General features: G+C 42.8%; 4 protein-coding genes across 4 annotated transcripts; all 4 read left to right on the forward strand.

Annotated features, from left to right (window-relative positions):
- Positions 1 to 3552: 3552 nt before the first annotated feature.
- Positions 3553 to 16256, forward strand: LOC311128203 (neurotrophic factor BDNF precursor form; the record flags this gene model as incomplete). The annotated part of the gene is made up of 2 exons (XM_084160223.1): positions 3553 to 3656; positions 15426 to 16256. Exons 1-2 carry the CDS (start codon positions 3654 to 3656, stop codon positions 16254 to 16256), a joined length of 834 nt encoding a protein of 277 aa, XP_084016349.1. The 5' UTR covers positions 3553 to 3653.
- Positions 16257 to 18431: 2175 nt separating this feature from the next.
- Positions 18432 to 23729, forward strand: LOC311128204 (protein lin-7 homolog C). Its single transcript, XM_084160224.1, has 5 exons — positions 18432 to 18531; positions 19260 to 19378; positions 19892 to 19963; positions 20057 to 20266; positions 20812 to 23729. Exons 1-5 carry the CDS (start codon positions 18495 to 18497, stop codon positions 20977 to 20979), a joined length of 606 nt encoding a protein of 201 aa, XP_084016350.1. The 5' UTR covers positions 18432 to 18494; the 3' UTR covers positions 20980 to 23729.
- Positions 23730 to 24322: 593 nt separating this feature from the next.
- LOC311127273 (large ribosomal subunit protein P2-like) lies at positions 24323 to 26634 on the forward strand. Its single transcript, XM_084159078.1, has 5 exons — positions 24323 to 24402; positions 25378 to 25501; positions 25644 to 25692; positions 25924 to 26016; positions 26499 to 26634. The coding sequence occupies exons 2-5, from the start codon at positions 25379 to 25381 to the stop codon at positions 26573 to 26575; spliced, it is 342 nt and encodes a 113-aa protein (XP_084015204.1). The 5' UTR covers positions 24323 to 24402; position 25378; the 3' UTR covers positions 26576 to 26634.
- Positions 26635 to 41739: 15105 nt separating this feature from the next.
- LOC311127645 (ferritin, heavy subunit) lies at positions 41740 to 47402 on the forward strand. Its single transcript, XM_084159472.1, has 5 exons — positions 41740 to 42006; positions 44315 to 44420; positions 45782 to 45928; positions 46409 to 46534; positions 46943 to 47402. The coding sequence occupies exons 2-5, from the start codon at positions 44319 to 44321 to the stop codon at positions 47099 to 47101; spliced, it is 534 nt and encodes a 177-aa protein (XP_084015598.1). The 5' UTR covers positions 41740 to 42006; positions 44315 to 44318; the 3' UTR covers positions 47102 to 47402.
- The last annotated feature ends 24687 nt before the right edge of the window (positions 47403 to 72089 follow it).

The following is a 72089-nucleotide window of genomic DNA, read 5'->3' on the forward strand; positions in this document are numbered from 1 at the left end:
GACTTCAAACAAGACACATTACCTACCAGCATCTGTTGGAGTGAGTGGATATTAAGACACTTCTATCTCCAGGACAGCGTAGAGGAAAATGGTAAGTAACATGGAAACACAATCGAAACAGGAATGGTATCCAAGAAATAGCAATGCTTGCGATTTAATCCGGGAATTAATATAGGCTAGCTATATAGCTGGATGATGGGTGGACTATGTGGGCTACTTAAGAAACTCTCAACAGAGACCCATATGTATGTTAAGAAGGATGATACTGGCAAAGCTTGCGTAAAAAGATTGGAAGACATTTCTAAGCTCAAGAAACGCAGGTAAATTATGTATTGGGATATATTGTATCATCTGTGCGCGCGATGTGCAAGTGTGCTGTATTGTCTTTGAGGGCTTTAAGGTTGTGTATATTGCCAACCAGGGTTTAATGGTATGTATTGAATATCTTTTTTTCAAGTGTGGTGCCAATGAAACGCAACATGTGTGTACCTGTCGTCCTGCCCTATATGACTTGAAGAGTGCGACAATAACGCAGTAGGTTCAGCATTGTTAGGTGTACAGTTATTTGGAGATGGTATTTGAGCCTTTGTGGTGACTAGAGGCTTTTGGTATAGGTGCTGCTTTCTTAAGGTCCGGCCAACATGTGATCAAATATTAACAGGACGGGCTTGGGAAGAAAAACGTTCACGTGACAAGGCGTTGGGAAGCAGCAGAGTAAAGCAGTATCAAATGGCACTTAACAAAACTATAGAGGTTTTTTTGCCCCCTTAGTTACCCTCGCTGTGTTATGCTTTCAGCACGTTGGACAGAGGCACCGGAGTCGTTGCATGGACTAAAACACCAAGTGGACATCAACTCTCTTTTGCTGTTGCCTTACCAAAGCTGGGGAATTTTTTTCAACTTTTGGTAAGCGTATGCTGAGGGAGCCCTGTGGTCTAAAACGGAAAACAGGAGAAAAGCGCGTGTCAATGAAGGGCTTGCGCTTTGAGATTTGTCTCGCCACTTAGAGCATGTGAAAGTTGAAATCTTAGAGCCGCTGTATAGGGCGTGCGTTCTTTTCAAGCTCCAGTCTTGGTATACAGCGTTAACTTTGGGAAATGCAAGTCTTGGTCTTGGAGATCTAACCACTGATAGTGGTTGTCAGCCCTTAAAAAGGTAAGAGTTCCCTCCATTGTGATTCATTGTTATTCATCCGCCATCCTTGTCATTATCGCCTATATTGTTTTGTGGTTTCAAATTGAACTTGGATCCTATCAAATGCACCGTCATGGTATTGTGCATTGGTTTGCGTGAAATTATATCCAGCTAATTATTTTAACATTTGAATTACTATTTTGATTTGATTTGATTGATAACAGTCAGCGTTTATGGATGTATGCAGGGTGCTATTTCACCACATCAAAGTTTCGTTTGAAGGACGTATATTTTTATACAGATTACAACATTTCTAATTACTATGAGTGCATGATGGAGCCTTAAATTAGACAAGCAAAGCACTCGTTTAGGTTTATGCTGTAGTCATTTAGCAAACGCTCTTGTTCAGAACGATTTACCAAGGCTATACATAAAGGGAAGCTTAATACAACTCGTAAACAAAACCTTTAGAATCACTCAAATATTTTCTTTAAACATTTACTGCAAAACAATCTAGGCTACGGGATCCTGTCTCCCAATCGAAATGGAACTTTGGAATGCGCAATTCATGAATCATTCTACCCGGCACTAAGCAGAATAATGGTGCATGTCCTAAATAAAATATTAGTCTCAACTCAGGCTGCCTCCTTCTCGCTGACTCGCTTCATATCTATCTATCTATCTATCTATCATCTATCTATCTATCTATCTATCTATCTATCTATCTATCTATCTATCTATCTATCTATCTATCTATCTATCTATCTATCTATCTATCTATCTATCTATCTATCTATCTATCTATCTATCTATCTATCTATCTATCTATCTATCTATCTATCTATCTATCTATCTATCTATCTAGGCCTATATGTCTTTTTGTTTGTCTCGCATATCAAACTATTTTATTCCTCTCTCGACCCTAAGCGGCAAACAAACAGGCTACTCTTATCTGTTTAACATCTTACCATCCTCCGTCATCGCGATCAAATCACTTGTGTTTTTACTACGGCCGCTCCTCGGTTTCATTCATACTGCGCTTTCACTCTAGCACTAGCATCACCTGCTACCCCTCTTTGTCCACGCGCAAGTCTATGTAGCCCACATTCGACCTGTCGGAGACAACTTCCACGTTTACAATAAATAGCAATAACACAAATTATTACACAATGATTTAATGAAATATGAATAACAAAAACATTACCGAGAAATCATCTCATAGAAATCAGAGGAATTTCAAAGATGCAATCAGAGATATGAAATTACAAGAAAGATAGGCGTGGTCAAACTGCCTATTGACAGATGTTAGGCTATGGCTGGCTAAAGGTGGTGCGAGATAAGATGGATTGATAAGAAATTGTCCAAAAGCAGTGGGTTTTTAAGACAGTAGAAAATCAGACATGCAAGATTGCGATGATCTTCAAATTGATTAGTCCACGACGATGTTTTTGCTGACTTAACAGCCAACGGACTTTAGAAATTCGTCATGCGTGCCAGCGAAGAAACTGTGGATATTGTCTGTATTCAATCTATCTCTTTGTACGGCTTCAGTTCAAATATTCTGATTTCAGGACGATGCTATTGAATGGCAAACAGCTGCACGAAAAACCCTAAGATATCAACGCCCACAAGCGCTCGCAGCACTGTTTTAATCAAGAGGCTTCCAGGGGGGTTACATTTCAATGCATTATTGAGCCTATCCTCATTTATAGGCTACATCTGAATTATTACAGCTTCATTGTGTTTTTAAATGACATGTTTAAATGAAATTTTAGCTTACTTTAGAGAACCATATAAGGCTCTTTAAAACATAGTCCATGCGTGACTCATTATTTAATTAAATAATTTACTTAATAATTTAACGAAATGACTATACTTATTAGGCTATTGCCTATAGGAAAGCAGGAGACCCGTTAGTTATGATGACGCTGTGAGTTGTAACATATATCAGCTGTAATAATAAGAACAAGAGGAATCATGTTAATATTATGAATAAAAATGATACTATAATAGTCCTTATAATAAGATGATGATTACTAGGGCTATGCTTAACGAATCGATCGCCTAAAACGTTTTCGTTTTATTTGTTGCAGTGGGTTTATGAATGAGTAGACCTGCGACAATATGACAAATTGGCTGCATGCAAAGCAACATGTATATTGTTATTTATTAGATTTTGAGGTTATCTGTTATATTTCTTAATTTGGTCAGGTTTTTCTTTTAATACTTTTCTCAGGAATAACATATTTTCTTCAGGAAAGTCGTAGCGAGAGACGTAGGTTTATGTGTAGGCGTGCGGAGGGAGGGAGGAGCGGAGGCGGGGTAGGGGGGGGTCTGTGGGGTGGCACGACACACTTTGTATGTATGAAGGTTTTTTATAGAACTTTCTGCAATGTACGTCATCGGATCAGTCCATAAATGGGGTTGTGTTATCTTACTGAGAATCTCCCTCAACCGGCCCCCCTCTCCGCACTCTTAGCGCTGCAGAGTTGGGGTGGGCGTCAATAACAAATCTGAGGATGGTAGGTTTCATTCCAAATAACATTAAATGCTATTGTGGCATCATATTTGACAGAATATGCGTGTTTCATTCTTTATAGATGACTCACAGGGACGATGAGAGATATTTCTAGTTTGCGTTCATAAAAAAGGTGTTTCGTTTTCCGAGTCAACCTTTCATGAACTTTAGAAGATGAACATGTCTAGCTATAGCTATAGCTTATAGCTCTCGGAAGTATTTTATTATTTTACATGGTAGTATCTGAAGTAGGCTAACAGTTAATAACACTCCAGTTGGAACTCTGAGTCTCAACACAACGTTTTTACCAAAACAATCTGTTTTCCATCCTTTTCGTGCGTAATTTGATAGGGGATAGTTTAACATTTCCGTAACAGTAAAAAACCAAACGAACAAAAGGCTAATGATTATCATAAAATTAATAGGCTAATGATAATAATATTTGACGAATCGGATTATAATCGGCGGCGGCGTCATCATCTTCATCATCAGCACCTCCATCCATCTAGTTACATGTCATCATAATGAGTTATGGCGGGTTGAAACGTTTGAATCCTGCTATTTATCTATTCAACGACGCCGAGACACATCTTGGTTCATTTAAAAATGGGGAATATACGATTACAATAGCAGATCCAACACAATATGACGAGGTTGTTGTTTCCCAAACCAATACCTTGCTGTGCTGCTTGTCCGGTAATTGTAACCAACGAGACAAGAGTCTGACTGGCTGCTGGCATGACGCCACTGCAGGACAATTCGGTGTGTGTGTGTTTGTGTGTGTCTGTGTGTCTGTGTGTGGAACAATGAGGTCCGATGAATTGCGTCTGATCAGAAAACAGAAAAGAGGCATAAGGGAATTGTCATGTTTACAATCAACTAAATTCCGTTCTTACATGTAATTGAGTAAAGGAGAGGGCATTGCACTGAATGTGCTCAGAAAAATAGATGTAATTGTAAAATAATTTGTTGTGTATGCATATTGTGCATATGTGTCTGTACAGTAGCCTAATTCATATCTGTGTTCAGCATAACTTTGAGATGTCTTATGGGGTAAAGTTGGACTCATGATACCTGCCATTAGTGTTTGAATATGGAATGGGGTGCTGAGCTCTACCCCTGGTTGGCTTTCCACACACTTTTGATATTGACATCAAGTTGGATGCCTGTGTTATGGACAGAGGGGAGTGACTCGTTTACCTTACCTATTGAAATACTTAGGTGTTGTGCTCAAATAAGAGCTCCGCTTAGATCCCCCCAGACTTTCTGGCAAGCATATTTGTGTGTCTGTACATTTTTATTTTTGTGATTTGATGCTGCGGTCAATTTGATGAAACATAGTGTGTGTTTTTGTTTTGTTTGTGTTGTGTGTGTGTGTGTTAGAGAGAGAGAGGGAGAGAGGGAGAGAGACAGAGAGAGAGAGAGAGAGAGAGAGAGAGAGAGAGAGAGAGAGAGAGAGAGAGAGAGAGAGAGAGAGAGAGAGAGAGAGAGAGAGAGAGAGAGAGAGAGAGAGTGAGAGAGACGTTAGAGAGAGAGAGAGAGAGAGAGAGAGAGTTTGGGCAGTATATACATAGACAGACTAGAGTTCAAACTTACCACTCGTTCTTAACCCTATAGCCGGACATTCATTATGTTTCATGGGAGACAGAGAAAGGGTTAATTGTACCCTGAAGTGTGCATTTTGATATGGAGTTGCAAATACTCAGCAGATATGCTTATGATGCCCATTTTGATGCTGCCACAGAGCCTTGTTATTCTATCGTCTGATTACTTCCAAGAGGTATCTTCTGAATGTGTCTTAATTGAATGTTCATGTCACAGTGTGGCTCTTGGCATTGCTGACTTGTCAGAATTATGTCACAGTTGGCAAGAGAAGGTGTGAAAAGATGTATGCCTGTGTGTAGTGTCATCAGTGTTGTTTTGGGCATCTGGTCAGTGAAGAGCAGGTATAAGGTGCCACAATGTGTGCTTCTTATGATCGCTAAGTGGAGACTATCATGTTGTGTGAACCACACTTGAACTTCAAAAGGTTATTCAAAATTTCTGAATTATTTGTTTAGGGACTTCAGAACCATCTGTTTAAAAGTTGATGTCTGTTTTAGTTTTTAAAGGTTTAGTTCACCCAAATTACAAAATGAAGTTCAATGTTTGCTTACATTGAAAATGGTGTAAAAGCTGGAGAGTTTGTATATTCCATGCTTCAGATTTCTGCCTACTGACACCAACCCCTAAGAGAAACTATGGGAGTGAACAGGGCTCCATCACCATGCTCTAAATTGCATGCTCAAACCACCTCATAGTAGCTTTCAAGTAGCCTAACTTTATGTGTTTATATAAAAAATCGAATTCATCATGCTGCCCTTTTCCAAGTAGAAAATTGTTCAATGGGGAAAAGAAAGCAGGAATATGCCACTTCTGTCCAAGGATTGTAGTGTTATGAAAGACGGGAAACAAGGTAATGTTGGCTTGCCACACCATTCATGGTAAAGCGCCCATCACTCTCGAGACCTCTTTTGACAAAGATAACCCTTGTGGGAGATGTCCCACACTCAACTTCAAGAATGATGTCTACTTTCTGAAAAAGGATTGGTGATTGTCTGAAATCAACTTTTATTCTGAAAGTGGCATGCTGAAAACCAGTTTGGTTCACTGCTCAACACAACATAATGGTCTTATGTTAGCATGAGTGAGTGTTTCTGAGTCTGAGTTTAGGGGCAGTAAGTTCTGATCAGGCACCCAATGTGACCTTCATCAGACACATACTGTACTGTAGGTGCAAGATCATTAGCACTGACACGTATAGTATAGTGTAGGATAGCATAGGATAGCATTGCATAGCATAGCACAGCATGGTGCTTGGTATTGGCTAGCTCTTTCTGACTTTGCTTGAGCGTGACCCATCTATGCATTTTCAATTCAGTTGCGATGCACTTTATTTCAGACACGCTAAACTTCATTTTAAAGTTCTACACAAAATGCTAAATAATCTCCTCAAACAAACACTCTTAGGTAACAAGTCTCCTGAATGTTCCACTGCTTAGAACGCCACCTTGCATTGTGCTGAATTTGCAGATATGAGCGAGACCATGTTGTTGTTCTTCTAATGAGATGCCAAGTGATTTATTTATGAATTACCTTGTTGGAACAGCCCCCGTGCAAGCTTTTTTTTTTTGGAGTCATGTCGCTCAGTGATTGCTGATGCAACTCTTTGTCATCCAGAGTTTGCCCTCGCCTACTGTGATCCTTCAGGGAGGGCTATATTCATCTTGGCATGTCCCTGGGTGTGTTGGAGGTGGAGTGAATCACAGAGCAGGTGTGAGCATTCACTCCCATACTACTATATGCCAAGTAAGAACCCTCCACCTCATTAACTTGTACAGAGAAGAATCATGATGGACATATAGCAAACACATCACAATAAATATTTCATTGGAGGAGGTCCAAGCCACAAGGATAATGAGCTGTTGACTGAGGTTGAACCCACAACCTTTTCTCTTCATCACTTGACTTCTCTAAAGAACACTCACTGCATGCTTAAGCCAAAAGCTTTATTAATTTAAGTGAGACATTTTTTTTTCCTTTTTCAAGTTTATTGACTTTCAGTCATCAAGCCTTATTGAACACTGCTGGGATATTCAGAATAAAGTGTGTGCATTGTCTTGAATATATACCTTTAATATTGTGAAGCCTTGCATTTAATGATAAGACTTTTGCTTTCATGTGTTAAGTTATGTGTTATGAGAAGTTTACAATTCTATGTTAGGGGAAAAGGGAATGGAGACAATTGGTATCATGGCAAAAAGTGTCTACCAGTAGGCTTTCCGCCTGCATAGATCCCAACAACTAGGGCATTGAATCTTCTCATTATACAGGCTGCCTGGAAGCGGCGCTGTTCAGTGACTCTGTTTCTCAATCAGCGATCAGTCCTTCACTTCGCGCAAATCGCGGTGCTGTCCACGGTTTTGAATGTTTAGTATACGGCGCGTTGATAGAGGCGCTGTCCATGGTGCTGAATGTTTAGTTCGTGGGCGCGCTGACCGCAGCACTGTCAATGGTGCTGTTTTTTTTTTTCTCGCGCTGTTCGCGGGGCTGTCCATGTTGATGAATATTTGTGCGCTGGTATAATAACACAACAAGGGATTCCCACAGACAAGTTATATGTGCACGCATGACTGTATGTCGCTTTGGATAAAAGCGTCTGCCAAATAGCAATTTTTTTATTGAATATGCTGCTTCTTCAATTTAAGTTACAACAGTTTCGAGAGCTAGCCTATTCAAATGCTTCTTTGTCTTAACTTTGGACATTCCCTGAGATGGTTATATCTACTTGTAACCCATAGTTTTTGTTGGTATAACATACATGGCATAGCCTACCTATCGATCTGACGATGAATCATTTCAAAGGCTTTGGAAAACGAGGTCTAGCTAGGCAGCTTAGCTTTTACATTTAGAACACTTCTCCTGGTCTGTATAGGGATAATTGTCTCCACATTATATAAGGATAATTCAATTTATCCACTGCTAGTCGTAAGTCTTCTGTAGACTTAATCAATCCCATACAGAATATACACTTCGTTATAACAAATTAATTAAATAATTATGTAGCAGTGAATGTGTGATTCTGTCCAATTTCACAATTAAAGTAAAAGTGCTTCTAAAGAAATTCCATATTTCCGGTAAAACGCATGGAATACGAATCTCTATTTTTGGGTAGTGTATTGGTTTTCTTATATTCATGAGTTCTAAAGTAGTAGACATATACATATAGGCTATAAGCCTTAGATCTAATCACATCTTATCATGACACGCAATGTAGCCACATGGCACAGAATTGAATGCGTTATTCTTTTTTTATGTACAGTACAGCTACAAAAATATCACATCTAATGTCAGTGAAACACGGAAGAAAGATCCACGGCCAATCCCTTCGTTATCCCACTCCCATCTGTCGACCAAAGGCGTATAAAAAGCATGATGAGAGCTAGGCCTAGTTTAGGGCTCTGGTAACCGTGTTTGGTGGCATGCAACCAGTCAGCCAGCGGCGAGTCACATGTTGCAACGTCATAATGTAGTAAGTTACTGTAGTTGCAAGGGATACAGGCGTCATTTCAAGCTCAAGAGGTCTCTCATCGCGTAGTGCCGTCGCGGCGCAGCATATAGCATGCAACCCCTTCGGTTTTAAGCGATCTCCAAAGGAGCCGCGCAGCCATGGGAGTCCATTACCTCAACCATGCAATTTCCACCATCAATAATTTAATCTATTTGCTCCAAAGCTGAAGAGATATCCTGAAACTGTCGGACAGTACAGGGAAAATATAGCTTAAGTAATTACACGGTGGGTTGTCCAAAACATCCCAGATGACACTGTCCTGTTGAATGGTCTCCTTTACGACTGGGCAGTAAAAGGTATGTTTTTCTAAACTTGTTTGATCACTTTCGCTCTGCTGTGTCGATGCTCGCTCGTTTTGTGAGTGGGGAGATGCTTTAAAAGTATTGTAATCAAGTTGGGGATCATGCAGGCGCACGGACTCCGTCGCAGTTTGAGAGAGGATACGTGTAACTCTATCCTCTTGTTCATTAATTTAAAAAACGGCGTTATTATGCTGATTGAATTTCTAATAGGGACCAAGAAAGTGGTCAGTGGAGGTAATCAATTCGTTTTCTGATGTGTTTAGCTGATTAATTAATGTGAAGAGTTGTAGATTTAGCCCTGTTGGCTATTGCCACTGTAAGAAATAGGCGAGTAGGCTACATTGCCTACCCACATAGGCTGTAGGCCTATTGTAGCCTATTTCTTTTAACCCATCATCCGTGAATGCAATGGATCTAAATGTTATGTTAAATAAATAATATAGCATCGTAATTCAGATAACACATGTTTTTACTATCTGTAAATGGACTTTATTTTCTCAAAAACCAGACAGGTTTGTAAGCAAATGAAAAAAAAAAAGTTTGATGTACTCATTAAGACTTTATAGGAAACTTGAGACCTATGCTCAGCTATACCCTGCAGTGTTGGTCTAGCTCTCTCTTAATCCGGATAACCTCACAAGGCAAGGATGAATATACGGGATTATGAAACGAATCCCTACATGGAGCAGTCGCGCAATTATCAAGGAGCGCGCGGAAAATACCACAATTATGACATTTTATGCGCTCTAGCTCGAGAACAACCCAAGGGCGCCGCGATACTGACGTTTACCAAGTAAACCTTGTTAATGTTTGGTGGAGAGATTTATTTTATTGCATTCTGTCTGAGATTATTGCTGTTTTGTAGTGTAGGCTAGTTTGTCTCGGGAAATTGCATCAAATAGCACTGAAAGTAGGCTCCAATTTGGCACAGACTTGGAAAACAACTAAATATGCATTAATGCCATATGGTTAACCCGATTTTCTTTTTTATTTAGTAACCTATTGCTTTTTCAGTCTACAAGTGTTCATGTTTTCCTATCTGACTTTGTTATCGCCTTAAAGTATGTGTGTGTGTGCGTGTGTGTGTGTGTGTGTGTGTGTGTGTGTGTGTGTGTGTGTGTGTGTGTGTGTGTGTGTGTGTAGGCCTGTGTGTGTGTTCGAGAGACAGAGGATCTGTGTTTTAAGAACATTTCGTGGTCTAATGCGCCATCTAGCGCAAATATATGGAAACTGCTTGACACCCGTTTTAAAGTAGGCCTAAGTCTACGTCTAATGTGCTGCTGTTGACCCTTTATCTTATTATTGTTCGTATAGACCACTTGCAATCAACTTGGAATCAACATCGTTTTAAGATACTACTGATTTCTTTAAATATGTGCAGTAGGCTAATAAGCTAACTTGAGCACTGTTGATGAAAGTCATTATCTTCAAGGCATGTCTTTCATCACTTTGCTAAATGTGATTATCCTAAGGGTTTATAAGAGATATTTAAGGGTTGTAAAAATCCCAAAGAGAGCACAGAGTACTGGGCTTGTCGACCTATGTGGGGACACTGTCTGACAGTGCCAATAGATTCATTGACATGTAATGTAGACCTTATGTTTGTTTATTAATTTAGATGGCCTACACTGGTATTACAGGCTAGTAATTGGCAACTTGTGATTTTAACCCATTTTTTGCCAATTTACACATAATAAAATATTGTTAGGCTGTGGTTTTGAAGCAGTTATCATTTTACCTGTGTGACCTGGTCAGCGGTCATGTTGACAGGCTAACATGTTGCACCACTAATTAGTAGTAAGTGCAACTTGCGGCTAGACATACAGAAAATGTTGCACTTATTAGAGTACTACGTTTATCAGGAAGTGGCTTAAGTATGAAGTGGGTAACCTTTGAATATTAGGATATTGTTATATATAGGCTATTATAAACTGGGTAGTTTGAGCCCTGAATGCTGATTGTCTGACAGTCGTGGTATATCAGACCGTATACCACAGGGATGAGTGACAAAACATGTATTTTTACTGCTCTAATTACGTTGGTAACCAGTTTATAATAGCAATAAGGCACCTCAGGGGTTTGTGGTATATGGTCAATGTACCACAGCTAAGGGCTGTGTCCAGGCACTCCGTGATGCGTCGTTCATAAGAACATCCCTTAGCCGTGGTATATTGGCCATGTACCACACCCCCTTGTGCCTTATTGTTTAATTGGACCTGTCTTTTGTAAACTGCCACATTAATGACACTCACTGGATGTTTCCGGAGGAAGTGGTGGAGGACAACACCCACAGTATCTGTCAACGGAAAAGATGCAATTAGGGCCTTCATGATCTACTGGAACATATTCCAACAGTCTTAACATGTCTTGTTTTAAGTGGTCATTACATGTATTTTATGTCAGAGTTTGCCTGGAGGAATAGCTACAGTAAATTATACTTATCCATTTCAAGATGCTATTTGCAAGTGTCAGATCTCTCAAAACAGGCTTCCACGTGGTTTCTTGGTTGCATCTGTTAGCTATTACTGAAAGAAAGGATAATGGCGTTATATTTGTATATTGTGACTGAGTCCTCTAGTATGTTTCCAAAATATATAGTTCATATAAATGAAGCATTCTCTTTTAGGTAGGTTTATTTGGAGCACATCCAAAGGTCATATTTGAATGGACTGGATAGGAAAACATGTTCATTGGTGTAGCCATAGCACAAGCTGATGTACAGGGATCTTGGATTATCTGGACAAATGGTATTTTCCCCCTCGTAGTGACTTACTTGACAATGTGTTTTGAAAGTGAAAACATTTGTTAACTTTGCCCTGGAAAAGAGAGGCGTGTTAAGACAAGAATCTTGAGAAATTGTCTCTTTGAAAATGAAAGTTTGTATGTTTTGCCACAGAAATGTTGCCTACATTCATGACTGTGTAAGTTAAGTGTAAGTGAAATATGAAGTAATATGTTGTCATGTGCTGAGTTTTGTACATGGGTTTGAAACACCATTGTGTTTGTGAATCCACTCCAGCATCTGTCAAAGGGGGATTTTTCATTATAATCCCCACCTGGCACGAAGAGCAAACACTGCAAGGCACCTAACTGTCTCTAAACCCAACCTTCCAGCCTTGCCTGCCTCTCTCACAACAATTGAACAGGTGCTCATCTGAATGTGTTATCGCAAAGCCCTGCCACTATATGGAAATCCGTCAACTATTATCTATGAACATTCTGAATGCACCAAATGCAACTGTAAAGGACTGATTTTATTCATGCAAATCTTGATATTACGGAATATATGTTATGGCTGGATAGAGTGTGGAAGTTTGCTTGTTCTCTCTCCCACACCCATACTGTACATATACAGTACATGATAATTAAATATCAGTGCACTGATTACCTGGAGATTAAAAATTGGAGCATAAAATCCAATTCAGAGCTGAAGATATTCTCAAATCTAATATATTAAATGAGAACATACCAGCCATGGTGAGAATCACTTTTACTTTGGTTTGAATTAGATAGGTCTCAGAGAGTACTGTTATTCTGAGCCAGTCCCACAGCAATAAAGTGATTCATCGGCTAGATTGCATTTTAACAGGATGCTGATTGAGAGCATAAGCCATATTGATTTTCCTGATGGAAACAGGAAATAGCCGAGTTAGAAATACAATTATTTGTTGTTCCCGGTGTGAGGAGGCCCAGAGGACTGGCAGGCAATTGCACACTGATGAGTGGCACTGCCCCCAACACACCTCCCCTCTATCCTCTCCCCTATGGAGGCCTAGTAGAGACGTCATCTGTGGTTGTTACGCTGCGAAATTATGCCTGCACTGACTCCCCACCCCCTGTTACTGCAATTTAGCCCCAGTGATCTGTCAGGAAAGAAGGACTACTACCTCTGCTGCAGCATCTTCTACATGAAGATGGACCCCCAACCCCAGGTTTACCCAACCTGGGAGGAAATGTATGTTTGGGTTGTGACATTGATGAGGAAATCAGTTCATGTATCTATAAGCAGTGTGATGGGATTTCAGTCCATGTATTTGTTTTCCTTGATCATTGAACAACAGCTGTTACCATCTTTAGCCAATGACAATGGTGCAGCCTAATGATGGGATTTTACAGGTCACAGGAACACTTTATCGGATGATAAAGGATTACCTCTTATAAATTATTATTTTCTAATTACAATATTGAGAAAATGTCGGAATGATTTCCTGCTCATCTATGTTTGCTTGGCTGCGTTTTGTCTCCAAGGTTGTTTTGTCGGTAAGAGGAAAGATGCCCCCATCCCCCTCCAAACACATACAAACCAAGCCCTCCTTTCCTCTCCTCCTCCATCCCCTCCCTTCCCTCTAACACACACTCACGCTCTGGAGAAACGCGTCACTGAGCTTGGGGACTCAGCGGCTCATTAAGGAGAAGGATGTGATATTCTGAATCAAGACTGTGAGACTCCCAGCACGCCTATTTATAGATGCAATATCTCTATGGCAGTCACGGTGGCGTTGGCTAATCGCAGCCGCGGCCCCAGACACCAATTAAGATTGAAACAAATGCTTTTTAGGTGGGGCATGCCCCTCCCTTCTGCTAAGGTCCTTCCGTCCGCCACACTGCCTGGTTGGGAAGCGGATCTGCTTGGAGCGTATTCCTGCATCAGGTCGGGACACAAGGAGGACGGCATGCAGAGTGCAGTCAAAGCCCTGCCGTGGCTATTTTTAAATGCCCCCCTCTGGAGAGCTAGGTTTTTTATATTGTGGTAGTTTTCATATGTTTAACTCTGGGTCTGGGATGTCCGTGGATATGTTGAATTGCTGTGACTCATAGGGCATAAAGGTAAGAGATGCTATTGTGAGCTATGGGTAAAGGATGAGGATTAGGGTGTGTGTGTATACTGGTATATTTTGGCTCTGTTGGGCCCTTGTGGCGTTCTTTTCCTTGCAATGTCTGTTTACTAAATTTATGTGAGCAGCTGTACATAGTATGCATCTGATAGAACTGGTATGTGAGTGTGTCAGGATGCAAGAACATTACCTCTCTTCACTTTTCTAACCAGTACTTTACTGACTCTCTCTCAGTCTCTGCTAGCACTACTGCTCTCTCTCAGCATTCATTTATTTAAACATCTCTATGTCCCTTCATAAATCCTGTTCCCAATTTTACCCTATCAAGTTTAGCATATTAATGGTAATATTACAACAAAGATTGGTTGCCTTTTACAAAATCACACAAATTAAACAGTCACTTATCAGAACCAAGTCAGAAACACTCATGAATTCAACCAATCAATCGATCAACAAGTCTCTATTAACCCTGTGGGAAATGTGGTGTGAAGTCAGGATAACACATGAAACTGGTTAGGCTACAATACATGACATTGGATTGGAAACATGATATAACTTGCCAGTTCAATAGCTACACTGAAAAAAGTATTCAGGCCGCATAGCATTTATGATACATGTCTGCCAATCGAAAATACCAGGGATGACAACATCAAAATATGAGAAAGATAATGATGATGATAATGGTGATGATGATGATTATGATGAAGACATACTGTAGTTGCCTTATCAATTTAACATAATTGTTTTAAAAAATGGGGGTTGTTGTTTGTCGTTGTTGAAGAGAAAATGATGCTATATTGGGTTGCACTTCATAGTAGGATGGACCATTAGGAGATCATTAGCAATCTAATGCTTTGGCATTTAAAGCATGATGCCTAGCCACTCCACTTCCAGTCTGAAAAAACTTGGCCTCAGTTGAAAACGCTGGTGTCAGCAGCCCTTAATGTTGCTTCTGGGGCCTTTGTGGGAAATATTGTAACGTTGTATGAGGAGACAGAAAATACAGAATTCACAAGAACAGCACAATCGGTTACATGCACAATTAATTCAACTAGGTCTGGGTTATTATGTTTAAAGAGGTCCAATCCAGAAAAAAATATCCAATCATGTATGGTGATTATTTAAACTGTTATTTGCAAGTTGGCCAAATAGTAGTGGGCACTCATGGTGGTGTCAGACTGATGGCTTTCTTTGCAGCTGGAGGAGAAATGTGATACTCTGGTAGTAATGGGGGAGATGGTAGGCATGCATCATCTAATGGTGCTTAGTAATGACTGAAAGGAAAACAATTAGATTGTGATCCAACCTTGAGAAATTATGGAATACTGTAATAATGAGTGTATTATGTACAGTACATTGTATAAGCACAGAACTCTGATAACTTAATGTATGGAAGAAAACTGTTGATATATTATATAATACATAATATAGCTACATAACAGTATATACATAAGAGTTGCACTAACATTTCATCCTCTCTCTCCTCTCATCTCTCTCTCTTGCTCTCTCTTTCTCTCTCTCTCTAGTTCCACCAGGTTAGAAGAGTGATGACCATCCTGTTCCTTACTATGGTTATTTCATACTTCAGTTGCATGAGAGCTGCTCCCATGAGAGACGCCCTGGGTATGCGGGGCCACCGAACAGAAGGCTACTTGGGTGCTGCAGTGACGGCCGGCCGGGGCCATGGGACTCCACAGAGCGGGGGTGGGCCGGGCCAGCATGGGGGACTGCCCTCGCTCACAGACACGTTTGAGCAGGTGATTGAGGAGCTCTTGGAGGTGGAAGGAGAAGAAGCTCAGCAGGGGGCTGGGGCTGACAAGGGCCAGGGAGGAGGGGGTCCTTCCTCTGTGGTCACCACGGAGACCAAGGATGTCGACCTGTATGCATCGCGGGTGATGATCAGCAACCAAGTGCCTTTAGAGCCACCGCTGCTTTTTCTCCTGGAGGAATACAAAAACTACCTGGACGCCGCTAACATGTCCATGAGGGTGCGGCGGCATTCTGACCCATCGCGGCGTGGAGAGCTGAGTGTGTGTGATAGTATTAGCCAGTGGGTGACAGCTGTGGACAAAAAGACAGCAATAGACATGTCTGGGCAGACAGTTACCGTCCTGGAAAAGGTCCCTGTCCCCAATGGCCAACTGAAGCAATACTTTTATGAGACCAAATGTAACCCTATGGGGTACACAAAGGAGGGCTGCCGTGGAATAGACAAGAGGCATTATAACTCCCAATGCAGGACAACCCAGTCCTACGTGCGAGCGCTCACCATGGATAGCAAAAAGAAGATTGGCTGGCGGTTTATACGGATAGACACATCATGTGTATGCACATTGACCATTAAAAGAGGAAGATAGTGTATATAATGTATAGATTTTATTGAGAGTTTAAAAAAGAGAGTAAAGAGAAAATATCTATTTGTATATATACATAACAGGGTAAATTATTCCGTCAAATGAAGATTTTATGGACTGCATGTAAAAAAAGATGACGTTTATACAGTAAAAGTGATACTACAGTCTATTTATTGAACATATTCATGACCTTGTAAACAATTAAAAAAAGATCTGATCAGTAATTTGCGCCCAGTTTAAATTACTATATCACATTCCTCAAGACATTGTGGTTTGTTTACGTTGCCAAGAATTTGAGAAAGAAGGAAAAGAGCGGTGTGGATGAGGGAGAGGGTGAGGACGAGTTCCATAAAAAAAAAATTGCATGCTGCTTCAATTGTGAATTGAGAATTTGTCCACCTAAGAAAAAAGGATATGATACTGACCAAAACATTCCGTTTACATACTCAACAGTAAAAGGGTTTTCCTCCTCAGTACTTTATCTGTTTACTGTTCTAAACTTCTCAAGGTAATGTTGGAATTACATACTATGTCAAGGTGCTGTTGTCAAAGCTTTGCTGTTTATTTTTTTATCCCCACCAGAGGACAAAATATAAGAATATATATATATATATATATATATATATATATATATATATATATAAAATTTATTCATTGACATATGTTTCTGGATTAATATAATTCATTTTGTATGTTGTGAAGTTGTTTGCAATATTAAATTGAAATATTTGAAGAAATAAAAATGACTATAGGCAACTGAAAAACAAAACTAATGTCAATAAAGTTTGAACCCTGCATTTCTAGTTACACTGCATAAACATTAGATGAAAACATGAATGGACGGACGGACAGCCAGACAGATCGGCCAGACAGATCGGCAGACAGATACATAAATACCTACCTTCCTACATGCATACCTACCATCCTACCTACGTACCTGCCTGTCTGGTGCATGCAGACCAGAGGAGGCTGGTGGGAGGAGCTATAGGAGGACATGCTCATTGTAATGGCTGGAATGGAATAAATGGAATGGTATCAAAACATATGGAAACCGCATGTTTGACAATGTTCCATTAATTCCATTACAGCCATTACAATGAGCTCGTCCTCCTATAGCAGACAGACAGACAAACAGACAGACAAACAAATAGAACACAGATAGATTTTATTTTCATCAGCATTGGCTTGGTTATAAAAGCCTCAATATATAATCAACCACACAAAGAATCAGAACATATAGTAGGCCCATAAATCTACGTCGTATAACCTAGGCTACAAGCTGATCTCTGATGGCCTCTTAGAGCTTGATGATAAGTACATTCGAAAGTTCTCAATCCTGAAGACAGGATCCTTGACTGGTGAATTCCTTGGATGGGCCATCTCAACCCTGTCCCATCATCACAGGTAGGTGTCCCATGCCTAGAAACATTCTCTCACAAAGGATACCAAAAGATGCCTAATTGTGATAATAAAAGATAACAATAAAAGTGCATTCAAGGTATATTCCATAAGATTTGCACACACAAATAGCACTTAAATTCTAGTATATATCTATAGTAGTCAGGAAATTGCATTTTATGAGAGCAAAATCACATTATAGGCTTATATAATGTGTTTACAAGTCTCCTATCACAACAAAAACATAAACAGTGGGTCAATAGTCTATGTCCTCAGTTTTGCAGTTATGATAAGGTAACACGGTTTAATACATAGTAATGAGTACTAGGCCTATTTGGTGTTTCAGCTTTCAGTAGGCACATTCCCTATTGGTGTGAGAAGTGGAAATTCATCAATAGAAATGCATACATGATGCAAGCACTGACAGAGATCAAAATGATGGTTTTAAACATATTGAAGCAACATTGTAGGTTTACAAAGACATTTACAAACAAATCTTTTTTGGGTTATGAATAATGATCAGATAAGACATTTTAATAACTATACGTTAATATATATAATTTAAATAACCATTGAAAAGCTGTAAATATTGCAGGTTATACATTTGTGACACCAAATTTTCTAAAATATCAAATAAAACATTAGTGATGTATGACTTCTCAGTTTTTCCCCGTTTGTGGAGTGGGCACATTGACCGCATATTGCGCAGAGGGATTGCGTCGATTGCGTGTCCTTGGCGCAACATCAATCCCCGTCAATACAGCTCTAATCTGTGGTTTGTAGCGGAGTGGATATTTTGCTAGCCTGATCATTTCTCCTGAACAGTGTCGGATTTTGGCTATTATGGCTTCATTGGGGGAACCTGTCCGACTGGAAAGAGGTAACACGTCAAACCACACAGATTGCTTGATAATAATAATAGTTAAACCGATGAAAATACACATACTAGCCAAACAGATGGCTAGCTAGTTAACAACTAGCTAATCTGGAATTTAATTTAGTTAACTAACTGTTAGATAACTAGCGCTAGTCATTTAATCTTCAAATAACTAGCCCTCTCAAACGGCGAAAGAAAAATAGATTATGCCAATATCATCGCTTTAGTTTTCTGAAAGACAGATGGGCTGAGTTGCTAATGTTGTAGCCAGCTAGCAAATTTAGCTAAAAGATAGCCATCCTCAAAGGCGGGTAGGTACCTTGTAGCGCCTAGTAATGTTAGCAGTTGCACCCAAACAAAAGTACGTTAGCTAGCTAGGTTAGTTTGTTTGGAAATGTTGCGTCCGAAAGCCCGGACTATGTTGCTTGCAGTCGTGATGATACAAGTTGTAAAGTTATGTCCCTGTCCGTTGATTTCTACCTTGTGTTTACAAGCGGTGTGATCAAGATTTGGTAATGATCAGCTATGCCTGTATCATAATACCCTGTGCAGTGACATATTTACTTCATCAATCTACAAAATCAAAAACCAACAGACTCAATTGCTCTTGTGCTGGAGTGTTAGATCATCTGCCTAAAGCAAGTATTTCCCAAACCAAAGTCTCTAAATCGATGTGGTTAGTTATTGGTAAGATTTCTGACGTGGGTGGTCTCCATGTTTTCTCCCCACAGACATTTCTCGAGCCATTGAATTGCTTGACAAGCTCCAGAGGACGGGGGAAGTGCCACCCCAAAAACTGCAGGCACTGCAAAGGGTCTTGCAGAGCGAGTTCTGTAATGCTGTGCGAGAGGTGAGCTGAGACTATGCCATTAAATGCCCATCACACCCTTCAAAGTTCAACTCAAATTATGTGGCCAAATCTGGACCTCAAGGCCAGAAGTACTGCTGATTTTAATTCCAATCAGGGTGAGTGATTCAGACCTGGGGCACCAGGTGAGTGAAAAAAACAGCAGTACTCTGGACCTCCAGGCTCTGATTTGTGTACTCTTATGAGATGGGTCTGACACAGACAGGCTTATAAAAAAATGAATTGTTTGATTGCTGCCTATAGGCTAGTTATTTTACTTCTGATGTAAGATTTGTCATTCCTTCAATGTCAGTGTATCACAAAGCATTATTTTCAATGTTGTGATTACAAAATTAGGTATCCAGTCTGAGGATTAATTAATAGCTTGGAACCCTGGACAGCAAGAACTACCACAATCTCAATATTTAACATGTCAGACTTTTTGAAGGAAGTAATTCAGCTTTGCAGTTTGCATTTGACCATCCTTCTTTCTGCCTTTTCTAAACAACTCCATAGGTGTATGAACATGTGTATGAGACAGTGGACATAAACAGTAGCCCTGAAGTCAGGGCCAATGCCACAGCCAAGGTATGTCAAAACAACAACAACCAATATTAAACAAAAACTCTGTAGGCAACAATCTGTTTTCGGGTTAACAACCTCTCCTCTCTTGCCCTGTAGGCCACAGTTGCAGCGTTTGCGGCCAGTGAGGGGCACTCACACCCTCGTGTGGTGGAGCTACCTAAGACTGAGGAAGGACTTGGCTTCAATATAATGGGAGGGAAGGAACAGAACTCTCCTATTTACATCTCACGCATCATTCCTGGGGGAATCGCCGACCGCCATGGGGGCCTCAAGAGAGGCGACCAGCTTCTTTCTGTCAATGGGGTGGTACGTGTCATTTATGCAGTCTGGCTGTGTCCGAATACCCGTACTTGCGTTCTAAATAGTAGGCATTTTGTGAAGGTGAAAAATAAAGTTTTATAGTATGTGAAACCTAGAAAAATGAGTGCCTAAAAAATTCCAGGATGTCATACTCATTTTGGCTTTTTATCTAGTAGAATTTGCTGCACACTTGAGGAAAATAATCGTATTTCGAGGCCCACATGTGTCTGACAACAGCTGATAATCAGCTGAGGGGACAAGCTGTACCAAAATGAACGAATGTAGGGAATCAACGCAATTGCGCATTAGATGATGTAGGATGAGCCTAGTATGCTGTTATATTTTGCTGACTGCATTTGTTTTTACTAAACAGTACGTTGTTAATAGTATGTAGTACGATTAATACACAGTATGCAGTTGAAGTAAATAGTAGGTAAGTCAGATTTCGGACACGGCCACTATCAATATACATTTATCATATGCGGTCACATAATTTTGTTTGTTATTGAAATGAATCATCCTTTTATCTATCTCTCTCTTTCTTTCCACAGAGTGTGGAGGGGGAGCACCATGAAAAAGCTGTGGAACTTCTCAAAGCTGCCCAGGGCACTGTGAAGCTGGTGGTCAGGTACACTCCTAAAGTCCTTGAGGAAATGGAATCCCGCTTTGAGAAGATGAGGTCTGCAAAGCGCCGGCAACAGAACAGCTATCCCCAATAGTGTTTTTCATCACTGGCACACAATTCCCTTATCTTTCACCCCGTTCCAGCTATCTGTCACAATTTTAACTTTCTCCTAAAACTTAGCACACTAAACCAAGTTTAGTTTGTATCCACATATATTATATTTATACCTTTTCTACACCCTACCCCTGCAACTTCTTACACTGTCCTCCACACTACGACTCATGGCAAACAGTAGATTTATCATATTTCTACAAGTAGTTGGTCATTCACGCTTTACATGTGCATTACATTTTGGACTGACATATTGGATGCCGTTTGAGGACCTGTGAGACCCACCACAAAGGTTCCTTTGATTGAAGAGATGTTTTTTGTTTTTTTACAGCCGTTATAAAGTGCCTCAGGGCAATACATATGTATTTAAAATTGTACTGTCATTCAAATTACCCTCATTTTAATTTGGGTACAAAACTAAGAGAGAGATAGCTGGTAGAGCACGGCGCTTGTAACGCCAAGGTAGTGGGTTCGATCCCCGGGACCACCCATACACAAAAATGTATGCACGCACGACTGTAAGTCGCTTTGGATAAAAGCGTCTGCTAAATGGCATATTATTATTATTATTATTATTATTAGATGATTCAACACTTGAACGCCAGGTTTACTAAGCATTTGCAGGAATGAAAACTTCACACCTGCTATTTTTGAGCGTGAAAGGAAAACTGGTTGAAATAGAACACATTTCTGGGATATAAGGGGTATAGAATATATATATTATCGAAGAAATTAGGTATTGTGTGTAAATTGATATAGACATTTTGTGTTTACCAGTATATGAAGGCTAAATGGAGGCGGGTATGTTTTACCATTGTCTCTGTTTTGTTTTTCCTCCTGAAAATAACAGGTATGAACGCTGGGTAGATCTGTGTTTAGGATTCTAATCTTAAATTGTTAAGGAATTAAATAATGCATTCTCTGAATTTATTTTTAACCTCATGCTGATATTTTCACTGTCTTACAAGCTTAAAAAAATTATTTAGCTGTCTCATAAAATATTCAGCAACTTCTAACTTTTGCATCCCATGAATGATTTAGAGCCTTCAAATGTAGATGTTTTCAGTGGGCTGGGAGAAGGCTTACTGAGATGCTGTGCTGTCTTTTACAATTCAGATAACCTTTTCCCCTTATGACAGTAAGGGGGGACAGTATACCATTTTGAGACCTTAGGCAAACCTGACATTTTAAATATTTCAAAAGAGCAATAAGTCAGAACCTTTTGAAACCAGAGGGGTATTTCACGAACCGGGTCAGCAGAATAGCCACATTTTTTTGCCTCATTTCTTTGAGTTACTTTGCTCTAATCACACTTCAACGGTGTGGCCAACTCATTCAAGGTGGGTTTACAGTAGGTCGGCCAATTTGTCGCAGTGACGACCAAAACATTCCAATGTTTTCCAACATAAACTGACGTTTCCAAAAAGTATAAACGAGAAAACGACAGTATTGCACTACCACCAGCATGGTAGTTCGAAATAGGGTGCTACATGCGATCTTTCAACACGAGTAAACCCATTATTGAATGGCATTCATTAAAAAATGCATGTGATCTACCGGTATGTGAAACCCACCTTCACTAATACAGTTAATAATAAAGACCAATAATGTTGCTATGCTGTTGCTGAGCTGTGGTTAAGTAAACAAAGCCATCTTTTTGGTTGCTGACTTTCAGGTTCGAATAATTACTTGTTGATCTATAAAATCAGGTAAATGTGCCATTTGGGTGAACTATCCCTTTAAGATGTGAACTTAATTTGGCATCACTGATTTCAATTTCAGATATGCTTGTTTTCACCTGAATAGTATAGTTTGTCTTTTTATCTTATGATGGTCACTCATGAATGTACTGTGCAATTGCAGTTATATTGATAAAATAGAAAGCCCATATGTGTATCCTTAAAATATGGATGATCATGTTCAAGTTGTTGGCTACTTTTAGCTTGAGATTCATAATATTCAGATAAACAGTTATGTGGGAAAGATCTGGCTCTGATAAAGGGCACTGCGAGTGGAGGATATCAGATTTTTTTTATACACTGGGGGTCTTTATTTACTAATGTTTTAACGTTTTTGCTTAATTGAATAAAATGTATTAATCTAAATCATGAAACCTTTTATATTTCCTTAACTCTAAAGTTTTCTTCATTTCATAAATAAAATATTGTATGTTCTATTCATTCTTTTAAAAATATGCAAAGGCTTAGCAGATTTGGCACCCCATAGCCACTTGGTTACATGTCTGCTTGCCCCTCAATAAGATAACTGAAATGTTGTCCTTGTGACTGACATTAATGGTTTCATCAGAATGTTCAGGACAGTTACCTTGCCAATTCCTAGAGCTTCGTGAAACACCCCTCAGGTTTCTACCTTCTTATACTTTGGAAGGGTCAATGGAATATTTTTGTAAGTGTTTTCTTTTGATATTTTAATTTTTTACAAGTGATTTTCATGAGAGAGAAAAAATCTAGAAATTATTTGTATTCCTTTTCTGACTGTGTTATGTCCTTGTTTCGAGTACCAAGACCAAACTTGCAACATTTATCAGAACTATTTGATATCATATTGAATGTTTGCTTGTTTTGGACTGTTAGGCCTACTTACAAAATGTGCTGCTCTCAGTTTATTCTTTCCATTTGTATTGTGTTACATTTATTGTGGATGTATATAATTATTTAGATCCAAATTATTTAGATTGAAAACTGCACAAAATAAATTATACCATGAACATCTGTTATGTTGTTTTTATTTGCTTATTTTTTATTCTCAACAACAACAAAAATATTACCATCACTTTTATTGTGCATTTCCTTTAATGCATAAATAGTTTTAACCTTTTTGTTTAGGAAGCCTACGTTTTTTGTTTAATACCAACTTTTGAAGATGACATTATCTCATATTGCAAGAGGCAAGAATGGTACTATAGTAAGGGCTCTGTGCCCGTTCACAGAGTATGGCACTATGTTGGTACTAATGTAGTCCGAATTACGTGTCCGTTCTAAGGTCACAGCACAGTACCAGCTCCCTGTCCAGGCCCGTTATGGACCACAGAGTCAATGGCACTTTGCTGGACGGGACAGTGGCCCAATCACTTACATTTACATGGGGCGCATAATTTTCATCATGTAGTGATTCCAGTTTCCCTAAATGTTTTTGTATTTTTTTATCTGCCTGTCGCTCACATTTTCCTGACATTTTTCATTGTGTTGACGCCGCCCGGCCTCCAGACCTTCTCCTCACTTCGCCTTGCAAATCAAGTGCACCCTGTTGGTAATTTTCCCCTCCAATCAAAATTGATTCGATTTCCCCGCCCATCGAGCGTTTTTCCGTTTCCTCCCTGCCTTGAAACTTCCTTTCCGCCTGTGCAAATCTCGTCGTGAACACGCGTCTGCCTTCTCCGTGTCAAGTGAGTGTCTTCTAAAGACAATTTAGTATATATATATACCCTATGAAAATAAGTCCAACACGGCATCATAACGTAGGCATTCCCTTCAAATATTTTTCTTACCCTAACCTAAAATTGGACAGCAAATAATGTATTGGAGATGAGTATGCTAGGCAGTTAGCATGCTACCTAACAGCCATGACATGTCACCATGTGTACTCGCTCTTACTGTTTCCCGCAAAGAAACAAGGCCCAAAACTACAGCTAGCTCATTGATTGGTAACGTTATTCGCGAGGGAGTTCTTCAATGACACATCTTAAAATTCTGATTGAAGAAACAACATTTATCAGTGACAACCTCACTAACTGGATCTTTGTGGACAGTGTGCTAGCTAGCTCATTTGCTAACCTTTTATCTAGTTAACTAGTTAGCTAATCTATTCGATGTTTAGGTAAGGCAGTGAATCCTAGTGTTTGGTAAAGATGCCCAACCAACGTATTCTTTTCTCACTTAGATACTGGAGAATGTGTATAAATATCCCTCTTGAAACATACATAACATAACTTGCTACATTTGCACACACTATATATATGTATTTCTGTTGTATTTTTGACTTTGTTTTTTACCCCATATGTAACTCTGTGTTGTTGTTTTTATCGCACTGCTTTGCTTTATCTTGGCCAGGTCGCAGTTGTAAATGAGAACTTGTTCTCAACTGGTTTACCTGGTTAAATAAAGGTGAAATAAAAATAAATAAATAAAAAAGTAGGTATTAGGCCTAGTTACTAGATGCTCTGGGGGCATGACATGGACAAGTGTTATAATTGTTTCGGCATGTTATAGGGTTATTCTGCTAATTTCCCTTTTGAGACACATATGTGCATGTGTACTACTTATGTTTGTCCAAAGTAACTTAACTGTATTGAATATTTTATTTTTTAATGCCCTCTTTTTTGGGGGCATATGATGTATAACTGCATCATGATCTATTGCAGAATGCGTTACGTTGCTGCATACCTGCTCTCTGCCCTTGGTGGTAATGCCAGCCCACAGGCTGCTGACATCAAGAAAATCCTGGAAAGTGTCGGCATTGAGGCTGACAACACGCGCATGGAAAAAGTATGTTTAATATCACGTTTTACCTTATCTTAGTGTTGAGTGAAAGAGAACTTGTGTGTGTTCTGAAAGTTGAGCTCAAGCAGAAGACATGCTTGTAATCTATGGAACACTAATTCCAGACCCCTATTCTCTTCGCCTTCAGGTCGTCACTGAACTCGGTGGCAAAAATGTGGAGGAGGTGATTGCCCAAGGTGAGTCGCAGAACTGTCCACTGTCAATGCATAATGAAAAGTCACTGAAGTGAACACATCGACTTAAAATTAGAACCTGATGGTCAGTCTGGACTGAGCACACTGGTGGTTTAATCTACTAGAAATTTGCTTTGAAACTCTAGCAAGGCTTTTCTGCCACTGTTTTAGTGTTATTGGTATATACATCACTAAAGTTGTAGTTAAATCCATTAACTGTAATTTCTCTGACAGGCTATGGTAAACTGGCCAGTATGCCAGCAGGTGGTGCTGTGGCAGTGGCCAGCTCAGGTGGAGCCGCTGCTGGAGCCGCTGCCCCCGCTGCAGGTGAGCATACATCAGAGCCCACATGAGTGTTCTAGATTCTTGTCAAGTTTACCTTTTGGATGTCCGTTAAATTATAGATATTGATGTGTGGGTCAGCTCAATACCGATGTGGCACTTGGTCAGTCGAGCTAAAGCTTATTTGCCATTACTAAATACATGGGAAATCTTGTAGTACTTACCAGCATTAAAACTGTTTCATTGCGAAATGCATGCGTTTTTTAATTGGTGGGGGGTCATTCATTTTAGTTACATCAAGGCTGGTAGTATGGGATCGTTTTAAAAACAGGTCATTTTCGGATTGATAAATTGTTGATCAGCACATTACTAGTACATAAAGGGTAGTTTATTTTGTTTATGAACATGTCTTTTGGTAAACTCTTTATTAGATTATTACTTTCACTATAGCTTTGAATATCTGTGTTTTCAGACAATGGATTTGGTAAAGATGGTATTGTTAATTGATTACTGTGATCTCTTTACAGCTGTGGAGAAGAAGGAAGAGAAGGAGGAGTCTGAAGAGGGATCTGATGACGACATGGGATTCGGCCTGTTCGACTAAACTTGTTAAAAATCAGAAATAAACTTTGTAAAAGAGGAAAAGGCTAAATGTTAAGCATATTTTCTGCGTTGGGTATTTTGCTTAATGAAAGGATACCATTTTGTTTCCATCTGGACACAGTTGACCACTGAAGCAGTTGGGTGCTGCATAGCCCTTGATCATGACTCCGTTCCATTACATTACAAGTCATTGGATGAGGGTGTCTTCTGTACTGGGGAATTTTGGGAAGAGCCCCGATGCTCAGTTTGAACATTAACATGCATCAATTGCGGTACTGTTTTGGAAGTATAAGTACTTCATCTCAGCTAGAAATGTAATGAAAACGAATGGTTAAATTGATCAACCTTTTTTGTAGGGTTAGTGTTGCCACACCAACATACAGTATCATGTTACAGCGTGTGATTACGGAAAACAGATGGAAGGTCTACTACCTGTGCTAATTGGCCATCTGCGTCTCCTAACGTATGTGAATGGATGCCACAAATGGGTTGTCGAAGGAAAAATACTGTCGGCTGCAACTGTTTACGGTGTACAGCAAGTGTGTTTTGCATTTGTGAAATTATTTTGATGTGATATGAAAGTAGGGATTTATGGAGTATTTGGCTGTTTAGGCTTCCAGAGCCAATTCGCCTTTAAACAGAACATGTAAGGTCCTAGGACTATATGGAGTAACGTTAGGCTCCTTTAGTCCATTTTTGGGCTTGGTGCTGCAGTGCAGCCATGCAGGTAGCTTAGTGGGTAAGAGCGTTGTGCCAGTAACCGAAAGGTCGCTGGTTCTAATCCCCGAGCAGACTAGGTGAAAAATCTGTCGATGTGCCCTTAAGCAAGGCACTTAACCCTAATTGCTCCTGTAAATCGCTCTGGATAAGAGCGTCTGCTAAATGACTAAAATGTAATGTAAAAAATGATGCAAGTAGTCATTTGCTAGCTACTGTACATTTCTTTGACTCAAATTCTATTTTGTGAATTCTAGTCAAGGTGTGTGATGGTGGTATTGATTGTGGACTAGTTTGACTGCTAAGGCACTCATATGTTTTCGGTAGTTGCTTGTGGTAAAAACAGCAGATGGCGCCATTTACCCTGTTGATACGGGCCCTGTCCAGAAACAACCACAGCCCTCCTCGGCACTTGTCTGAAAGTCTTGAATGGGTACTATAAGAAATGTTGAGCTCATGAGTCTGCATTTGGTATTTTATTTAGGATACCCATTAGCTACTGCTAAAGCAGCAGCTGCTCTTCCTAAGGTCCACATAAAACATGACAGGCTAATACATAACATTAATAGACAAGGACAGAAATACATACATTTAATGTAAGTATACACGCTTTCATACATTTATGCCTTCATAATCATGTGATTCATAGACACTACTGAATGCAAGTGCAACAAGTAAATCAAAAAACAAAAACGAGGTGCGTTGCAAATAGGCTGCTGACACTTTACTAAATTCCCCTGATGTGAATGAAGCTACCTTGTTTCTATAGTTACTGCCCTTAATGGGTATCCTGGGTAAATACTTTTTACAGTTACCACCCTCAATGGGTTTCCTGGGGTAACATGTAATGTCTTAAAGGTCCAATGCAGCCGTTATTATCTCAATATCAAATCATTTCTGGGTAACAATTAAGTACCTTACTGTGATTGTTTTTTCAATTGAAATGGTCCAAAAGAAACATATCTTAATAGCAAAGAGCAATTTCTCAAGCAATAATTTAGCTATGACTGTCTGGGAGTGGTCTGAGTGGGGAGGGTAAAAGGGAAAGCTAGCTGTTATTGGCAGAGGTTTGGAATGCTTTCTTATTGGTCTATTAAGTAATTTACCACCAGGTTATGTCACCAGGCAGGCCAAAACTACATCCCACCAAAACAGGCAGACATTTCAGGCAGTCTTTTCAAACAACTCTTACACTAAAAGGGCATTATCATAATTTTCACAGTATTATTCCAACCTCATAGTGTGGAAATATATATAAAAACACAGGAAAATCACGTTTTTCACTGCACTGGGCCTTTAAATGTGTGGGCCTTTTGTTACAGCTACCACCCGCTACGGGTTTCATTAGGTAAAATACAGCATTGGTACCTCCTCCACACTTGACTAAAGGCGTCTGCATGCTTCCCAGCCGAAACAGTGCATATATATGACGACATTTTGTGATGTTTTTGTTCGTTTTGGACTTGTTTTTGGTTGTTCGGGCACAAAACATTTTTTCTTGAGGCAAGCCGAAGTCTACACCCCCTCGTCGGCGATTGGTCAACAGTAGGGATTCTTCAATGAAGTGCCTGGTGTCATTCAAAGAGAGACGACTCCTCGTGCACATTTTTTCACTTAAGAAATACTGCACCAAACATTCTAGTCAGATGCAAAATTATGTGACTAAGATCTCCTCGGCAAAAAACATCAACATTAATGACAGATTTCTTGAGTTATCTTAGATTAATTCAGACTGAATTGACAAACAGTACTATTGCCGCTTTTTTCTCATTTGTCAAGCGAAACTCTTTTAAGGGAGTATGCGAGCAAACACATTAGGTTCGGCTAGGCGCCAGCCGAATTGAAGCATGCTGACGCCTTAACACATGGGCCCCAGCCCTCTGCTGTACTCCCTGTTCTCCCATGACACCAACTCCATTATCAAGTTAGCTGACGACACAACGGTTGTAGGCCTGGAAAACAACAATGATGAGTCAGCCTATAGGGAGGTAAGTGAACTGGCATTGTGGTGCCAGGACAACAACCTCTCCCTCAACATCAGCAAAACAAAGGAGTAAATTGTTGACTTCAGGAAGCAGAGGAGGGAACATGCCCCAATCCACATCAATGGGACTACAGTAGAGTCACCAGTTTTAAGCTCCTCAACATCCACATCACCGAGGACTTGACATGGACCAACAACACCAACACTCTTGTCAAGAGGGCGCAACAGCGTCTCTACTTCCTAAGGCTGCTGAAGAAATTCTGCATGCCACCCCAGGTCTTCTCCGAATACGACCGCTGCACCATCAGAGTGTCCTGACCGGTTGCATCACGGCCTGGTACGAGAATTGCTCCGTCCATGACCACAAGGCCCTCCAGCAGGTGGTGAAGACAGCCCAGTACAGGACATCTACTCGAAACGATGCCAGAGGAAGGCCCGCAGCATCATCAAGGAACCCACACATCCCAGCTATGAGCTGTTCACTCCTTTACTGTCGGGCAGACAGTATTGGAGCATGAGGTCTGATACCAATAGGCTCAGGGATAGTTTCTATCTACAAGCCATCAGACTGCTGAATACTTCAACTGGACTGACCACCTGCTCTGATTTCCACACCTTAGCACACACCCACAGTCGTGTTTAACTAACCTTGTGGGGACACACAATTAATAACCATTCAAAATCCTATTTTCCCTAACCCCTAACCCTAAACCAAACCCCAACCCTTGCCCTAACCCAACCTTAACCCCAAAACCTAACCTTAACCTAAAATCCTAACTCTAAAATTAACCCTAACTCCTAAACCTAATTCTAACCCTAACATTCTACCTTAACCCCCTAGAAATAGCATTTCAACTTGTGGGAACTAACAAAATGTCTCCAGTTGGTCCAATTTTGTTAGTTTACTATTCTTGTGGGGACTTCTGGTCCCCCTAAGTATAGTTAAACACGTCCAGACATACACCACATGACCAAAGGTATGTGGACACCTGCTCGTCGAACATCTCATTCCAAAATCATGGACATTCATATGGAGTTGGTCCTCCCTTTGCTGCTATAACAGCCTCCACTCTTCTGGGAAGGCTTTCCACCAGATGTTGGAGCATTGCTGAGGGGAATTGCTTCCATTCAGCCATGAGAGCATTAGTGAGGTTGGGCACTGATGTTGGGCGATTAGGCCTGGCTCACAGTCGGCGTTCCAATTCATCCCAAAGGTGTTCGATGGGGTTGAGGTCAGGGCCTAGTCAAGTTTATCCACACCGATCTCAACAAACCATTTCTGTATGGACCTCGCTTTGTGCACAGGGGCATTGTCATGCTCAAACAGGAAAGGGCCTTCCCCAAACTGTTGCCACAAAGTTGGAAGCACAGAATCATCTAGAATGTAATTGTATGCTGTAGCGTTGAGATTTCCCTTCACTGGAGCTAAGGGGCCTAGCCCGAACCATGAAAAACAGCCCCAGACCATTATTCCTCCTCCACAAAACGGTACAGTTGGCACTATGCATTAGGGCAGGTAGCGTTCTCCTGGCATCCGCCAAACCCAGATTTGTCCGTCGGACTGCCAGATGGTGAAACGTGATTCATCGCTCCAGAGAGCTTTACACCACTCCAGCTGACGCTTGGCATTGCACATGGTGATCTTAGGCTTTTCAGCCATGGAAACCCATTTCATGAAGCAACAGACGAACAGTTATTGTGCTGACGTTGCTTCCAGAGGCAGTTTGGAACTCAGTAGTGAGTGTTGCAACTGAGGACAGACGATCTTTACACGCTACGCGCTTCAGCACTCGGCGCTCCCATTCTGTGAGCTTGTGTGGCCTACCACTTCACGGCTGAGCCGTTGTTGCTCCTAGACGTTTCCACTTCACAATAACAGCACTTACAGTTGACCAGGGCAGCTCTAGCATGGCAGAAATGTGACAAACTGACTTGTTAGAAAGGTAGCATTCTATGACGGTGCCATGTTGAAAGTCACTGAGCTCTTCAGTAAGGCCATTCTACTGCCAATGTTTGTCTATGGAGATTGCATGACTGTATGCTCGATTTTATACACCTGTCAGCAATGGGTGTGGCTGAAATAGCCGAATCCACTAATTTGAAGGGGTGTCCACATACTTTTGTATATATAGTGTACATGCAGTGGTGTGAAAAAGTGTTTGCCCCCTTCCTGATTTCTTATTTGTTTGCATGTTTGTCACGCTTAAATGTTTCAGATCAAACAAATTTAAATATTAGTCAAAGATAACACAAGTAAACACAAAATGCAGTTTTGAAATGAAGGTTGTTGTTATTATTAAGGGAAAACAAAATCCAAACCCACATGGCCCTGTGTGAAAAAGTGATTGCCCCCTACAACCTAATAACTGGTTGGGCCACCCTTAGCAGCAACAACTGCAATCAAGCGTTTGCGGTAACTTGCAATGAGTCTTTTACAGCACTGTGGAGGAATTTTGGCCCACTCATCTTTGCAGAATTGTTGTAATTCAGCCACATTGGAGGGTTTTCGAGCATGAACTGCCTTTTTAAGGTCATGCCACAGCATCTCAATAGGATTCAGGTCAGGACTTTGACTAGGCCACTCCAAAGTCTTAATTTAGTTTTTCTTCAGCCATTCAGAGGTGGACTTGCTGGTGTGTTTTGGATCATTGTCCTGCTGCAGAACCCAAGTTCGCTTCAGCTTGAGGTCACGAACATGGCCGGACATTCTCCTTCAGGATTTTTTGGAAGACAGCAGAATTCATGGTTCCATTTATCACAGCAAGTCTTCCAGGTTCTGAAGCAGCAAAACAGGCCCAGACCATCACACTACCACCACCATATTTTACTGTTGGTATGATGTTCTTTTTCTGAAATGCAGTGTTACTATTACGCCAGATGTAATGGGACACACACCTTCCAAAAAGTTCAACTTTTGTCTCGTCAGTCCACAGAGTATTGTCCCAAAGGTCTTGGGGATCATCAAGATGTTTTCTGGCAAAAATGAGACGAGCCTTAATGTTCTTTTTGCTCAGCAGTGGTTTTCGTCTTGGAACTCTGCCACACAGAAAGCGGCACAGGTCCTAATCCAGGCACTTGTCATCTCCCGTCTGGATTACTGCAACTCGCTGTTGGCTGGGCTCCCTGCCTGTGCCATTAAACCCCTACAACTTATCCAGAACACCGCAGCCTGTCTGGTGTTCGACCTTCCCAAGTTCTCTCATGTCACCCCGCTCCTCCGCACACTCCACTGGCTTCCAGTTGAGGCTCGCATCTACTACAAGACCATGGTGCTTGCCTACGGAGCTGTGAGGGGAACGGCACCTCCTTAACTTCAGGCTCTGATCAGACCCTACACCCAAACGAGGGCACTACGTTCATCCACCTCTGGCCTGCTAGCTCCTCTACCTCTACAGAAGCACAGTTCCCGCTCAGCCCAGTCAAAGCTATTTGCTGCTCTGGCACCCCAATGGTGGAACAAGCTAGACTATAAATTGTGCCTTTCTGTATTGTACTGTAAAATGTTTATTCTATTCTACTGAGCTATTTACTTTATGTTCGTATTCTTATCTTTTAATATTTCTTATTGTTGTTGCATTGTCGAGAAGGAACCTGCAAGTAAGCATTTATTTGGAAGGTGTATACCATGTGTAACCTGTACATACGACTAATAAAACTTGAAACATTCATGAACGTGAAATAACCAGGCCTTGAATCTTGAGGCTTGTTACAGTCTATCGCCCTTAATGGGTTGGCTGAGATATAGTGTAATGTGTTACAGTCTACCACCAATGAAGGGTTAGCTGAGGTATTGTGCTGGGCTTTGGACCTGCTCATAAAATGAACAAGGTCCTCGTGAATCCGTTTTTGTTACGCTCCTGCTCATATAAAATGAACCAGAATCAGATGGTAGTTTCACCTAAGGTTGAGGCTTTCACCTCAGCCACCGTGATCAGAGTTAACAGACGTGAACGCAGCATCCTTGAATCGTGTGTAGTTTCCTCCCTCTAAAGTTTTAACTTAATGATTTCCACCTCACCAATTTTTCTTACATTTCCACCTTCATTCCTCTACACCACATTCACACCCAGCAGCGTCCACCAGTCACACACATATCAGTACATACTTACAGTGCATTTGAAAAGTATTCAGACCCCTTGACTTTTTCCACATTTTGTTACATTACAGCCTTATTCTAAAATGGATTAAATAGTTTTCCCCCCTCATCAATCTACACACAATACCCCATAATGACAAAGCAAAAACATGTTTTTAGAAATGTGTGCAAATTTCTTACAAATAAAAAACAGAAATATCACATTTACATAAGCATTGAGACCCTTTACTCAGTACTTTGTTGAAGCCCCTTTGGCAGCGATTACTGCCTCGAGTCTTCTTGGGTATGACGCTACAAGCTTGGCACACCTGTATTTGGGAAGTTTCTCCCATTCTTCTCTGCAGATCCCCTCAAGCTCTGTCAGGTTGGATGTGGAGCGTCGCTGCACAGCTATTTTCACGTCTCTCCAGAGATGTTCGATCGGGTTCAAGTCCGGGCTCTGGCTGGGCCACTCAAGGACATTCAGAGACTGGTCCCGAAGCCATTCCTGCGTTGTCTTGGCTGTGTGCTTATGGTCGTTGTTCTGTTGGAAGGTGAACCTTTGCCCCAGTCTGAGGTCCTGAGCGCTCTGGAGCAGGTTTTCATCAAGGATCTCTCTATACTTTTCTCTGTTCATCTTTCCCTCGATCCTGACTAGTCTCCAAGTCCCTGCTGTTGAAAAACATCCTCACAGCATGATGCTGCCACCACCATGCTTCACCGTAGAGATGGTGCCAGGTTTCATCCAGACGTGACGCTTGGCATTCGGGCCAAAGAGATCAATCTTGGTTTCATCAGACCAGAGAATCTTGTTTCTCATGGTCTGAGAGTCTTTAGGTGCCTTTTGGCAAACTCCAAGCGGGCTGTCATGTGCCTTTTACTGAGGAGTGGCTTCCATCTAGCCACTCTACCATAAAGGCCTGATTGGTGGAGTGCTGCAGAGATGGTTGTCCTTCTGGAAGGTTCTCCCATCTCCACAGAGGAACTCTGGAGCACTGTCAGAGTGACCATTTGGGTTCTTGGTCAACTCCCTGACTAAGGCCTTTCCCCTTTGATTGCTCCGTTTTGCCGGGCGGCCAGCTCTAGAAAGACTCTTGGTGGTTCCAAACTTCTTCTATTTAAGAATGATGGAGGCCACTGTGTTCTTGGGGACCTACAATGCAGCAGACATTTTTTGGTACCCTTCCCCAGATCTGTGCCTTGACACAATCCTGTCTCGGAGCTCTAGAGAAAATTCCTTCAACCTCATGGATTGGTTTTTGCTCTGACATGTACTGTCAACTGTGGGACCTTATATAAACTGTGGGACCTTATATGGACAGGGGTGTGCCTTTCCAAATCATGTCCAATCAAGTTGTAGAAACATCTCAAGGATGACCAATGGAAACAGGATGCACCTGAGCTCAACTTCGAGTCTCATAGCAAAGGGTCTGAATACTTATGTAAATAAGGAATTTCTGTTTTTAATTTTTATTACATTTGCAAAAATCTCTAAAAACCTGTTTTTGCTTTGTCATTATGGGGTATTGTGTGTAGATTGATGAGGGGAAAACATTTCATTAATCCATTTTAGAATAAAGCTGTAATGTAACAAAATGTGGAAAATGTCAAGGGGTCTGAATACTTTCCGAATGCACTGTAGGTATCAAGGACAGAACTTGATTTAAATAAGAATAAACACGTTATACACTTATGCCTAATATTCCATACATCAATAATACTTTGCTCTACTGAGGCAGGCCCTGATATCCTAATGTCACTGCACCAATGTTCTTTAAACAACCTGAGAGATTCTCACAACATCAGTTACCCACTGGGCACAGACGTCAATTCCACATTGGTTCAACATAATTAAAGCTATTTAGGTCAGATGCATTGTTATGTGCTGTTTTATTCGTTTGTTGCTGAAAAGTTGCTCTCTGATGGTCCAATTACCCTTTATGTTGAATGAGTGAGAGTTGCAGATAAGTGAGAACTGCGTTAATGTCAACTTATGTTAAGTTGTAAGAGTTGGTAAACGTAATAACAACACATCTGTCAGCATTGGTGTGCTTTATCAGCAGCTACTGGTTGTTGGGCAGGTGTTAAATTGACTGTGCCAAATAATCATCGAAGTTGTTTGTGCCTGCACTAGCCCCAGTAAACACAATTTGCTAAGTCAGAACAATGCAGGAAGGAATTAAACATAAGATGGACTTTACACCCAATTACATTTTATAACCTATGTTTCAATGCCCTCATTAACTGTTAGCCCAGGACATCACTGAGTGTACAAATTATATGTGTGTGTTGACACATGCTCATGAGTGTGCTTCAATACTACTGGTGACAGTTGGGAGTGCCACTGCATGACATTGTGGCCTCATTGAAAAGAGTTTGTGCGTTAATGGTGCGCGAGTCAGCTGTTTGTTCACCCGCACCCGTCCGCAATTGTTAATAACCCATCAACAACTGCCCGACTATATGTTATAAAGCGAAAATCTGAGGCCCGCACCCGACCCTAAAAGCCAATTTATGCTTGGTCCGAAAATGTGGTTGGAGGCTTGGTATAGAGAGTGTGACGCAATTGCGGAGCCCCTGGAGGCATGAAGAGGCCAAATCAAGCTCCATACCGCATTGCCGTGCGCCTCTCAAATTTTGTAACAATGTGGAGGGCTCCGTATAGCTCCGCATTGACATGACTGGTTGACGGTAGGTGGGGGCTGGAGGTCCAGTATAAATGCCAACTCACTTCCTTGACAACTTCCTTCACAATAGCTCTGCTCTGCTCCACTAAGCGCAAGAAGAATGAAAGTCCTGACGTCTGCGGCGGCTGCATCTCAGTAAATGCTGTATGGCCACTTCAGAAGACTGATTGACCATGCAGAGCCTTTAACCCGCAAATATAACTGAGTGTACAAAACATTAGGAACACCTGCTCTTTCCATGACATAGACTGACCAGGTAAATCCAGGTGAAAGCTGTGATCCCTTATTGATGTCACCTGAACCTCTTAAATGTAAAGTCCCCTGTTTAGGGGAACTGCGTGGTTCTGGTACCGGTTCCGACCGACACTTTCACTTATAAATCGATCTGTGGACACCATAGTTCGAAATGGCTTACATTGAGCAATAGTCCACTGACACAGTAGTATGTTTCTTTGAGCCTGTATGACATAGGATGTGAAATCTGAAACCACTTGAAGCTGGGATGTCCCTCCTACAATTTCATTCGCTCTTCCGACAGTCCATCAACTCCTTCCGACAGTCCATCAACTCCTGGCTGAACCCTACCTCAGCCACTGACAAAACACATGCCTGCATCCTAAAAGGCTCTGCATGGTCAATCCAACGTCTGCAGTGGACATACAGCATTAACTGCGGTACGGCCTTTATATTTCTTGCCTTCGCAGAGCAGAGCTGTTGTGAAGGAAGTTGTCAAGGAAGTGAGTTTGTGTTTATACAGGACCTCCCGTCCTCACCTTCCATCAACCTTCGCATTGTTACAAAATTTGGGAGGCACATGGCAATGCGCTATGGAGCTCAATTTGGCCTCTGCATGCCTCCAGACACTCTGCAATTGGTTCACACCATCCATACCACGTCTCCGCCCACATTTATCGGATCAAACATAAATAGGCTTTGAGCCTACATTGTAGAGCAGCATGAGAGAGTGGTTTCATCACTGTAGCACATTCAGAGATCGATTTATAGCCATTAATCTAAAATAATTAATAGATTTTAAACAAAAAACTATTTCTGTTTGTCATAAATGGACAAGATTTAACAAGTTCAGGAAGCCAAGCTAGATTGGGGCAGACGTTTTGATCTAACACTCTAACACTAAACATACAAATATATATTTTACAGTTATAAAGAAGGTGAAATCTTATAGTTAGTCGTTTAATAATTTGATTATACTATATTTACAAAGCATCTATGTCTTATTCTTACAGTTTTGTTGAATAGGAAATACATCATCAAATATTTCATATTTTTATCATATTTGTACTGTGTACTTGAGCTTGTGTCCTCAAAAGTGACTATGTATTTATATATATATGTATGTATACATACATATACATACATACATACATACATACATATACATATCCTTTAAAAAAAAATATATTTCCCTTTATTACTTTCCAACCCCACCACCTCTTCCCTAATTGGAGTCAACTAGTGAACAACAATGCTTAGGCCTCTACTTCCAGTTTATACATACTATATACATTTTATGGACACAGTCAATTTTACAATAATTCTAGTTTGTTTGTTTTTACTCCTGAACTTCCTCTGTTTAGACTTCTTTGTAACAATGTATAGCCCATTTCAGTTCTGGGTGACGCAGCATAGCCAGTTCTTCTAAATCTTCAAATAATTAAAATTGTATCCATGCCTGAATTCGTCATCAATCCTGTATAAATACAGGTGGAAATGAAAGGCATATCTTAATTATTATCACTTAAGGTAACCTTGTCCCCAGGCGAATATATTACACATTACATGCTTCCTAGCAATGGGAGGAAGTGTCTGGTGAATGAGATGACTTGGAAGGTGCAAATGACAGACTGTGAGACCTAGTGGCAAAGGAAACAAGACAGTTTTATTAATGGGTTGGATTTTCAACCAGTGTTTATTGCATTATGTTGCAGTATTTTCTGTTGTGATTATATGATCCACTGTATGCAATGACCCCACAGTCCTCTGCTCTGGATGGCTGACTGTCTGGTACACACAGCGGTTATTAACTGTGTGTAGCATACCAGACAGCCAGAGAGAACTGTGGTAATGATAGTACTGTTTATCTGCTACAGCTGTTCAGTGTCATGGAGTGTCAGTATTTAGTCACATGGTAATGGTTCTTCCCATTATTTCAAATCAAGTCTAGCCTGAAACTTATAGCCACGCCACTGTAATCGAAGAATTTATAATGGTCTTGTATAATTTTCTGAATTTGCCCTATTTTTCCACCATGATAATGCCAATCAGCTAAGTAGGACTACACCATAAATAGGTTGTTTCACTGATGATAGCTCATTCATGTGGCCACGGTTAGACTCTCAGAACTTATGGTTTATCGATATGGTCTCTGTTACAAAGTGATTTTAATGTGTGGTACCCATTGTGCTTGGCATTCTGAGATATTTTGTGTCGATCAGACTATGACATCTGTTCTGCTGTTGTCACTTCTGGGAAATTCAAATACCCCCGTTACGCAATATCATGAGTGTCAGCATCTCTGCTAAGAACATTTGGTCTACGTGATTGTTTAGTGTATTGTTTAGTTCCTTATCTTAGTAATCCTGTTTATTGTGTAAGACCAGCAGTTTTTAAAGTGTGATCTAACTAGGGAAAAACCCTGGGTCCATCCTTGAAAACCTTAGCCTATATGTTTTTTTTGGGTCATGTCTGGTGGTCTGGAAAAACTCTAGGCCAGGGATCATCAACTAGATTCAGCCGCAGGCCGACTTCTTCTTGAGCGGATGGTCGGGTGTGGGTGGGGGGGTTGGAACATAATTACAAAGAATTTGTAGACTGCAAATTGACCGCAAGAAGCCCAAACACATTTTTACATGATCACGTGTCTCTCCATTATGCGTGAAAATACACTACCAGTCTAAGGTTTGGACACACCTACTCATTCAAGGGTTTTTATTTATTTTAACAATTTTTTTACATTGTAGAATAATAGTGAAGACATCAAAACTATGAAATAATGCATATGGAATCATGTAGTAACCAAAAAAGTGTTAAACAAATCAAAATATATTTTATATTTGAGATTCTTCAAATAGCCACCCTTTGCCTTGATGACAGCTTTGCACACTCTTGGCATTCTCTCATCCAGCTTCATGAGGTAGTCACCTGGAATGCATTTCAATTAACAGGTGTGCCTTCTTAAAATGCATTTGAGCCAATCAGTTGTGTTGTGACAAGGTAGGGGTGGTATACAGAAGAAGCCCTATTTGGTAAAAGACCAAGTCCATATTATGGCAAGAACAGCTCAAATAAGCAAAGAGAAATGACAGTCCATCATTACTTTAAGACATGAAGGTCAGTCAATACAGAACATTTCAAGAACTTTGAAAGTTTCTTCAAGTGCAGTTGCAAAAACCATCAAGTGCTATGATGAAACTGGCTCTCATGAGGACCGCCACAGGAATGGAAGACCCAGAGTTAAGAGTTACCTCTGCTGCAGAGGATAAGTTCATTAGAGTTACCAGCCTCAGAAATTGCAGCCCAAATAAATGCTTCACAGAGTTCAAGTCACAGACACATCTCAACATCAACTGTTCAGAGGGGACTGTGTGAATCAGACCTTCATGGTCGAATTGCTGCAAAGAAACCACTACTAAAGGACACCAATAAGAAGAAGAGACCTTCTTGGGCCAAGAAACACGCGCAACAGACATTAGACCGGTGGAAATGTGTCCTTTGGTCTGGAGTCTAAATTTGAGATTTTTGGTTCAAACCGCCGTGTCTTTGTGAGACACGGTGTGGGTGAACGGATGATCTCCGCATGTGTAGTTCCCACCGTAAAGCATGGAGGAGGAGGTGTTACGGTGTGGGGGTGCTTTGCTGGTGACACTGTCTGTGATTTATTTACAATTCAAGGCACACTTAACCAGCATGGCTACCACAGCATTCTGCAGCGATACGCCATCCCATCTGGTTTGGTCTTACTGGGACTATCATTAGATTTTCAACAGGACAATTACATTTTACATTTTAGTCATTTAGCAGACGCTCTTATCCAGAGCGACTTACAGTTAGTGCATACATTATAATTTTTTTTCATACCCCCTGTGGGAATCAAACCCACAACCCTGGCGTTGCAAACGCCATGCTCTATCAACTGAGCTACATCCCTGCCGGCCATTCCCTCCCCTACCCTGGACGACGCTGGGCCAATTGCGCGCCGCCACATGGGTCTCCCGGTCACGGCCGGCTACGACAGAGCCTGGATTCGAACCAGGATCTCTAGTGGCACAGCTAGCACTGCGATGCAGTGCCTTAGACCACTGCGCCACTCGGGACACCTCCAGGCTGTGTAAGGGCTATTTTACCAAGAAGGAGATTGATGGAGTGCTGCATCAGATGACATGGCCTCCACAATCCCCCGACCTCAAACCAATTGAGATGGTTTGGGATGAGTCGGACGGCAGAGTGAAGGAAAAGCAGCCAACTAGTGCTCAGCATATGTGGGAACTCCTTCAAGACTGTTGGAAAAGCATTCCAGGTGAAGCTGGTTGACAGAATGCTAAGAGTGTGCAAAGCTGTCATCAAGGCAAAGGGTGTCTATTTGAATATAAAATATATTTTGATTTGTTTAACACTTTTTTGGTTACTACATGATTCCATTTGTGTTATTTCATAGTTTTGATGTCTTCACTATTATTCTACAATGTAAAAAATAATGAAAATTGGCGTGACCCTGGACAACACCCTGTCGTTCTCCGCTAACATCAAGGCGGTGACCCGATCCTGTAGGTTCATGCTCTACAACATTCGGAGAGTACGACCCTGCCTTACACAGGAAGCGGCACAGGTCCTAATCCAGGCACTTGTCATCTCCCGTCTGGATTACTGCAACTCGCTGTTGGCTGGGCTCCCTGCCTGTGCCATTAAACCCCTACAACTCATCCAGAATGCCGCAGCCCGTCTGGTGTTCAACCTTCCCAAGTTCTCTCACGTCACCCCGCTCCTCCGCACACTACACTGGCTTCCAGTTGAAGCTCGCATCTGCTACAAGACCATGGTGCTTGCCTACGGAGCTGTGAGGGGAACGGCACCTCCGTACCTTCAGGCTCTGATCAGTCCCTACACCCAAACGAGGGCATTGCGTTCATCCACCTCTGGCCTGCTGGCTCCCCTACCTCTGCTGAAGCACAGTTCCCGCTCAGCCCAGTCAAAACTGTTCGCTGCTCTGGCACCTCAATGGTGGAACAAGCTCCCTCACGACGCCAGGACAGCGGAGTCACTCACCACCTTCCGGAGACATTTGAAACCCCACCTCTTTAAGGAACACCTGGGATAGGATAAAGTAATCCTTCTAACCCCCCCCCCCCCCCCCCCAAAAAAAAAAAAATGTGTAAGTCGCTCTGGATAAGAGCGTCTGCTAAATGACGTAAATATAAATGTAAATGTAAATTCGACAGAACATTTTGGGGGCCACTTTGGCCCGCGGGCAGCCAGTTGGGGTTGGGGAACCCTGCTTTAGGCTCTTCTCGTGATACCATTTTAATCTGTTTGCTATGTCTCACTGAGTAAGAAAGGATTTCAAACAAGTGTATTGCTTTGCCATATCGTTTACAAAGGGTTGACCAAATAGAGTAATATTTCATATCAATTAAGAAATTATGTGCTTTGACAGTCACTTCTTGCGCCAGTCTCCTCCCCTTACTGCTTTTGACGACGTCATTCCCTATTTACCCACTTCGCAACCCACGCCACTCCCGCATATCAGTTTCTAGACGAGAGTTAAGGTTACCTGCTTCAACAGTGCTTGAACGGCAACCTTATACTCGTTTGAAGCAATTTCATTTTTATTCAATTCTGTCATCCCTTTTAAGAACCAAATTAGATCAAGCTATCCATAACATTTCGGAACATCGTTGAAACGAACAATTCGAATCACTCACACCACCTCTTCGGACCAGAAAAACCACAAGGTAAGACAAATAACATATCTAGCTAGTTAGCTAAGAATAAATACGTTTCTAAACGTAGCTGGTTGGCATAATAGTTGGATGGATGATGTAACTTAACGTAGCTAGCTAGCTAGCCACTACCGCCCAAGGCCGTAGTGAGGGTGGCTAACTAAATTAACTACGTTAGGTAACAAGCTACGCTAGCTACTGTAGCCAGCTAGCTAACGTTAAGCTTGCGACGATGTCAAATGCGTTGTAACGTTTGTAACGTTAGTGTAACAAGGGTGGGCTAAATTTAGATTATTTTACAATGTTAAAATAACTAACTAACAATCGTCAATGTTATGATGGCGGTGTTTTTCGATATTATGGTTGTTTACTTCATATGACCTTGTTTTGCCAAATAATGGCGTCTGGCGCCCAGTATTGCCAACAATTTTTCTGTGATCGGCTCCTTGATTTGCCGTTGCGGCAACGACATGGGGCGGCAGGTAGTTTAGTGGTTAAGAGCGTTGTGCCAGTAACCAAAAGGTCGCTGGTTCTAATCCCCGAGCCGACTAGGTGAAATCTGTCGATGTGCCCTTGAGCAAGGCACTTAACCCTAATTGCTCATGTAAGTCGCTCTGGATAAGAGCATCTGCTAAATAACTAAAATGTAATAACGGCACCAATTTGACTTGCTGCAGTCACAGACGTAGCGTTTTCTCCCCCTCTCCTGCGCACATCGCGTCCTTTGTTCTTCTGTGCCTGTGTGCGCGCCGTTACTGTGACTTCTGTTGCACAGACAGCTTCTCGTTTGCGGCAGAAGTGGGGAAAAGTCGCTAAATGCTATCAAAACTAGAAACCCTCGGTTTCAACTCCCAAAAGGCAGTTTGAAAACGAACTAACATCAATTCCCTCGTAACAACCTAAACATTGTGAAACTTATATTCGATCAAATAAGCTTCACCTATCAAAATAGCAATTCAGTTCAATCTTGACCAAATTCGACTCATTGTCTTCCCCCACCCCATTAAAAATAACCCCCTCTTCACTTGGTCTTAAAGAGAAACTGCCCCTAAACCAACTTCTAATTTTTAAAACATCCTAGGTGGCATCGATATAATGTCAAACATGTATTCTACTGTCAAAATTGACTACAGTATAAATAGGATCATTTTGGTCAGTCAAGTCAAACAGAGTTTTGTGAGACTTGTGGTCGTGACTGCATCACAATGTACATTTAAGGTTGGGTTTGTTACAATTCTGCCCACAGCTTGTGGCAGAAATGGAATGTGACCCAATCGTAATGCCCGTTGTAAATTTGGGTTTAGTTTGGATATCCCTACAGGGCTAGTTGGGGACCATCGGTAAATTACAGTGTACTGTATATGGGACTATGTTAATTCCAATATTTCCACATTTCAATGACTTAACCTCAAACGAACTAAATTGTAGAAATATATATACACATATTGAAAGCATTTAATGAGAACTAAAAGGTGTGCAAAATGAAAATATTGTCCCCATTTACACTAATGTATTGACGGTCTCGAAGTAGCCCCAGAGAGAGGTTTATCCGAAGTCCAACCAAATTTGCTATGGTCGCACACCAGCTAGCTGAAGCTAATTGGCGAAATAATAATTTGGCTAACTCTTCCCACCAATATCAAACCACACGCTGGAACCAATTCTCGTTTGAATTCAGTCATAGCCGCTAGCATTGCTTAATGAACCAAATCTAAAACAAGGCCAAATCAGGAAGTGCCGTCGACCTTAAAGCAGAAAGTCTGCTTAATCTGCGTGTACATATTTTGGGCGGTGTCGACCCTCTCGCTTCTTCCTCTCTGGGTGCGATGTGCATAGATAAGGTCAGAGTAGCAAGCTAAATAGAGAAATATATTTTAGTTGTTTTACTATTTAGTGGCAGCCAGATTTACAATGACAACCACCTGCCCATCGTGTTGAAATACGCCACTGTCACAGTAGTATTTTGGGTCATGTTTTGATGTGTTAGTTGGACACTGACACTGCACGTGTGGAGATGTACATGCTTCATAAAGTCAAAATACCTGAGAGACTCATGCTCAACTAGCCAACTAAAGGGTTACAGTGATGCCTCTCTCATAACCAAACAAACCATTTATCTATTTAATGGAATATGACCGGATAGTGCCAACCTTCTGTAACGTTAGACTATGAATTATTGAAGAGTCGGACAATCTTCTTCACTTTGGCATCAGGGCTCTCTCTCCATGCTGTTTTTAAAGGTGCCTGGATTCATTGAACCATTGAACCAAAAAGTGTGCCCTCCTCTCCTTTTTTGACAGTTAATATATTTCCTTTTCAGAAACATGACTTCTCAGGTGAGACAGAACTTCCATCCGGACTGTGAGGCTGCCATCAACCGGCAGATCAACCTGGAGCTGTACGCTTCATATGTCTACCTGTCCATGGTAAGAGCAAGAAAGACTGGTAGGGGAATGGAGAGAAAGTAGGGAAGAAGGGTAGTCAAGGACACCAGTATGACCAATTGAATAACTGATGTTTAGATTACAGGAACATGGAGTCATGTGGTGTAAAAGGTTTACACCCCATGACGGTGCAGATCCAGTATGACCAATTGAATAACTGATGTTTAGATTACAGGAACACTGAGTCATGCAGTGTAAGAAAGGTTTACTCCCCATGACGGTGCAGATGGGTGTGTTTTCAACACTCTGGCCTCTTGCATCCCATTTAATAATATGGCTGGGCAGTATGGCCTAAATCATCTCTATTTGTTTTCAACCTTGTGGGTGATTCACTATTTTATTTATATATGTATACATACACACACTCTGAATAAGCTTTGTTGTACAATTAAAGGTAAAATTCACCGCATTTCAAACAGTCAGCAATAATCTAATGATTTCAGGGCTTGTGAAATGTTTTCTAGGCTAAATATAAGCCTTCCACAACCATAAGACTCACTAATAATTTAATCAAAATAGTTTTTAAAGTGCTTTTTTTTTTGCAATAATCATAGATAACAGGGGAGGTTAGCATTTTTTTGGGGGTATGATATTTATGCCTCTAACTTTCTCACTCATTTCACGATTCATTCAGGACTATCTGTAATCATGGTAGCATCCATATTAATGTAGAAGTGTTTAGAAACATTCTATTCTTAATTAGAATAAAAGTGACTCCAAAATGACAATGCATTATTTACCATTCAGTTCTATTGGGCACAAAATAATCTGAAACAACCAAAACAAACAGCAAATGCATCCAACACATTTGTAGAGTCACAAGCTTGATGTAGTCATTGTGTGCTAGGAATATGGGACCAATTACTTAACTTCTTTTATACACATATAAGTGAATTTGTCCCAATACTTTTGGTCCCCAAAAATGGGTGGACTGTATAAAAAGTGCTGTAATTTCTAAACGGTTGACCCGATATGGATGAAAATACCCTCAAATTAAAGCTGACAGTCTGCACTTTAACCTCATAGTCATTGTATCATTTCAAATCCAAAGTGCTGGAATACAGAGCCAAAACAACAACAAATGTGTCACTGTCCCAATACTTGTGGATCTCATTTTATCTGCCTACTGATAGCGCAGTGATCATTGTAAACACACATTGATTCCACTGATAGCCAGGCACTTCCTATGTCAAGATAATCATTTTGATATTGGGCTTTTGATTCGGCAAACAGTTAAGGTCTTGTGACCAGCCTTTCCTGACGCAGAACTGGAACCAGCCAGGTAGCGTTGCACTCACTCTTTATTTACTTCCTCTTGTCTTTCTCTGTTCTCTCCGTCTCAGGCGTACTACTTTGATCGTGATGACCAGGCCCTGCACAACTTTGCCAAGTTTTTCAAGAACCAGTCCCACGAAGAGCGTGAGCACGCTGAAAAGCTGATGAAAGTTCAGAACCAGAGGGGAGGGAGGATCTTTCTGCAGGACATCAGGGTGAGTGTGATTGTGTGTGCTGAGTGCTTGCGTGTACGGCCATGTTTCGCCTGTGTGCAAATGTATGCTTTCAGTGGGAGTTTAGTGTGGGGATATGATATTGCCCATATAGGGAGGGCCGACAGAGGGAGGAGATTGAGGGTGTGGACCCCTTATCTTTCACAGACATTTAAACCGCTGCGAGTGTCATAGAAACTGTCAGAGATAAATGTACGGTTGCAATGGGCGTGGAGAGAACGTTAAACAGCAGCCATACTGAATCATAGAGAAGAAAGACTGACTTTGCTTACAGATAGAGTAAAGCAAGGAGAGGTTAAGAAAACACACTGACACAACAGTGATATTTAAACTTGACTGATTGGCTTCTTAATAACCAATGTGTACTCCAGTTTGTCTGACATAAGCCAGTGGGGGGGATAGTGGTTTGTGTAGAAGTACTACTGCTGCTCTTTCTAACAGAGTATGTATGGCTTGTTCCAGAAACCAGAGAAGGATGAGTGGGATAGTGGTGTGGAGGCCCTTGAGGGTGCCCTGCAGCTGGAGAAGAGTGTGAACCAGTCCCTGCTGGACCTGCACACGGTCTGCTCTAAACACAACGACCCACACGTGAGTATATGGAGACAAGAACTATAAAAAGGCAAAACACCTTCATGTTATTTGAACTGCAATACTTTTTTAAGAATTTGTCTGAAGATCTTAAATCCGAATCTAATCCACCCACATTTCACATATAATTCAGGATATCATAAACGAGGCCCCAAATATGAAAAACCTGACGGACTTCAGGTGTTTGCGGTGTACACTTTTCTCAGTGCCAAGTCCACTGGGTCACATGACGGTTTTACTACTCTGGGGTTGTAAAAACACTTTTGTTCTAGTGTCTGGAAAAACACTAGAGATTATTCATCCTTGTTCTGTTTGTCTGAGGGCATCACTCCACTGAGTTTTGCTTACCTTTTTGTCCTTTCTCTTTCTACACCTATATTCCTCTGCCCCCCCCCCCCCACCTCTCAGATGTGTGACTTCATTGAGACACACTACCTGGACGAGCAGGTGAAGTCCATAAAGGAGCTGGGTGACTGGGTGACCAACCTCCGCCGCATGGGTGCCCCCCAGAACGGCATGGCCGAGTACCTGTTTGACAAACACACTTTGGGGAAGGAGAGCGCATAGATGGACCCTCCATTTTCTTGCTATATCCTATAGCTGTATTTCTCTGTCTTGCTTGATATTATATCTATAAGACTGGTCTGTTTTTCTGTCAGGAACTGGCATCAATCAAGTTTATTCTTGAATCCTTAGTTTGCACTTAGTTTGCACTATGTTATTCCCTCCAGTTTAACCTCCAGTTCCTATAAGCCATTTCCCCAGGCCAGTAGCCCTTCTCCTCTCTCTTCCAATTGACTGTCTAGCCTGCTTGTGTTTTGACGGCAGTTGTCATCAAACCAAATAAATGAAACCCTCTGGATTCTGATAGGCCTCTTTGTCATATTTCTGCTGAGGTGTGTGTATATAAAGATTAGTCTAAATGGTCTCATCATTCAGACATAATTTAGTTAAACACTGGTCTGATGACACAATGAATGGAATAAAGACCATTCAAGGATATTTGAAGATGTTGTGAAAAACTACTGTAGCTAGAGAATTGAGACTGACTGTAAAATAGCAGACTGATATTTATAAGATGGAATATTAAAACAAACTACTGCAAATTCAGCCGATTCACACTTCAATAATATGTATGCATGAGCAGAGAGCTCCAGTGACTCAATGCTCCTGTTAAGAAACCTCAGACACTTGAGTATATCTGAAAGGATTTTATATACTGTGTGTGTGTATATATATATATATATATACACTTAGTATACCGAACACCATCCTAATATTGAGTTGCACCCCCCTTCCGAGAAACTGTTGAGCGTGGAAAAACCAGCAGCGTTGCAGTTCTTGACACAAACCGATACGCCCGGCACCTACTACCATACCCTGTTTAAAGGCACTTAAATATTTTGTCTTGCCCATTCACCCTCTGAATGGCACACATACACAATCCATGTCTCAAGGCATAAAAATCCTTATTTATCCTGGCTCCTCCCCTTCATCTACACTGATTGAAGTGGATTTAACAAGTTACATCAATAAGGGATCATAGCTTTCACCTGGTAAGTCTATGTCATGGAAAGAGCAGGTCTTCTTAATGTTTTGTATACTCTGCGTATATCCCAGGATATTGAAGTTTAATTCCAAAATGCTTTATACACATTTTCACATGTGTTTTTTCATCAGAAATGAATGCTTATGGATACCTTTGTGTAAAACGTTACCATTCTCAGATTTGTTATGCATAAGCCAGGTTTCCTTCTAACCTTTTTTATGCACGTGAAGTATGTCAAATAAAAAAATGTCGCGTCAGTCCTGATGGAAACAACACATTTGTAAACTTTCCAAATGTTGACAAAACTAAATACACTAGAGAAGGTGTGATCTTTTTGTGTCGGTAAAATTAGGCTTTTATGCTCAAATATTGATATAACCATCATATCGAAGTAATCTTGCAGTCACACGATGACATGTTGAGAGTTAGAGTAGTAGAATACACAAGGTGTCATTTCGAAATTTGGTTGTGCATCAGCAGTTTTTCTCATGTCAGTCACTAACAGTCACTCACTTAGCCCATGTCAGCTAACATTTTTTAGATTGGTAAATTAGTCTAGCGCCCAGCTATCTAAACTTGTAGTAATCATGGTCGAATTACCGACGGGAGGACCCCCATTGATTTTGTTAGTCACTCTCACTCAGATATCTTATTAAAAACTGCTAACATTTCTCTCCACCCTATGTCTAAATGTGTAGATGTGCAGGAAACTAGTTGTAAAACTGCACTTTTTTTTCCCCTGCCCCATGGCAAAATGAGTAGAATTGCATGAAATTAGTTATAAAATTACTAAATCTTCTCTCCTCCTCATGGAAAAATGTGTAGATTTGCAGCATGCTTGCTTTAAAACTGCAAAACTATTGCCGGCTGTGACTGTATGTGTGGTTCTGGATGTGGGTACTCAGACCCGCCAGACACTGCAGCCTCATGATAAATTCAGATTTTTTTGTGGCCCCCACACCCATCTAAATTGCCCATCCCTGATGTAGGCTATACTCGCACTGTATCTACGAGCTGTTGGTTAGAGTGCACATGCCAATACCAGAGTGGGCACATTCGCTATATTAACTCAATATTTTTTGTAACAAAACCATCTGTTGAAATGTGATGGAAACCTATTTAACATTTAACCGCAAAATATTAAGATTTGAGATGTATATTAAAAAGGTTTTGTTGCAAAACTCTATATATCCATTGTTTAGCTGGAATGGAATGTTCGTATCTTGTAGATTTTACATAGATATATTACTTTATTGATACATAAATATTGATGTCACAAACATGTCCATGTGGTTGATACCAATCCATTAACTCCATTCCAGCCATTACTATGAGCCGTCCTCCCCTCAGCAGCCTCCACTGATGTACACTGAGTGTACAAAACATTAAGAACACCTTCCTAATATTGAGTTGCACCCCCTCCCCCCTTTTGCCCTCAGAACAGCCTCAATTTGTCGGGGGCATGAACTCTACAAGGTGACGAAAGCGTTCCACAGGGATGCTGGCCCATGTTGACGCCAATGCTTCCCACAGTTGTTTCAAGTTGGCTGGATGTCCCCATTCTTGATACACACGGGAAAGTGTTGAGCTTGAAAAACCCAGCAGCATTGCAGTTCTTGACACAAAACGGTGTTCCTGGCACCTATTATCATATCCCGTTCAAAGGCAGTTAAATCTTTTGTCTTGTTTCAATTGTCTCAAGGCTTAAAAATCCTTCTTTAACCTGTCTCCTCCTCTTCATCTACACTGATTGAAGTGGATTTAACAAGTGACATCAATGAGGAATCATATCTTTCACCTGGTTAGTCTATGTCATGGAAAGAGCAGGTATTCATTTTAACCAATCAGCATCCAGGATTAGACCCACCCGTTGTATAAAATGTTTTGTACACTTAGGGTGTGTTCGTAAATTCACTCTGTCTATCTACTCCGATTTTAGAGCACTCTAGTCTGAGTATGCCAGAGCGCAGAATAACTGATTAATTTACAAACGCTCAACACCCGTTGAATATGGCCTGTGTCAGTAAACGTTGGCAAAAAAGCATGGTTAAATTGTTGCCAGCAGCACAGTTACAGTCACCAATGCTCTGGCTAACATGAAAACAGCCTAACCAGCTCTGCTAAGGTGAGTAAAATGATCAGAGTGAGGTGTTCTCTCATTTGTGTCTGGAAGTAGCTAGCAAGCTAGCCAACGTTAGCCAGTTAGCTTGGGTGCTTGACTGCTGTTGTTAGGACAGAACACTCAAATCAACCCTACTCCTCGGCCAGAGTGTCCTGAATTTACGAATGGAACTCTGACAATGCTCTGAATTTAGGAACGCCCATAGTGCACTGAGCGATAGATGGGGTAAAACACACCAATCTCTCTCTTTATGTAATCATGTCAACTGTCTATTTGGGGCTACGGTTTGTTTTGGACAGGACCATAGTAACAGTGTCAAAAACAGGATGTGATGCTGAGGAAATTCCCAAGTTTAATTTCCAGTCAGAACTGTTTTTATTAGTCAGGAAAGGAGAACTGGCCACGCAGCTGGCATTCACTGCCAACAAAACATTACTGTGCTGCAAGGTTATAATAGAAAATGAAAACGAATCATGAAAAAACTTGCTCACACACATAATATGCACATGCATTTATACTGACTCTACACACACACACTTACATACAATCATCATATACGCTGCTACTAGTCTGTTTATCATATATCCTGATGCCTAGTCACCTTACCCCTATACACAGTTGTAGTATTTTTTTCTAAACTTTGGCCAAATATTTCATGTGGTTTTCAAGCTTTTGGGGGGGGGGGGGGGGGGGGGGGGGGGGGTTCAAGCTGCTGAATCTGGCAGGTAAATGCGTCCAGGAAATTCAAAAAGGTGTAGCTTGAGTATCACTATCACTATCTATCACTAGCTAACAAGGGAGAAAAAACGTCTAGGTAGCAGCTTACTTGTACTACTAAAGTTGAAAAGCATTAGATTGGTGTAAACATGGGCGAGATAGTTTACTTCCACCATATTTCTTGCACCAGTCTGGACACTATTCCTTTTAAATCCAAGTCAGATTGAGATTTACTTTATAATTTAAACCTAACCTTAGCTCTTGAGAACCAAAGGCCATCCAGCCATGGGTTCTCATTTGAACAATAACAGCGGGGTCAATGTTATGTGTAACTGTTAATATTCACCGCGTGCAATATGGTTTTGGAAACCTCTACTTTCATATCACCCCAAAACTATTTTACAAATATAAAAGATACACAGATTCCCACTGAGGTGTTTTGCATTGCACTTCCTGAACAAACAAAAAAAATGTTGGCTTGAATCTGTTACACAGAACACCTCAGTGGAAATCTGTGGTAAAACAGCTAACAGTAAGTGTATCTTTTGTGTTTGTAAAGTTATTTTTGGATAATTAAGTTGAGTGTTCAAGGTTTCCAAAACCATATCACAATCACGGATTAATTGATTCTAGATAGAGTGTTTCACACTTGACCAAATCACTTCAGCTAATCAAAAGGGACGTGGAATGACTCCAATGTAGCATTGGAGTCATGAGAAGGGCTAACCTAACCTATGACCTGACCAATCACTTTATGTATTACTGCCCCCTGTTGTGACATCCCAAAAAACACACAAAGAAACTGTACAACCCAAATTTATCCTAGCCTCCCACACATGCTTTATGTTCTTAACACTAAAACTGAAACGAAAAATGAATATTTTTAACTTAAACTAAATAAAAACTAGGAAATCAGGTCTGAAAACTAACTGAAACTAAACTGAATTCAAAATAAAAATGTAAAATATATAATAATAATAATTGTTTTGTTACCTTTCAAAATTCAAATATTTGGTAACACTTCACAGTAAGGTACTATTTTAAGTGTGTTTTAAGTACAGGTAACACCTGAGTAAATGAGGGATCCAAAGTATATTGAAAACAGGTGCTTCCACACGTGTGATTCCAGAGTTAATTAAGCAATTAACAAATACCATCATGCTTAGGGTCATGTATAAAATGCTGGGCAGGCCATTATTTTGTCTACCATGGCTATGCCCCCGTAGGATGACAATGCCCCCATCCACAGGGAACAGTGGTCACTGATCTGGTTGGCTGATGTGACGAGTACTGAGGATACGAAGAGGCAGGACGCAGACGTAGGAATCAACAATGTAAAGGTTTACTTAACACTGAGCAAGAGAACAACAAAGAGCGAGTACACGACATAACACTAACAATCACACACAACACTGAACAGTCCAGGGCTATATAGGGGTGGTGATGAGATGAGGTGCAGGTGCGCTGGAGGTGATTAGGATGCGTTGGGTTTCCATTCCGGTGTTGCCAAGGTATGACACATGAAAAGTGGGTGATACACGGTAGTGAGGGGGAAGGAGCAGCCGGTACGATACCTCATTTATCTGCCGGAGGACCTTAAACGGCCCCACAATCCGGGGGCTCAGTTTCTTGCAGGGCAGGTGGAGAGGGAGGTTTTTAGTGGACAGCCAGACACGCTCACCAGGCTGGAATACGGGGGCCTCACTGCGGTGGCGGTCGGCTTGGTCCTTCTGCCAACGAATGGCCCTCTGGAGACGGACATGGGCGGCGTTCCAGACCTGCCCGGCCCTGCGGAACCACTCGTCGACAACGGGCGCATCGATCTGGCTGGGTGTCCCAAGGGGCCAGGGCCGGGCTGGTACCCCAGGACGCACTGGAATGGAGTGAGCCCCATGGAGGAGTGAACGAGGGAGTTCTGGGCATATTCTGCCCAGGGAAGAAACCTCGCCCACTCACCCTGCCGGTCCTGACAGTGGCAACGAAGAAACCTCCCCAGCTCCTGGTTCATGTGCTCCACCTGCCTATTCGACAGAGGCCTATACCCAGAAGTGAGGCTGGCCATGGCCCCGATCTTCTCCACGAAAGCCTTCCACACTCGGGAAGTGAATTGGGGGCCACGGTTCGAGACGATGTCCTCCGGAAGTCCATAATCCCGGAAGACCTCAGCGACCTGGAGAGCAGAAGGAAGAGCAATTAGTGGCAAAAAACTGCATGATTTGGAGAACTGATCTACGACCACCAGGACTGCGGTGAAGCCATCAGAACGTGGGAGGTCGGTGACAAAGTCTATGGACAGGTGTGACCAAGGTCGCTGAGGCACTGGGAGAGGAACTAGTTTGCCTGCCGGGGCATTCCGAGGTGTCTTCGTTTGGGCACATACGGAACAGGAGTTGACATAGCGGGAGATTAAAGTAGCCAAGGTTGGCCACCAGTAATTTTGTGAGAGAGAATTTAGGATGCGCGTAATACCGGAGTGCCCTGCCGTAAGGGTGGTTTGCACCCAGATCAGCAGTCGGTCACGGACCCTGGTGGGTGGGTACATGTGCCCCAGAGGGGCGTTGGCAGACGCTGGGTCCTCCTGAGTCGCCAGGCGGATGTCTTCGTCCACATCCCAAACGACAGGTGTCACGATGAGAGACGGAGGCAGGATAGGACCCCCCAGATCCTTCCTTTCGCAAGTATGGTGCATCCTGGAGAGTGCGTCGGCTTTCACATTCTGGGATCCTGGGCGGTAGGACAGAATAAACTGAAAGCGAGTAAGAAATTGGGCCCACCTGGCTTGACGAGAGTTCATCCATTTTGCTGCCCGTATATGCTCCAAATTCCGGTGGTCAGTGAGAATCCAGAATGGATGGACTGCACCCTCCAGCCGGTGTCTCCATTCCTCCAGAGTGAGGACCACCGCCAACAGCTCCCTGTCTCCAACTCCATAGTTCCTCTCTGCGGGGGTAAGCTTTTTCGAGAAAAAGGCACAGGGATACGTTTTCTCTGGCTTACCTTGCCGCTGGGAGAGGGCCCCACCCACGCCCCCCTCAGATGCGTCCACCTCCAGGATGAAAGGACGAGCTGGATCTGGGTGTTTTAGGATGGGCTCTGTGGTGAACCTCTCCTTCAGCCTCTTGAAGACAGCGTCAGCCTCAGGGTTCCAGGCCAGCTTCTGAGGTTCACCCTTAAGGAGAGAGGTGAGCGAAGCGGCTATGGAGCTGAAGGACCTGATGAAACGCCGGTAGAAATTTGTGAAGCCCAGGAAGCTCTGTAGGCCCTTGATGGTGGTGGGGACTGGTCATGACCTGACTGCGTCTGTCTTCGCTATTTCCATGAACACCCCCTGAGGACTGATCCTGTATCCAAGGAAGGAGATGGCCTGTTGGTGGAAGTTGCATTTCTCCCCCTTCACCAACAGGCTGTGTTCCTGTTTATCATATATCCTGATCCCTAGTCACCTTACCCCTATACACAGTTGTAGTATTATTTTCTAAACTTTGGCCAAATATTTCATGTGGTTTTCAAGCTTTTGGGGGGGGGGGGGGGTTCAAGCTGCTGAATCTGGCAGGTAAATGCGTCCAGGAAATTCAAAAAGGTGTAGCTTGAGTATCACTATCACTATCTATCACTAGCTAACAAGGGAGAAAAAACGTCTAGGTAGCAGCTTACTTGTACTACTAAAGTTGAAAAGCATTAGATTGGTGTAAACATGGGCGAGATAGTTTACTTCCACCATATTTCTTGCACCAGTCTGGACACTATTCCTTTTAAATCCAAGTCAGATTGAGATTTACTTTATAATTTAAACCTAACCTAACCTTAGCTCTTGAGAACCAAAGGCCATCCAGCCATGGGTTCTCATTTGAACAATAACAGCGGGGTCAATGTTATGTGTAACTGTTAATATTCACCGCGTGCAATATGGTTTTGGAAACCTCTACTTTCATATCACCCCAAAACTATTTTACAAATATAAAAGATACACAGATTCCCACTGAGGTGTTTTGCATTGCACTTCCTGAACAAACAAAAAAAATGTTGGCTTGAATCTGTTACACAGAACACCTCAGTGGAAATCTGTGGTAAAACAGCTAACAGTAAGTGTATCTTTTGTGTTTGTAAAGTTATTTTTGGATAATTAAGTTGAGTGTTCAAGGTTTCCAAAACCATATCACAATCACGGATTAATTGATTCTAGATAGAGTGTTTCACACTTGACCAAATCACTTCAGCTAATCAAAAGGGACGTGGAATGACTCCAATGTAGCATTGGAGTCATGAGAAGGGCTAACCTAACCTATGACCTGACCAATCACTTTATGTATTACTGCCCCCTGTTGTGACATCCCAAAAAACACACAAAGAAACTGTACAACCCAAATTTATCCTAGCCTCCCACACATGCTTTATGTTCTTAACACTAAAACTGAAACGAAAAATGAATATTTTTAACTTAAACTAAATAAAAACTAGGAAATCAGGTCTGAAAACTAACTGAAACTAAACTGAATTCAAAATAAAAATGTAAAATATATAATAATAATAATTGTTTTGTTACCTTTCAAAATTCAAATATTTGGTAACACTTCACAGTAAGGTACTATTTTAAGTGTGTTTTAAGTACAGGTAACACCTGAGTAAATGAGGGATCCAAAGTATATTGAAAACAGGTGCTTCCACACGTGTGATTCCAGAGTTAATTAAGCAATTAACAAATACCATCATGCTTAGGGTCATGTATAAAATGCTGGGCAGGCCATTATTTTGTCTACCATGGCTATGCCCCCGTAGGATGACAATGCCCCCATCCACAGGGAACAGTGGTCACTGATCTGGTTGGCTGATGTGACGAGTACTGAGGATACGAAGAGGCAGGACGCAGACGTAGGAATCAACAATGTAAAGGTTTACTTAACACTGAGCAAGAGAACAACAAAGAGCGAGTACACGACATAACACTAACAATCACACACAACACTGAACAGTCCAGGGCTATATAGGGGTGGTGATGAGATGAGGTGCAGGTGCGCTGGAGGTGATTAGGATGCGTTGGGTTTCCATTCCGGTGTTGCCAAGGTATGACACATGAAAAGTGGGTGATACACGGTAGTGAGGGGGAAGGAGCAGCCGGTACGATACCTCATTTATCTGCCGGAGGACCTTAAACGGCCCCACAATCCGGGGGCTCAGTTTCTTGCAGGGCAGGTGGAGAGGGAGGTTTTTAGTGGACAGCCAGACACGCTCACCAGGCTGGAATACGGGGGCCTCACTGCGGTGGCGGTCGGCTTGGTCCTTCTGCCAACGAATGGCCCTCTGGAGACGGACATGGGCGGCGTTCCAGACCTGCCCGGCCCTGCGGAACCACTCGTCGACAACAGGCGCATCGATCTGGCTGGGTGTCCCAAGGGGCCAGGGCCGGGCTGGTACCCCAGGACGCACTGGAATGGAGTGAGCCCCATGGAGGAGTGAACGAGGGAGTTCTGGGCATATTCTGCCCAGGGAAGAAACCTCGCCCACTCACCCTGCCGGTCCTGACAGTGGCAACGAAGAAACCTCCCCAGCTCCTGGTTCATGTGCTCCACCTGCCTATTCGACAGAGGCCTATACCCAGAAGTGAGGCTGGCCATGGCCCCGATCTTCTCCAGGAAAGCCTTCCACACTCGGGAAGTGAATTGGGGGCCACGGTTCGAGACGATGTCCTCCGGAAGTCCATAATCCCGGAAGACCTCAGCGACCTGGAGAGCAGAAGGAAGAGCAATTAGTGGCAAAAAACTGCATGATTTGGAGAACTGATCTACGACCACCAGGACTGCGGTGAAGCCATCAGAACGTGGGAGGTCGGTGACAAAGTCTATGGACAGGTGTGACCAAGGTCGCTGAGGCACTGGGAGAGGAACTAGTTTGCCTGCCGGGGCATTCCGAGGTGTCTTCGTTTGGGCACATACGGAACAGGAGTTGACATAGCGGGAGATTAAAGTAGCCAAGGTTGGCCACCAGTAATTTTGTGAGAGAGAATTTAGGATGCGCGTAATACCGGAGTGCCCTGCCGTAAGGGTGGTTTGCACCCAGATCAGCAGTCGGTCACGGACCCTGGTGGGTGGGTACATGTGCCCCAGAGGGGCGTTGGCAGACGCTGGGTCCTCCTGAGTCGCCAGGCGGATGTCTTCGTCCACATCCCAAACGACAGGTGTCACGATGAGAGACGGAGGCAGGATAGGACCCCCCAGATCCTTCCTTTCGCAAGTATGGTGCATCCTGGAGAGTGCGTCGGCTTTCACATTCTGGGATCCTGGGCGGTAGGACAGAATAAACTGAAAGCGAGTAAGAAATTGGGCCCACCTGGCTTGACGAGAGTTCATCCATTTTGCTGCCCGTATATGCTCCAAATTCCGGTGGTCAGTGAGAATCCAGAATGGATGGACTGCACCCTCCAGCCGGTGTCTCCATTCCTCCAGAGTGAGGACCACCGCCAACAGCTCCCTGTCTCCAACTCCATAGTTCCTCTCTGCGGGGGTAAGCTTTTTCGAGAAAAAGGCACAGGGATACGTTTTCTCTGGCTTACCTTGCCGCTGGGAGAGGGCCCCACCCACGCCCCCCTCAGATGCGTCCACCTCCAGGATGAAAGGACGAGCTGGATCTGGGTGTTTTAGGATGGGCTCTGTGGTGAACCTCTCCTTCAGCCTCTTGAAGACAGCGTCAGCCTCAGGGTTCCAGGCCAGCTTCTGAGGTTCACCCTTAAGGAGAGAGGTGAGCGAAGCGGCTATGGAGCTGAAGGACCTGATGAAACGCCGGTAGAAATTTGTGAAGCCCAGGAAGCTCTGTAGGCCCTTGATGGTGGTGGGGACTGGTCATGACCTGACTGCGTCTGTCTTCGCTATTTCCATGAACACCCCCTGAGGACTGATCCTGTATCCAAGGAAGGAGATGGCCTGTTGGTGGAAGTTGCATTTCTCCCCCTTCACCAACAGGCTGTGTTCCTGTTTATCATATATCCTGATCCCTAGTCACCTTACCCCTATACACAGTTGTAGTATTATTTTCTAAACTTTGGCCAAATATTTCATGTGGTTTTCAAGCTTTTGGGGGGGGGGGGGGGTTCAAGCTGCTGAATCTGGCAGGTAAATGCGTCCAGGAAATTCAAAAAGGTGTAGCTTGAGTATCACTATCACTATCTATCACTAGCTAACAAGGGAGAAAAAACGTCTAGGTAGCAGCTTACTTGTACTACTAAAGTTGAAAAGCATTAGATTGGTGTAAACATGGGCGAGATAGTTTACTTCCACCATATTTCTTGCACCAGTCTGGACACTATTCCTTTTAAATCCAAGTCAGATTGAGATTTACTTTATAATTTAAACCTAACCTAACCTTAGCTCTTGAGAACCAAAGGCCATCCAGCCATGGGTTCTCATTTGAACAATAACAGCGGGGTCAATGTTATGTGTAACTGTTAATATTCACCGCGTGCAATATGGTTTTGGAAACCTCTACTTTCATATCACCCCAAAACTATTTTACAAATATAAAAGATACACAGATTCCCACTGAGGTGTTTTGCATTGCACTTCCTGAACAAACAAAAAAAATGTTGGCTTGAATCTGTTACACAGAACACCTCAGTGGAAATCTGTGGTAAAACAGCTAACAGTAAGTGTATCTTTTGTGTTTGTAAAGTTATTTTTGGATAATTAAGTTGAGTGTTCAAGGTTTCCAAAACCATATCACAATCACGGATTAATTGATTCTAGATAGAGTGTTTCACACTTGACCAAATCACTTCAGCTAATCAAAAGGGACGTGGAATGACTCCAATGTAGCATTGGAGTCATGAGAAGGGCTAACCTAACCTATGACCTGACCAATCACTTTATGTATTACTGCCCCCTGTTGTGACATCCCAAAAAACACACAAAGAAACTGTACAACCCAAATTTATCCTAGCCTCCCACACATGCTTTATGTTCTTAACACTAAAACTGAAACGAAAAATGAATATTTTTAACTTAAACTAAATAAAAACTAGGAAATCAGGTCTGAAAACTAACTGAAACTAAACTGAATTCAAAATAAAAATGTAAAATATATAATAATAATAATTGTTTTGTTACCTTTCAAAATTCAAATATTTGGTAACACTTCACAGTAAGGTACTATTTTAAGTGTGTTTTAAGTACAGGTAACACCTGAGTAAATGAGGGATCCAAAGTATATTGAAAACAGGTGCTTCCACACGTGTGATTCCAGAGTTAATTAAGCAATTAACAAATACCATCATGCTTAGGGTCATGTATAAAATGCTGGGCAGGCCATTATTTTGTCTACCATGGCTATGCCCCCGTAGGATGACAATGCCCCCATCCACAGGGAACAGTGGTCACTGATCTGGTTGGCTGATGTGACGAGTACTGAGGATACGAAGAGGCAGGACGCAGACGTAGGAATCAACAATGTAAAGGTTTACTTAACACTGAGCAAGAGAACAACAAAGAGCGAGTACACGACATAACACTAACAATCACACACAACACTGAACAGTCCAGGGCTATATAGGGGTGGTGATGAGATGAGGTGCAGGTGCGCTGGAGGTGATTAGGATGCGTTGGGTTTCCATTCCGGTGTTGCCAAGGTATGACACATGAAAAGTGGGTGATACACGGTAGTGAGGGGGAAGGAGCAGCCGGTACGATACCTCATTTATCTGCCGGAGGACCTTAAACGGCCCCACAATCCGGGGGCTCAGTTTCTTGCAGGGCAGGTGGAGAGGGAGGTTTTTAGTGGACAGCCAGACACGCTCACCAGGCTGGAATACGGGGGCCTCACTGCGGTGGCGGTCGGCTTGGTCCTTCTGCCAACGAATGGCCCTCTGGAGACGGACATGGGCGGCGTTCCAGACCTGCCCGGCCCTGCGGAACCACTCGTCGACAACGGGCGCATCGATCTGGCTGGGTGTCCCAAGGGGCCAGGGCCGGGCTGGTACCCCAGGACGCACTGGAATGGAGTGAGCCCCATGGAGGAGTGAACGAGGGAGTTCTGGGCATATTCTGCCCAGGGAAGAAACCTCGCCTACTCACCCTGCCGGTCCTGACAGTGGCAACGAAGAAACCTCCCCAGCTCCTGGTTCATGTGCTCCACCTGCCTATTCGACCGAGGCCTATACCCAGAAGTGAGGCTGGCCATGGCCCCGATCTTCTCCAGGAAAGCCTTCCACACTCGGGAAGTGAATTGGGGGCCACGGTTCGAGACGATGTCCTCCGGAAGTCCATAATCCCGGAAGACCTCAGCGACCTGGAGAGCAGAAGGAAGAGCAATTAGTGGCAAAAAACTGCATGATTTGGAGAACTGATCTACGACCACCAGGACTGTGGTGAAGCCATCAGAACGTGGGAGGTCGGTGACAAAGTCTATGGACAGGTGTGACCAAGGTCGCGGAGGCACTGGGAGAGGAACTAGTTTGCCTGCCGGGGCATTCCGAGGTGTCTTCGTTTGGGCACATACGGAACAGGAGTTGACATAGCGGGAGATTAAAGTAGCCAAGGTTGGCCACCAGTAATTTTGTGAGAGAGAATTTAGGATGCGCGTAATACCGGAGTGCCCTGCCGTAAGGGTGGTTTGCACCCAGATCAGCAGTCGGTCACGGACCCTGGTGGGTGGGTACATGTGCCCCAGAGGGGCGTTGGCAGACGCTGGGTCCTCCTGAGTCGCCAGGCGGATGTCTTCGTCCACATCCCAAACGACAGGTGTCACGATGAGAGACGGAGGCAGGATAGGACCCCCCAGATCCTTCCTTTCGCAAGTATGGTGCATCCTGGAGAGTGCGTCGGCTTTCACATTCTGGGATCCTGGGCGGTAGGACAGAATAAACTGAAAGCGAGTAAGAAATTGGGCCCACCTGGCTTGACGAGAGTTCATCCATTTTGCTGCCCGTATATGCTCCAAATTCCGGTGGTCAGTGAGAATCCAGAATGGATGGACTGCACCCTCCAGCCGGTGTCTCCATTCCTCCAGAGCGAGGACCACCGCCAACAGCTCCCTGTCTCCAACTCCATAGTTCCTCTCTGCGGGGGTAAGCTTTTTCGAGAAAAAGGCACAGGGATACATTTTCTCTGGCTTACCTTGCCGCTGGGAGAGGGCCCCACCCACGCCCCCCTCAGATGCGTCCACCTCCAGGATGAAAGGACGAGCTGGATCTGGGTGTTTTAGGATGGGCTCTGTGGTGAACCTCTCCTTCAGCCTCTTGAAGACAGCGTCAGCCTCAGGGTTCCAGGCCAGCTTCTGAGGTTCACCCTTAAGGAGAGAGGTGAGCGAAGCGGCTATGGAGCTGAAGGACCTGATGAAACGCCGGTAGAAATTTGTGAAGCCCAGGAAGCTCTGTAGGCCCTTGATGGTGGTGGGGACTGGTCATGACCTGACTGCGTCTGTCTTCGCTATTTCCATGAACACCCCCTGAGGACTGATCCTGTATCCAAGGAAGGAGATGACCTGTTGGTGGAAGTTGCATTTCTCCCCCTTCACCAACAGGCTGTGTTCCCGGAGGCGGAGTAGGACCACTCGGATGTCCCTGAAGTGCTCCTCGAACATAGGCGAGTATATCAGGATATTGTCGATGTACACCATCACCTGTCTACTCAGCATGTCTCGGAACATGTCATTGACGAAGGACTGTAACACGAGAGGTGCGTTGGCGAGGCCGTAGGGCATGATGCAGTATTCATAGTGGCCTGAGGTAGTGCTGAATGCCGTCTTCCACTCGTGTCCTTCCCATATTCGGATCAGGTTGTAGGCACTCCTCAGGTCCAACTTGGTAAAGTGCCGGGCCCCTCGCAGCTGCTCGATGGCCGACAGAACCAGAGGGAGGGGGTACCGATACTTGGTGGTGACTGCGTTTAGCCCCCGGTAGTTAATGCACGGCCTCAGTCCTCCGTCTTTTTTGTCCACGAAGAAGAAGCTGGCGGAGGCAGGAGAGGTAGAGCGTCTGATGAACCCCTGTTTCAGGGTCTCCACCACATACTTCTCCATGGCCTCAGTCTCCGCTATGGAGAGGGAGTAAATGCGACTCTTCGGGGGGGTGTTGTCCCTCCAGCAGGTAAATGGCGCAGTTCAGGGCCTGTGAGGAGGGAGACACTTAGCCTTGGAGGCAGAGAAGACATCGGAGAGATCTGCGTACTCACGTGGAATGTTGGGCTGGAGGGCGGACTCCGGACTCTCCACTGACGTGGAACAACAAACCACCGGCAGGCAGGTCTTCCGGCATGAGGGGGACCAGGCTATGATCCTCTTGGTGATCCAATTGATTGTGGGGTTGTGTAGTCTGAGCCAGGGCAATCCCAAGACGATCTGGTGAAGGGGTGATGTGACGATGTGAAAGGACAGCTCCTCGTGGTGCTCCGGTAGTGTGGGAATGGTGATGGTGATGGGGAGAGTGACGTGCGTAATGGTGCCTGATCCAAGTGGTTTATTGTCCAGCGAGGTGACATGTAACGGAGAAGGTAGTGGCACGGTGGGCAACCCCCATTTAGAGACCAGCTCCCTATCGATAAGGTTCCTTGCTGATCCGGAATCTATCGTTGCCGTACGGAGCGGCGACGGGAGTCATACCGCTTAGATAGGGAGCCGCCAGGAGATCTGTGGTCCGTGGTGGTGTAGGGGATGCTGCCCACCTCCATGGGTGAGGACTCTGAGGCAGGGCGGCTTCCATAGCTCAGATGGGGTGAGCGTCGAGGCTCCGGGTGGTGTTGGGAACGCTGTCGGTCTCTCAACATGTCATCAAGACGAATGGTCATGGCGATGAGGGTATCAAGGTCCATCTCGACGTCCCGACATGCAAGTTCCGTCGTGATGGCCTCCAGTAAGCCTCTCCTGAAAGCCGTGCGCAAAGCACGCGCATTCCAGCCGGAACGCGGCCTCCTCTCCCTGTTGTAGCCGGAGGAGACGCTCACCCCCGTCCTTTCCCTCCGTGGGATGATAGAACACCGCCCTGAATCGAGCGAGGAAGGTGGAGTAGGGAAGCGCCGCGGCCTCACCTCCTTCCCAGACTGCCGTGGTCCAATCCAGCGCCTTTCCCTTCAGTAGAAAAATCACCAGCGCTATCCTGGCATCCAATGGAGATGCCCCACGCTGACGTGCCAGATACAGTGAAACCTGTAACAGGAAGCCTCTACATTTCATCGTTCTTCCATCATAGCGCTCCGGCAGGGCAAGGGGTCCCTCAGACGTTGGAGATAGCATGGGAGGAGGTGGACTGGGTGCACTCGCCACTCCCTGAGTTGGAACCGGAGCGATGGTTAGTTTATGCAGCGTTTGGAGCTCTTCCTGCATGGCGGCGTTCTGCTGGGCAAACTCCAGGAGGATTGCCTGCTGCATCCATCTTCGTGATTGGTGTGTGATTCTGTGACGAGTACTGAGGATATGAAGAGGCAGGACGCAGACGCAGGAATCAACAATGTAAAGGTTTACTTAACACTGAGAAAGACAACAACAAAGAGCGCGTACACGACATGACACTAACAATCACACACAACACAACACTGAACAGTCCAGGGCTATAGATGATGAGGTGCAGGTGCGCTGGAGGTGATTTGGGTGCGTTGGTTTTCCATTCCGGTGTTTCCGAGTTGGTGCGTTCAGACCGGTGGCTCAGTAGACCAGCGAATCAGAGCACCGGAGGAGAGCAACGGGAGGAGACGTGAAAGTTGAGCATGAAAATGATGTATGCCAAATGCCGTTTCAGTGACCAGATCTCAACCCAATTGAATACTGAGACAGTGTTTTACACCACCATCAACAAAACACCAAATGAAGGAATTTCTCATGGAAGAATGGTGTCGCATCCCTCCAATGGAGTTCCAGACACTTGTAGAATCAATACCAAGGCGCATTGAAGCATGTTCTGGCTTGTTGTGGCCCAACACCCTATTAAGACACTTTATGTTGGTGTTTCCTTTATTTTGGCACTTACCTGTAGTTTATAAACATTTAACAATAGCTAATATGTAGTTTATAAACCACCAATAGTTCATTGGATTAAATTGTATAAATGTCATTTATTTGGCTAGCTACTGTACGTAGTGAGCTTTTATGGGGCATACTGCAACAACAACAAATTATATGGATAGTTTAAAGTACATAGGCCTCTTAGCCACGATTATATGGATAGTTTAAAGTACATAGGCCTCTTAGCATGTAGTGATTTTGGAAGCTATAGAAATGCATTTATTAATGTGTACATTTGTTTTGACATGTTTATTCTAATACAGACACTTTCATGCATACTTTTAAATTATATTATGTGAGCTAAACATCTTTTTATATATATACAGTGGGGAGAACAAGTATTTGATACACTGCCGATTTTGCAGGTTTTCCTACTTACAAAGCATGTAGAGGTCTGTAATTTTTATCATAGGTACACTTCAACTGTGAGAGACGGAATCTGTATGAAATACTTGTTCCCCCCACTGTATAAACTTAGCAAAAAAAGAAACTTCCCCTTTTCAGGACCCAGTCTTTCAAAGATAATTCGTAAAATTCCAAATAACTTCACAGATCTTCATTGTAAAGGGTTTAAACACTGTTTCTCATGCTTGTTCAATGAACCATAAACAATTCATGAACATGCACCTGTGGAACGGTCGTTATGACACTAACAGCTTACAGACGGAAGGCAATTAAGGTCACAGTCACAACTTAGGACGCTAAAGAGGCCTTTCTACTGACTCTGAAAAACACCAAAAGAAAGATGCCCAGGGTCCCTGCTCATCTCTGTGAACGTGCCTTAGGCATGCTGCAAGGAGGCATGAGGACTGCAGATGTGGCCAGGGCAATACATTGCAATGTCCATGCTGTGAGGCGCCTAAGACAGCGCTACAGGGAGACAGGACGGACAGCTGATCATCCTCGCAGTGGCAGACCAAGTGTAACAACACCAGCACAGGATCAGTACATCCGAACATCACACCTGCGGGACAGGTACAGGATGGCAACAACAACTTCCCGAGTTACACCAGGAACGCACAATCCCTCCATCAGTGCTCCGACTGTCCGCAATAGGCTGAGAGAGGCTGGACTGAGGGCTTGTAAGCCTGTTGTAAGGCAGGTCCTCACCAGACATCACCGGCAACAAAGTCGCCTATGGGCACAAACTCACCGTCGCTGGACCAGACAGGACTGGCAAAAAGTGCTCTTCACTGACGAGTCGCGGTTTTGTCTCACCAGGGATGATGGTCGGATGCGCGTTTATTGTCGAAGGAATGAGCGTTACACCGAGGCCTGTACTCTGGAGCGGGATCGATTTGGAGGTGGAGGGTCCGTCATGGTCTGGGGCGGTGTGTCATTGCAGGCAATCTCAATGCTGTGCCTTACAGGGAAGACATCCTCCTCCCTCATGTGGTACCCTACCTGCAGGCTCATCCTGACATGACCCTCCAGCATGACAATGCCAACCGCCATACTGCTCGTTCTTTGCGTGATTTCCTGCAAGACAGGAATGTCAGTGTTCTGCCATGGCCAGCGAAGAGCCCGGATCTCAATCCCATTGAGCACGTCTGGGACCTGTTGGATCGGAGGGTGAGGGCTAGGGCCATTCCCCCCAGAAATGTCCGGGAACTTGCAGGTTTCTTGGTGGAAGAGTGGGGTAACATCTCACAGCAAGAACTGGCAAATCTGGGACAGTCCATGAGGAGGAGATGCACTGCAGCACTTAATGCAGCTGGTGGCCACACCAGATACTGACTGTTACTTTTGATTTTGACCCCCCCCCCCCCTTTGTTCAGGGACACATTATTCAATTTCTGTTAGTCACATGTCTGTGGAACTTGTTCAATTTATGTGTCAGTTGTTGAATCTTGTTATGTTCATACAAATATTTACACGTTAAGTTTGCTGAAAATAAACGGAGTTGACAGTGAGTGGACCTTTCTATTTTTGCTGAGTTTATATATAGTACCAGTCAAAAGTTTGGACACACCTACTCATTCAAGATTATTATTATTTTTTAAACTATTTTCTACCATAGCAACACCCACCCGTAGTCTGTGCTCCAGCAGGTATATTTCACTGGTCATCCCCAAAGCCAACACCTCCTTTGGCTGCCATTCCTTCCAGTTATCTGCTGCCATTGACTGGAACGAACTGCAAAAATCTCTGAAGCTGGAGACTTATCTCCGTCACTAACTTTAAGCGTCATTTGTCAGAGCAGCTTACCGATCACTGCACCTGTACACAGCCATTCTGAAATTATCCCACCCAACTACCTCATCCCCATATTGTTATTTATTTTGCTAATTTGCACCCCAGTATCTCTATTTGCACATCATCTTTTGCACATCTACAGTGAGGGAAAAAAGTATTTGATCCCCTGCTGATTTTGTACGTTTTCCCACTGACAAAGACATGATCAGTCTATAATTTTAATGGTAGGTTTATTTGAACAGTAAGAGACAGAATAACAACAAAAAAATCCAGTAAAACGCATGTCAAAACTGTTATAAATTGATTTGCATTTTAATGAGGGAAATAAGTATTTGACCCCTCTGCAAAACATGACTTAGTACTTGGTGGCAAAACCTTTGTTGGCAATCATATAGGTCAGACGTTTCTTCTAGTTGGCCACCAGGTTTGCACACATCTCAGGAGGGATTTTGTCCCTCTCCTCTTTGCAGATCTTCTCCAAGTCATTAAGGTTTAGAGCCTGACGTTTGGCAACTCGAACCTTCAGCTCCCTCCACAGATTTTCTGGCTAGGCCACTCCAGGACCTTAATGTGCTTCTTCTTGAGCCACTCCTTTGTTGCCTTGGCCGTGTGTTTTGGGTCATTGTCATGCTGGAATACCCATCCACGACCCATTTTCAATGCCCTGGCTGAGGGAAGGAGGTTCTCACCCAAGATTTGACGGTACATGGCCCCGTCCATCGTCCCGTTGATGCGGTGAAGTTGTCCTGTCCCCTTAGCAGAAAAACACCCCCAAAGCATAATGTTTCCACTCCATGTTTGACGGTGGGGATGGTGTTCTTGGGGTCATAGGCAGCATTCCTCCTCCTCCAAACACGGCGAGTTGAGTTGATGCCAAAGGGCTCGATTTTGGTCTCATCTGACCACAACACTTTCACCCAGTTCTCCTCTGAATCATTCAGATGTTCATTGGCAAACTTCAGACGGGCCTGTATATGTGCTTTCTTGATCAGGGGGACCTTGCGGGCACTGCAGGATTTCAGTCCTTCACGGCGTAGTGTGTTACCAATTGTTTTCTTGGTGACTATGGTCCCAGCTGCCTTGAGATCATTGACAAGATCCTCCCGTGTAGTTCTGGGCTGATTCCTCACTGTTCTCATGATCATTGCAACTCCACGAGGTGAGATCTTGCATGGAGCCCCAGGCCGAGGGTGATTGACAGGTATTTTGTGTTTCTTCCATTTTTGTCACCTTCTCACCAAGCTGCTTGGCGATGGTCTTGTAGCCCATTCCAGCCTTGTGTAAGTCTACAATCTTGTCCCTGACATCCTTGGAGAGCTCTTTGGTCTTGGCCATGGTGGAGAGTTTGGAATCTGATTGATTGATTGCTTCTGTGGACAGCTGTCTTTTATACAGGTAACAAGATGAGATTAGGAGCACTCCCTTTAAGAGTGTGCTCCTAATCTCAGCTTGTTACCTGTATAAAAGACACCTGGGAGCCAGAAATCTTTCTGATTGAGAGGGGGTCAAATACTTATTTCCCTCATTAAAATGCAAATCAATTTCTAACATTTTTGACGTGTTTTTCTGGATATTTTTGTTGTTATTCTGTCTCTCACTGTTCAAATAAACCTACCATTAAAATTATAGACTGATCATTTCTTTGTCAGTGGGCAAACATACCAAATCAGCAGGGGATCAAATACTTTTTTCCCTCACTGTATCATTCCAGTGTTAATACGAAATTGTAACTATTTTGCACTATGGCATATTTATTGCCTTACCTCCATAACTTACTACATTCGCACACACTGTATATATATTTTCTGTTGTATTTTTTACTTTATGTTTTGTTTACCCCATATGTAACTCTGTGTTGTTGTTTTTATCGCACTGCTTTGCTTTATCTTGGCCAGGTCGCAGTTGTAAATGAGAACTTGTTCTCAACTGGCTTACCTGGTTAAATAAAGGTGAAAAAAAAAATAGAATAGATCAAAACTATGAAATAACACATATGGAATCATGTAGTAACCAAAATAGTGTTAAACAAATCTAAATATATTTTATATTTGAGATTCTTCAAAGTAGCCACCCTTTGCCTTGATGACAGCTTTGCACACTCTGGCATTCTCTCAATCAGCTTCATGAGGTAGTCACCTGGAATGCATTTCAATGAACAGGTGTGCCTTGTTAAAAGGTAATCTGTGGAATTTCTTTCCTTCTTAATGCGTTTGAGCCAATCAGTTGTGTTGTGACAAGGTAAGGGTGCCCTATTTGGTAAAAGACCAAGTCCATGTTATGGCAAGAACAGCTCAAATAAGCAAAGAGAAACGACAGTCCATCATTACTTTAAGACATGAAGGTCAGTCAATCCGGAAAATGTCAAGAACGTTGAACTATTTTTCAAGTGCAGTCGCAAAAACCATCAAGCGTTATGATGACATTTCTGGGATCTTTTATTTCAGCTCATGAAACATTTACAGTGAGGGAAAAAAGTATTTGATCCCCTGCTGATTTTGTACGTTTGCCCACTGACAAAGAAATGATCAGTCTATAATTTGAATGGTAGGTTTATTTGAACAGTGAGAGACAGAATAACAAAAAAATCCAGAAAAATGCAAGTAAAATTTTTTATAAATTCATTTGCATTTTAATGAGGGAAATAAGTATTTGACCCCCTCTCAATCAGAAAGATTTCTGGGTCCCAGGTGTCTTTTATACAGTTAACAAACTGAGATTAGGAGCACACTCTTAAAGGGAGTGCTCCTAATCTCAGCTTGTTACCTGTATAAAAGACACCTGTTCACAGAAGTAATCAATCAATCAGATTCCAAACTCTCCACCATGGCCAAGACCAAAGAGCTCTCCAAGGATGTTAGGGACAATATTGTAGACCTACACAAAGCTGGAATGGGCTACAAGACCATCGCCAAGCAGCTTGGTGAGAAGGTGACAACAGTTGGTGCGATTATTCGCAAATGGAAGAAACACAAAAGAACTGTCAGTCTCCCTCGGCCTGGGGCTCCATGCAAGATCTCACCTCGTGGAGTTGCAATGATCATGAGAACGGTGAGGAATCAGCCCAGAACTACATGGGACTACGTGGTCCTCTGTAGCTCAGCTGGTAGAGCACGGCGCTTGTAACGCCAAGGTAGTGGGTTCGATCCCCGGGACCACCCATACACAAAAAATTTAAATAATGTATGCACGCATGACTGTAAGTCGCTTTGGATAAAAGCGTCTGCTAAATGGCATATTATTATTATTACAATGATCTCAAGCAGCTGGGACCATAGTCACCAAGAAAACAATTGGTAACACACTACGCCGTGAAGGACTGAAATCCTGCAGCGCCCGCAAGGTCCCCCTGCTCAAGAAAGCACATATACAGGCCCGTCTGAAGTTTGCCAATGAACATCTGAATGATTCAGAGGAGAACTGGGTGAAAGTGTTGTGGTCAGATGAGACCAAAATGGAGCTCTTTGGCATCAACTCAACTCGCTGTGTTTGGAGGAGGAGGAATGCTGCCTAAGACCCCAAGAACACCATCCCCACCATCAAACATGGAGGTGGAAACATTATGCTTTGCGGGTGTTTTTCTGCTAAGGGGACAGGAGAACTTCACCGCATCAAAGGGACGATGGATGGGGCCATGTACCGTCAAATCTTGGGTGAGAACCTCCTTCCCTCAGCCAGGGCATTGAAATCGGGTCGTGGATGGGTATTCCAGCATGACAATGACCCAAAACACACGGCCAAGGCAACAAAGGAGTGGCTCAAGAAGAAGCACATTAAGGTCCTGGAGTGGCCTAGCCAGTCTCCAGACCTTAATACCATAGTAAATCTGTGGAGGGAGCTGAAGGTTCGAGTTGCCAAACGTCAGCCTCGAAACCTTAATGACTTGGAGAAGATCTGCAAAGAGGAGTGGAACAAAATCCCTCTGGAGATGTGTACAAACCTGGTGGCCAACTACAAAAAACATCTGACCTCTGTGATTGCCAACAAGGGTTTTGTCACCAAGTACTAAGTCATGTTTTGCAGAGGGGTCAAATACTTATTTCCCTCATTAAAATGCAAATCAATTCATAACAGTTTTGACATGCGTTTTACTGGATTTTTGTTGTTGTTATTCTGTCTCTCACTGTTCAAATAAACCTACCATTAAAATTATAGACTGATCATGTCTTTGTAAGTGGGCAAACGTACAAAATCAGCAGGGGATCAAATACTTTTTTCCCTCACTGTACATGTTGTGTTTATATTTTTGTTCAGTATACATGTAAACAGGGCTGGAAAATGACTGGTGGCAGGAATATATAAATACTTATGGTAATATACCAGTGGTAATATATACAGTGCCTTCAGGTAGTATTCATACCCCTTGACTTATTTTGCTGTGTTACAGCCTGAATTCAATATATTTTTTGTTGTTGTCATCCATCTACAAACATTACCCCATAATGACAAAGTGAAAACATGTTTTTAGACATTTTTGCAAATGTATTGAAAATTTAATTTACATTCACACCCCTGAGTCAATACATATTATATTAACCTTTGGGTAAGTCTCTATGAGCTTTGCACACCTGGATTGTACAATATTTGCACATTATTCTTTTAAAAATTCTTCAAGCTCTGTCAAGTTGGTTGTTGATCATTGCTAGACAGCCATTTTCAAGTCTTGCCATAGATCTTCAAGCCAATTTAAGTCAAAGCTTAACTAGGCCACTCAGGAACATTCAATGTCGTCATGGTAAGGAACTCCAGTGTATATTTGGCCTTGTGTTTTAGGTTATTGTCCTGCTGAAAGGTGAATTTGTCTCCCGGTGTCAGTTGGAAAGCAGACTGAACCAAGTTTTCCTCTGGGATTTAGCTTGTGCTTAGCTCTATTCCATTTTATTTATCCTAAAAAACTCCCTAGTCCTTGCCAATGACAAGCTTACCCATAACTTGATAAAGCCACCACCATGCTTGAAAATATGAAGAGTGGTACTCAGTGATGTGTTGTATTGGATTTGCCCCAAGCATAACACTTTGAATTCAGGTCATAAATCTAGTTTCTTTGTCATCATTTTTGCTGTTTTACTTTAGTGCCTTATTGCAAACAGGATGCATGTCTTGGAATATTTTTTATTCTGTACAGACTTCCTTCTTTCACTCTGTCATTTAGGTTAGTATTTTTAGAGTAACTACAATGTTTTTGATCCATCCTCAGTTTTCTTCTATCACAGCCATTAAACTTTAAAGTCACCATTGGCCTCATGGTGAAATCCCAGAGCGGTTTCCTTCTTCTCCGGCAACTGAGTTAGGAAAGACGCCTGTATCTTTGTAGTGACTGGGTGTATAGATACACCATCCAAAGTGTAATTAATAACTTCACCATTCTCAAAGAGATAGCTTATTATGTGACTGAGTCACTGGCTTGCTGGTGCTCTTTCATGCCGTCCCTGGGAGGGGTGCGTCACTTGAGTGGGTTGAGTTACTGACGTGATCTTCCTGTCTGGGTTGGCGCCCCCCCCTTGGTTTGTGCTGTGGTGGAGACCTCTGTGGGCTATACTCGGCCTTGTCTCAGGATTGTAAGTTGGTGGTTGGGGATATCCCTCTAGTGGTGCGGGGGCTGTGCTTTGGCGGAGTGGGTGGGGTTATATCCTTCCTGTTTGGCCCTGTCCGGGGGTTTCTTCGGATGGGGCCACAGTGTCTCCGGACCGCTCCTGTCTCAGCCTCCAGTATTTATGCTGCAGTAGTTTATGTGTCGGGGGGCTGGGGTTAGTTGGTTATACCTGGAGTACTTCTCCTGTCTTATCCAGTGTCCTGTGTGAATTTAAGTATGCTCTCTCTAATTCTCTCGTTCTCTCTTTCTCTCTGAGAACCTGAGCCCTAGGACCATACGTCAGGACTACCGGGCATGATGACACCTTGCTGTCCCCAGTCCGCCTGGCCCTGCTGCTATTCCAGTTTCAACTGTTCTGCCTGCGGCTACGAAACCCCTACCTGTCCCAGACCTGCTGTTTTCAACT

This window comes from Coregonus lavaretus (genome assembly GCF_964263955.1).
Source record: "Coregonus lavaretus genome assembly, chromosome: 4".
In the NCBI taxonomy this organism is placed as follows: domain Eukaryota; kingdom Metazoa; phylum Chordata; class Actinopteri; order Salmoniformes; family Salmonidae; genus Coregonus; species Coregonus lavaretus.

What these genes read in the sequence shown, in the direction of transcription:
- LOC311128204 (XM_084160224.1), top strand. Translation starts at nt 18,495, where the DNA reads ATGGCTTCATTGGGGGAACCTGTCCGACTGGAAAGAG. An exon ending in ACCTGTCCGACTGGAAAGAG is followed by an intron (nt 18,532 to 19,259) that starts GTAACACGTCAA and finishes TTCTCCCCACAG; the next exon opens with ACATTTCTCGAGCCATTGAA. An exon ending in TCTGTAATGCTGTGCGAGAG is followed by an intron (nt 19,379 to 19,891) that starts GTGAGCTGAGAC and finishes ACAACTCCATAG; the next exon opens with GTGTATGAACATGTGTATGA.
- LOC311127273 (XM_084159078.1), top strand. Translation starts at nt 25,379, where the DNA reads ATGCGTTACGTTGCTGCATACCTGCTCTCTGCCCTTGGTGGTAATGCC. An exon ending in ACAACACGCGCATGGAAAAA is followed by an intron (nt 25,502 to 25,643) that starts GTATGTTTAATA and finishes CTTCGCCTTCAG; the next exon opens with GTCGTCACTGAACTCGGTGG. An exon ending in GGAGGAGGTGATTGCCCAAG is followed by an intron (nt 25,693 to 25,923) that starts GTGAGTCGCAGA and finishes TTTCTCTGACAG; the next exon opens with GCTATGGTAAACTGGCCAGT.
- LOC311127645 (XM_084159472.1), top strand. Translation starts at nt 44,319, where the DNA reads ATGACTTCTCAGGTGAGACAGAACTTCCATCCGGACTGTGAGGCTGCC. An exon ending in CATATGTCTACCTGTCCATG is followed by an intron (nt 44,421 to 45,781) that starts GTAAGAGCAAGA and finishes TCTCCGTCTCAG; the next exon opens with GCGTACTACTTTGATCGTGA. An exon ending in TCTTTCTGCAGGACATCAGG is followed by an intron (nt 45,929 to 46,408) that starts GTGAGTGTGATT and finishes GGCTTGTTCCAG; the next exon opens with AAACCAGAGAAGGATGAGTG.